Source organism: Humulus lupulus, chromosome 7 (genome assembly GCF_963169125.1).
Source record: "Humulus lupulus chromosome 7, drHumLupu1.1, whole genome shotgun sequence".
Taxonomy (NCBI): Eukaryota; Viridiplantae; Streptophyta; class Magnoliopsida; order Rosales; family Cannabaceae; genus Humulus; species Humulus lupulus.
In genome coordinates this window covers 148,857,190-148,929,278 of record NC_084799.1, presented here as the reverse complement: position 1 = coordinate 148,929,278, position 72,089 = coordinate 148,857,190, and the positions used below count along the sequence as shown (strand labels likewise).

Genomic DNA, 72,089 nt, shown 5'->3' with positions numbered 1-72,089 from the left:
ATTTAAGTAGGAAAAACAACATACAGAAATACAAACAATACAAGAAAAGCAATACTTACAGTGAGTGTCGGTCTATCGCTACGAATGTACATGTGGGTTGTCTATAGAACAGGCTCAACTCAAGCTCTGACATCAATTGTAATGACCCAGTAAAAACAACTAGCATAATTGTGGGAAATATACATCATTTGCGGAAAACACATTACTTTAGTTTAATTAAAGGACCCACAAATCCATATAAAAAAACTTTTAAATACTTACTTAGTTTAGAAGCATGTGCATGCTTAAAATAATATTACAATATTTGAAACTTTAAAACAACTCAAACATAAACGACATAAAGATTTTACACAAAATAAAACTTGACAAAAGTGTAGCGACTTCCATAGTTGGGCCACATGTACATTCCACATGACAAACTCCATCACTCACTGATCCGTCTTGCCTTTTTGCTTACCTACAACAAGAAACAACTAGGTAAGCAAAACTCTTAGTAAGAACACTTAACATACATAGCATAAAGAAGACAAACAGGAAACCCTAACAGTGATCATACAAATATTCAACCACAAATAGGGTTTCAGAAAGACCAAACCCTAAAATATAATCAATGATGTGTGAATGTCCTGGCAAACTTATGGTGATGCCAAATAACCAAATTTCGTAACTAAGTAAACCTGCACACAGAAAATCCCAGAGCAAGTGTATATAAACATATGATCTTAACTCATAACCTACTTATCATACTCAACATGCATATCATACTTATCATCTTATCATACTTAACATGCATATCATACATATTGTACTTATCATCTTATCATATTTAACTTACTCAACTTACTTAACTTACTCAGTACAAACACGGGTGTATACTTAAATACATCGATTACTAAGACTCCTAGAAGAATTCAACATACTATCATAATCTTAATAGTTTGATTCTGGAATCATCTTACATATATGTGTCACAAAGTTTAACTGGACTATTATGTCACGGGTTTTAAACAGGACGTCTTACTTATATGTCATGGAGTTTAACTAGACTCTTATGTCATGGGTTTTAAATCGGACGTCTTACTTATATCGGTGGCCAACCGAGTTTCTTTACAAAGTTACTGGAGGTGTCCGATGTTTGCTTACCTACTTATCGGGAGCTACCCAATTCTTACTTAGTTATCAGGAGATACCTAGTTCTTACTTACTTGATACCGGTAGCTAGTCGGGTGTCATAATCATCACTGCTTACCTTACTTATGAGTATGTGAACCCCCTTAGGACAACAGTCTTAAGTAACCTTCTAGAACTAGTTTCTAACAGTACACTTAAGTCTTAATATTTAAAAACTATTCATAGCATGTTGTAGTCAAACATTCATAAGTTGTCTTACCTGGACTCCTTAGCGTTTGTTTGCGAGATTTCTCTATCCAGAGGTGAGCCTTCCTACTTAGGTGACACTGTAGTGAACCCATACAGTGACTTGGATTAATTACGGAAATTATTGTAGAAATTTTGTTTAATAATTTGGGCATTGAAAAATCTAACACTTAACTCTTGTTAAGTCATACCATATTTCTAACTTGCATTTTAACATTTAAAAATGCACCCTCTAAGTGTCAGGGAAAACTGGTTTCCAAAACCACTTCTGAAATTTGGACCATAACTATCTTAGTCCTCAAGGTAAAAGTCTTGAGTATCCATAGTCATTAATGAGTCTGCTGAGTCCTACTTCTAATGGTAACGGGGTCTAATTACAACGTTCTTGCAAGTTTCGTAAAAATCGTCATTAATTAATCTCTCTAACAAATATCCCTTTATTCTCTTATTGGAAAAATCTCGCTTAATGATTCTTTCTTGGAAACTAGTTATAACTTCCATTATATAAATTTTTCTTGGAGAGAATATAGTTTAATAAAAGTTGTACTTACTGAGTTCGTTAAATTACCAAAAGCACCAATAAACTCTACTTGAAGTTTTTTGTGTAAAAAATGTCAATATTATTTTTACCAATTAAGACCTATTTAAATTATTTTTAGAAAAATTTCTTTCTAAGACAAGCCCAATCAAAATGGTAACCTTTTTTTAAAAATAAGTTTGCTCATTTTAAAGAAAACCAATTTTAGTGTTATTTTCCAAAAGTGGGCAATTGGACCCATTTAGTTAATTTAAAGAAAATCTTAATATAATTAATTTAGAAAAATATTCTTTAATCATGTTAAAAATAAATTAAAAATCAACTTGTAATGAAATTGTGAAAATGTTTTATAACCAATTATTGTAGAAACCATAATATTTTGCGAGTGTTGAAAACTGTCCATTTTATGAGAAAGTCCCAACATTGGAACGTCGTCATCTCTAAAATGCTTACTGTTTTCCTATGAGACTATACAGGCTTAAACTTTGATATAACAAAAATGTTTAAACAAAATTTCAGCTCAAACGGAGCTCTCCTTCAAGGTGAAACTCGTCTCAAAAACTCTAATTTAAGCTGTCCACATTTTACATAAATTCCAGCTTTGATCTTCCAACTTTAGAAAATTATAACTCCCAAAAGATAGTGAAATTTTTTTTAAAAATTCATATGCTTAATATTAAATATACCAAGAATACCGAGTTAAAATTTCAGCCATAGATAATTAGTTTAACCCATTAAAATTGTTTCTCAAAGTCTTAGTGTTAAAACTGTCAGTCAACATTTTAGATTGCACATGCAATCCCAAAATGTTCATAACTTGAGTTATACAAACGTTTTTAAGTGGTTAAAGATGATAAAATCATGTACTCTTCCTAAATAATGTATTATTAAAAACCCCATTTAGAACCTAGGTCATTTAGGCACTATAAAACTCGTTGGAATCTACTGTAACGTTTTTGGCTGCAAGCTATTTTCAACAAAGCCTATGGAAACTTTGGATTTCCACTACCAAACAACCACAACTTACATGCATGCAAACCAAACAGTCATAACAACAATAATACATATAAACCCACTTGTTTTAACACCAAACATGACCCAAAAACTCAGATTGTAGGATCACTCAAAAAGATTTAAGGTAAAGAATCAAGATTTTACCTTTGTATTCAAGCTTTGAGTTTGGCTTCTAGGGTTTGGCTCTAAGCTTCCCAAATTCTTTCCAACTTCTAACCTCTCCTCAATACCTCTTCAAGATCATATTTGATTCAATAAAAAGAAGGAAAAGAGAAAAAATACTAAGATTTCAAAACCCTACAAAAGCTTACCTTGTTAGTGTTTAAATCTCCAAATATTTCCTAGAAGCTCTTGGATCTTGCATGCAACACTCCTAGGTTCCATATAAAAGATCAAAGAGTGTTTTTGACATTGGAAACTCATAAACAAAGAGGGAAAAAGAGAGCCTCAGGTTCGGCAAAAGGGAGAAGAAAAGAAAATTTCATGAACCTTACCTCTTTTGTGTCTTGTTTCTTCAAGATGAGCCTAGGAGCTTCAATGGAGGCTCTTCCTTTCCTTAGAGAGAGAGGGAGCATGAAATTTTGAGAGGAAATTGAGAGAAAAAGGGTCTGATTTTGCGATTGGAATGAGAGAGAGAGAGAGAGAGAGAGAGAGAGAGAGAGAAATGAGTAGAAGAGAGGCTTTTGAGTTCTCAAGTTTAACTTAGGGCTTAAGAAAATGTGCACTGATTACACAATTACATAAATAAAAAATAATACAATAGACTCTTCATTTCCCCTGTGGTTGGCCCTATAGAAAGACCAAAATGTCCTCCCAGTTTTTTCTCTCCAAGCCAAGCTTTTAAACACAAGTCTTTTTTTTTAAATTTCCATTTAATTTTTCCTACTATTACATAGTTTTTGGAAAAATTAATCCTAATAATAATTGGTGACCATTTTTTAAAAATATTGTCACACACATAAATAAATTTTTATGCCCATTATTTATTTTTTTCCTAATCACATACTTAGACAAAATTGGCCATTTTAATCAAAATGTCGCAGAAATTGCAAATTTCCATAAAATTTCATTTCCATTTTCATTTTCAAACTTAATAATAGTTTTTCTCATTTTGCTTAATTTTCCATTATTTTTTTATCACAGAATATTTTATCCGAGATTTTTACCTATTAATGGTTTTTGACCCGGTCCAAGACCGAAGGTCTTGGTTTAATCGAAAAATTAATCTTGTCACATAATGGTTAATACTTAACAACATAACATTCATACCAAACATACAATGTCCCTTAAAATTATTCACATACTTGGAAATATATGATTTCTCGAGATTTAAAATTCCAGCAACCAAATTCTACCCGGTTTCCGAAAGGTGGAGCGTTACAAATCCTACTGGTCTCTAGTGCTCAACTTTCACTTGCTGACAAGTTAGGCACTTAGCCACATATTCGACCACATATTTCTTCATCCCTGGCCACCAATACAAATATTTCAGATCCTGATACATTTTCGTGGTGCCTGGATGCAACGAGTATGGAGTGGTATGAGACTCGTCCAAAATCTCTCTCTTGATACTAGCATTCATCGGAACACATATCTGATCTTTATACCTCAGTATATCAGTCTCAGAAATTGTATAGTCCTTAGCCACTCCAGCTAGGACATCCTCACATTTCTTCACTAACTGAGGATCATTCCTTTGAGCTTACCTAATTCTCTCAAGATGTGTATACTGATGAGTAATATTGGCCAATCAACCCACGACAAACTCTTTCACAACTTTAGTCATATCCTTTGCTAACATCCCTGATATCTGCTTCGAGCCAAACAATTGTCCCAAAACTCTCCGACTCAAGGCATCTGCTACCACATTGGCTTTCCCTAGATGGTAAAGGATTTCATAGTCATAATCCTTTACCAGCTCCAACCAACATCTCTGTCTCATATTCAGATGCTTCTATGTGAAATAGTACTTCAAAATCTTGTGATCGATGTATATTTTGCACTTCTCTCCATACAAATAATGTCGCCACCTTCAGTGCAATTACTGCTGCCAACTCTAAGTCATGAGTAATGTACCACTGCTCATACTCCTTCAGCTGTCTTAAGGCATAGGCAATCACCTTGCTAGCTTGCATCATAACATAGCCTAAGCCCTGTTTCAAAGTGTCACAGTAAACCACAAATTTCTCCTGATCTGAAGGAAAACTAAGCATTGGTGCTATAATCAACCACCACTTCAACTCTTGGAAACTGTTCTCATACCTATCATTCCAAACAAACTTCAGGTTCTTACATGTCAGCTTAGTCAATGGCGTTGCAATCCACAAAAATCTTTCAACAAAGCACCAATAATACCCAGGCAACCCAAGGAAACTCCTAATCTCCAAAGCCCTCTTTGGCCTTGGCCAATCTCTCACTGCCTCAATCTTGGTTGGATCAACCATAATCCCATCCTTACTAACAATGTGACCAAAAAAATGTTACCTGAGGCACCCAGAATTCGCACTTCTTAAACTTGGCATACAATCAGTGTTCCCTCAGCCTCTATAATACTAAACAGAGATGCTCCTCATGTTCTGTCTTTGATTGGGAGTAGATCAGTATGTCATCGATGAACACAATCAGAAACTGGTCTATATAATCCTTGAACACCCTGTTCATCAGATATATGAAATTTGCCAAGGCATTGGTCAGTCTAAAAGACATAACAAAAAACTCATAATGTCCATTGTACGTCCTAAAATTCAGCACGAGTCTTTTATTTAGCTCGTGTACAGCTGGCAAATAAAGAACTGTAACAGATGATCCATAAGTTCGTATTTTCTCCGCAAAGATAGCACACTCCTCAGAATAATAACACGAGCTGGGGAATGCAAAGCGATAAGCACAAGCTTGTAATGTTTGTACAGCATAGCACCCGTGACACGAGCTCACGATATATTTAGCTCGGGGTACGCTAGAGACTTAACGTATCCTTGGATCTTTAGAAACCCGGATACGTTATATAGATGTGCATGGTCAGACATAACATGTTCGCAGATCCCTAAAAATCTGGACACGTAAGATAATCGTGCATAGTCAGGCATGACATGTCCGATTATCTCTGAGGACCCATGATCAGTTTTACCTAATGTTCAGACCATACCTAAGGATAAATTGTAATATTTATAATTAGTGTGATACAGATAATACTGAGGGTTAAGTCACGTGATGACCCCTAGTGTAACGCCCTACTTCCATAGAGTCGTTACTAAGTGAGTTTAAAAACGTGTTTTCAACTCGCTAATCGAGGTTTTAGATCAAATAGTGTAATTAAGCCATAAACAAAGGAAAAACTTTAAAAATAATAATTTCCATAGAAAATCTTAAAATTTTTACACTTGGGATCCCAAAATACAGTTTAGAAATATTTACAACATATAAACTGAACCAAGTTGACTAAACGACAAAATCTAGATTTATTTACAAGCATCTCCCAAATTCCTCTGGCTGTGGCAGCCAGGCTGGCCAAACATGTACACGCCGCCTCACGCCTGCCACACTCATGGTTGGTTGGCCTTCTCTTTACCCTTACCTGCACCACAGAGCACCTGTGAGCCGAAGCCCAGCAAGAAAACCCACAAATAGATAACATATGCAACACATATATCAAGCATATAAACAGGCCACCAATCGGCTAAACACATACGGCCTAGCCATCCCAGGCGTTTACCAAGCCCTGGGTTCGCAGACCACGCTGTGAGGATATCCCAGGTATCCTTTTAGGGACTCGCCCTGGCAACTCGCACTCCACGTGCTCAACGCTGCTCCCGGCCCCTTGCCGTTCTCGGCCTTGCACTCAGCGTGCCCTTCGCCGTTCCCGGCCTCTGCCGTCCTCGGCCTACACCATTCCCGGCTCTTGCCGATCATTCACATAATAGCATTCATAGCATAACAAGCAAATACAGAATTCTAGCTAATTCAATCAAAGGGCTACACCCTGCAGTTTAAGCACATTGGGCTCAGCCCTGCATACCAATTCTATTCAGACACATTGGGCTCAGCTCTGCATACAAGCTCTACGGGAACAAGGGTTTTCTTACCTGAGTCCCGAGCTCTTCGAGCACCGATGTCCCGAGCACATTCCTCTAACTTGAGCCTCTCTGAAACCCTAATCACAACACATTAACAATATCCATCCATCATGTTCTAATCCAATAAATAACTTTGAGCCATAACCCTAACCTCTGGGACCTTGAATTCTATCAATCCGGGTGATAAAATCCATCCCGAGCCTTAGCCATTGAGTTCCCAAGCCTAAACACCCTTAAAAACACAAACTGGCACTAAGAGCCGCGACCCCACCTTCAAGAGCTGCAGCTAGCCTCAAAACAGAGGCTAGCACACCCCTGCAACACACACGGGCCGCGGCGCGCGCACCAAGCGCTGCGGTGCGCATGAACTCCTCGGCCGCGCGCGCGCGCGCCCCTCCTAGGGCCGCGGCCCTCACCACCGAACCCATATTTTCTCACCATCTTTCTACACCTTTCCTCAAGCCAATTCACCCAAAACTTGGCTAACAATCCTAGATAACCAACACAATTATTTCAGCTCAATAACAGCACCAAAATTCCATTAAAATCTGCTCCAAAACTCAGCTAAGACACTTAAGACAGATCAAACTTAACCAACATGCAAACTCTAGCAAACCAGCAGCAAGTCTAAACATAATCACTATAATTAAGGCTTACCCTTACTGGTTTAAGCTTCAGAACCAGTTCCTTATGCTCCAATCTTCAAGCTTTAAGCTCCCTTAAATCCCCCAGCTGCAATCCCTTAGCTTTAAGTTAGTTTCCCCCAAGTTTTCTTTTGAATTTTCCTTAGTGAGTGAAAGAGAGAAGAAGAAGAAAGCTATCACAGCTGTGAAAGAATGTGTATGTCGGTTTCTCCAAGTTTCCCAACTATTCCTCTACTTGTTTTATTTAACTTAATCTATGTGGTTACCTCAAAGCTCGAGGTACCAAAACGTCCCCGAGGGCAAAATGGTAAATTTCCCCAGTATTCCCTCCTAGACATTCTATCCTCAAATATATCTCCAAATATTTATTTTCATATCCCGATAATCCCATAACACACCTAGTACCCAAATTACCCCTCGACTCACCCCGGGTCCGAATCTCAACCCTGTTGTGACTTTCCGACTAACCGCTCCCCAGGACTGTCTCGGATCATGCTGCACAGACATATCACATATATATCGCATTTATCACATTTATCACATTTATACCCCTAATATCCAGACGGGGCCCACATGCACATTTAACTCAACTAAACATGCATCATTATTATATATATTCACATAAATCCACATATAAGTATATTAAATCATTTATTGCCCTCCAGCCACACTAATTAAGGCCCTAAGCCCGATTAGCAAATTCGGATCGTTACACCTAGGCCTATCTAGGGATTTTCTCTAAAAATACTAAGATCTTGGATAAGGAGAGGAGGGTAGTAGTTTATGTAATACAAAAACTCTGTCAAAATTTAGAGAGAGAAACAGTAATAATATAGACTCGTGGACTAGGTGGATTTTAACCACTGAACCACGTAAAAAAGACAAGTGTTCTTAAGAGTTCTTTTCTGGTGCTCTTGAGTATTATTTTTCTTATTGCGGTTTATCATTAAGCACTAATTCATTCCAGCTATTTTCATAATTCACTGTTAGCGAAAAACTGCGTCAAAATCCATACCTCATGCTAAAGGTTGTCTTTGATATATCCTCCTCTTTGATCCTCAGCTGGTGATAACCAGATCAAATATCAATCTTCGAGAACACTGTCTTACCCTGAAACTGGTCAAACAAATCGTCAATCCTTGGCAGCGGATACTTGTTCTTAATAGTCAGTTTGTTGAACTCTTGATAGTCGATACACATCCTCAACGACTCATCCTTCTTCTTAACAAATAACACTGGCACACCCCTTGGTGAGAAACTAGGTCTGATAAATCCCAAGTTAAGTAACTCTTGCAATTGAACTTTCAATTTTGCCAGTGCCATTCTGTACGGTGCCTTGGATACCAGTTTTGTTCCTGGTGCCATTTCTATAACAAACACAATTTTCTGATGCGGTGGTAATCCTAGTAAGTCTTTCGGGAACACATCTAGAAATTCACAGACCAATCTAGTCTCCTTTGGTATGACTGGTACAACCTTAATGGTATAAACCACGTTAGCTAGGAACCCTATGCAACCTCCTTGCAATAGGTCTCTAGCCTTTAACGCCAAAATCATAGGAACATGAGGCCCATTCACAGTCCCCACAAACATGAACGAGTCCTCTCCCTCATGATCAAAAGTCACCATCCTCCTCTTGCAATCTATGGTCGCCCCGTACTTGGCCAACAAATCCATGCCCAATATCATATCAATATCCTTCATTGCTAACTCAATCAGGTCCACTGACAATGCCCTGCTATCCACCTCCACTGGCAAGGACCTAATCCACCTTATAGAAACTACCAACTCCCCAGTAGGCAACAAAGTCCCAAACCCCACAGCATACACATCACAGGGTCTACTAAGTGTGTTATCACCCTACTGGATACAAATGAATGTGTAGCACCAGAATCAATCAACATTGTATAAGAAGAGCCAGCGCTAGAAATCTGACATGTCACTATGGAGGGACTAGCCTCAGCCTCAGTCTGAGTCAGTGTAAACACTCGAGCTTGAACCAAGTTATCACCCTTATTTGGTTCCTGAGCAACTGCGAGCAATCTTTCTTGAGGTGACCCACCACGCTGCATAGGAAACATGATTTAGCATGACATTCTCCCAAATGGTGTCTCTAGCACTGAACACACTCTGGGTAACTCTTCCAACCCTTATTTCTGCTCTGACGGCTACCCTGAGTTCCTCGAAACCTCTTTTTTGAACCAGAAGTACTAAATGTTTTTGTAGTCTTCCTCTTCTAATCACTGGGGCCTCCACCTTTACCAAAGCTTGAAAATGCACGTACCAACCTCTGGGCTCCGTGCCTAGTAGCACCCTCCCTCCATATATTGTCCTCATCGCCCTCAGCAATAAGGGCCTTCTCCACTACCTGTGCTATCACTCCAAGTACAGAGGTAATCCTGACATCCCGAGCTATCATGGCATTCATCCCCCAAACAAATTGTTCCCTCCTGGTCACATCGGTTGGCACCAAGTCAGAGGCAAACTTGGCCAACCTATCAAACTTCAGGGCATATTCAGTCATGGTCATATTTCCCTGAACCAAACAAGTGAACTCATCCACCTTTGCAGTTCAAATTGCATCATTGTAGTATTTCTCATTGAATAACTCCCAGAAATCTTCCCAACTCATTGCAGCTACGTTCCGGGTTCGGGATCAACCTACCCCCAGATTCGGGCATCATCTTGTAACATATATGTGGCACATGCCACTCTGTCATTATCCGCCCCCCTCATAAAGTCAAGGATGGAGCTAATCATACCCATCCACTACTCTTCCTTGAGTGGATCTGGGCCTCCCTCAAAGGTTGGAGGGTGTTGCTTCCTGAACCTCTCATACAATGGTTCCCACCTATTTTCAATCTCAGGATGGACTAGTATTGGTATAACTTCTGGAGGTACCTGTGGGGCAGCATTCTCCGGCAGACCCTGTTGTCTCAACCATCTAATCTCATCTTCCTGCCTCTGAAGTCTCACTCGCATTTCTGCAAACATATGTTGCTAGTTCTAAGGGGCAGACAGAGGGTTCTGGCCCTGGTTATCATCTTCGGCCTCGATATTAGCGTCGCCTAGCTTGATTGACCGCCTTGGAGGCATAACTTTCCAAATAATTACTACAATCAATAACTCGACCCAAATTTACTTATAAGGCTTAAGGGCCTTGATTAGTGTGCCGGGAGGGCATAACTAGATTAAATGTGATTTAATGATTAAACGCATGTTATATGATTATTTGAATATATGTGATGCATGACTATGTGTATTAGTATGCATGTAGGCCTTAACTAGGTTAGAAAGGCATAATCGTAATTTTGGCCCGTTGAGGGCATAATGTATATATTTGTGATAAATTGATGAGACCACACTATTATGTGGATATATTTGTAATCTGTGACTCGAGGCGATCCTAGCGAGCGGTTCAGCGAAAAGGTCACAGCAGGGATTTATACCCAGCTCGGGGGGAGCCTGGGGTATTTCTGAGAATTTAGAGCGTACATATTAGAGCTTATTTTGATATTGAGGAATATAATTGATGATTAGTTATGTGTTTGGAAGTAAGCGGTAAATATTAGAGACACTTGAGGAATTAGCGAGAATTGAGTGTAATGACCAAAATGCCCCTAGGTGGATTTAAAGGCTTAGGAATTATGGGAGGGCAAATTGGTCATTTGGCTTATAAGGGATAAGAGTTAAGCCTGCTTTATGCCTTAGTGGAATGTCTAGAATTTGAAGGAAGTCTGAAGAAAGAAAAGAAAGAAAAGAAGGAAAAGTAAAGAAGGGAAAAGCAGGGCAAATTTTCAAGAACGGTTTGGGTCTTCTCCATCAATTTCTTTTGGAAATTTGGGGCTAAAATCCAGAGGAGCTTTAGGCTAAGGCTGTGTACTTGGGATCTTGATCAGGTTGGGGAAACAAGCTGAGGTTGCTCATCAATTGAGGTAAGATTTTGAGGTTAATATCAAGTTCTTGGTATTGGTGTTGAATTGGTTTTCTAAGCAGAATTCTGTGGGGATTCTAGAGAAATTGAGGTTGAAGCTTTGAGGAGTGAAAGCTAAGGAAGAGTGGAGGATAGCCTAAGGTTGAACTTCTCTATTTAAGGTAAGAAGCTCTAATCTTGGTCACTTGAATTATGTGGTTTCAGTTGTTGTTTTTAGTGAGTTTCTAAGCTTTAGGTTCAGCTATGGTGATTTCCTTGATTTGGGGTGCATGTGATTAAATTTGGTGTGGTTGGGACTTGTGGGAGGAGTTGAGGATGTTGGGAGGCTTTTTTTGAAGTTTGGTTGAGGTTTGGTTGAGTTTTGAGAAGGATTGGCTCGGGAAAATTCGAAGGAGAAAAAGCTGTGCAGGGCTGTGCTGTTACTAGCCTACAGCGCTAGTCACTGGGCTACAGCGCTAGGTCCTAAAGTTCCTGAGCCTTTTGGCTCTGTTTGTAGCGCTATAGCGCTCTCCTTAGGGCGCTGTAGTGCTACCCTGTATCCAGAAACAGGTTTTTGGGTTACTTCTAAGGGTTTTTGCCCGAGGGTTCAAGGTTTGATTCCACCACCCCGTTTGGTGGAATTAGGGCTTCCCGAGGGCTCGGGATTGGTCCCGAGGCTAGGTTTTGGACTTGAGGTTTGGTGATGATTCTGATCTATGGCTGTGAATAGGTTTACTCTAGGGCTCAGACGGGATCGTGCTTGAGGATCAAATTGAACAAAGCTAGCGAAATCTAAAGGTAAGAAAACTGCACCCGGTTATGTGTTTGTGATGGGACTAAGAGCTCCCTATATCTGTATGATGTCATAGATGATATTATGCCATGGGACATGTGATGAACGGCCTAAGGCTGCCGTAAATAATACTTGTGCACAGGGTGCGGCTCGGCCACTGGTAGCTGAGGACAGCTTAATATTCATTGTGCTCGGTTTAAGCGGGCCGGAGTCAATGGGATAAATAGAGGGTGTGGCCTAAGGGCGTTAACCCTTGTTATCATATGTGAATTGATTAATGATGTGAGATAATGTACTTAGTATGTTGAATACTTGAATAACATGAATGTCTGAACTATTGAGTATATGTTATTACTGTACGAGTTATCTGGTTGTTTGCGAAATGATTATGCTCTGCTATTGTGTTTTCTTGCTAGGCCTTGGCTCACGGGTGCTACGTGGTGCAGGGAAAGGCAAGGTCAAGTTGGACCAATCCTGAGATGGAGAGCTACAGGGCTGAATGTACATAATCAGCTGATCGGCCACTACGACCAAGGAGTGGAACAGGACGAGAGAAGCTTAATTGTATGTTTTGCCTTAGAGTGGCTAATCACTGTACTTTTATCCTAAAATTTGTAGACTTTCTTTTAACCTTACTACTTTTGGGATCCCATGTAAAGAAAATGTTTGTTTATAAGAAATGAAGCTTTTGAGGCCAAAATCTTTTGACCCTAGTTCAACTGTAGTTTCAGTGACACGTTTCAAATTAAATGACTTGATTAGCAAGCCTTGCACCTTTGTGAACACACAGTGTAACGGTCTTGGCTATCCAGGGCATTACAACTTGGTATCAGAGCGTCCTAGGTTTAAGGGTTTCTGAAGACTGGCTGGACATGTACATTCCCCGCGAAGGACAAGCTCAACTCAGGGTTTGGTTATTGTGTATACATGACTATATGTTTAAATGATCTGAATGAGATATGACTTTTGATATCTGTTTGATTAATAGGGAACATGAGATACTGATAGGGCCTGGCCCTTGACTATTGCATGATGACATTGAGGCATGCTTATTAGCATTGCTATGCATGTGAATGAAAATATCTGGATAATTGGATGAACTATTATATTCTGATTGTTTGTGAATGTTTGGCGTTCTAATGATGGATCATGGAAGGATTATTACCCTGTCATCATAGTATAACTGTCGAGTCATTGATTGCAGATTGACTTGGATTATTATGTGTCCAAGAAAATCTACGCGACTAGCCGACATCAGGTCTGAGACTAGAGATGATGACCAGGGCCAGACCCCTCCGCCAGTCCCTGAGAACTGGCAGTAGCTTATGGCTGACATGCAAGCACGGCTACAGAACTAGGATGAACAGATGCGAATTCTGTGATAGCAGGCTCCATCAGGGAGTGCTACTCCTATTGTGCCACCTGCAGTGGTACCAGCGGTACAGCCAGTGGAGGTTGGGAACAGATGGGAGCCGTTGTATGAACGGTTCAGGAAATAGCAGCCCCCAATCTTTGAGGGAGGACCTGATCCACTGAAGGCTGAACAGTGGATGACTATGATTACTACCATTCTGGACTTTATGAGGGTAGAGGGACATGATAGAGTGGCTTGTGCCACATATATGTTGAGAGAGCATGCCCGAATCTGGTGGGAAATGGCATCACAGACCATGGATGTTACTGCTCTAACTTGGGAAGGATTCAAGGACCTATTCAGTCAGAAGTATTATAATGTTGCCAGTAGGGTAGTGAAAGTAAATGAGTTCGTGGGGCTGGTTCAGTGTAGCATGACAGTTACAGAATATGCCCTAAAGTTTGAAAGACTTGCGAAGTTCGCACTAGATCTTATGCCTACCAATGCAGCTAGGCAAGATAGATTTATCAGAGGGCTTAATGCTATGATAGCCTGAGATGTGAGGATTACAACAGTTCCTAGAGGGACAACCTATGCCCAGGCTGTAGAGAAGGCTCTTACCACTGAGGAGGCAAAGAATAAGATATGAAGAGAGAGTGCAGCGAGGCGGGAGGGCCGCAGGGCGGTGCCTCCATATTTTGGTTCTAGTAGGGGCGGAGGCCCCAGTTATTTAAAGAGGAAGACCCCTGATGCTTCGACCGCTCCTGGTCCTGATAGGAGAGGTCGGGGTACTCAGGGTGGCCGTCAGGGAGGCGGTGATGCATGGAAGACTTATCCTGAATGCATGAGGTGCACGAGACGCCATCTGGGTGAGTGTCGGGCTAAGGCCTGTTACGTGTGCGGGGTGGTGGGACACCTCAAGAAGGATTGCTCGACAGTGAAGAAGGGAGAAGCGGGGAAGGTGGACAACTTGACTCCAGCACGGGTGTTCACCTTGATGCAGGCGGAGGCCGAGGCTAGTCCCTCGGTAGTGACAGGTCAGCTTTCTAGCACTGGCACTCCTTTTACTATTTTGATTGACTCTGGTGCTACACATTCGTTTGTTTCTAGTAAGGTGATTGATAGACTGTGTAGACCTAGTGAGAATTGTACTACAGGGTTTGGGACTATTTTGCCTACAGGGGAACTGGTAGTATCTAGGAGGTGGATTAGAGCACTGCCAGTGATAGTTGATGGTAGAGAGTTTTCAGTAGACTTGATTGAGTTGAGTATGGAGGACTTTGATATGATTTTAGGTATGGATTGGCTGGTTAGATATGGAGCTACTATTGACTGCAGGAAGAAGATGGTGACCTTTGAGCCAGAGGGCGAGGATCACTTTGTTTTTGTGGGAGCGGTGCATGGACCCCGCGTACCCAGGATATCGGCGCTGAGAGCCAGGGATTTGTTACAAGGAGGGTGTATAGGTTTTCTGGCTAGTGTGGTGGATACCACCAGGGTTTCGCCAGCAGGACCGAAAGATACCAGATTGATTTGCGAGTTATTGGATGTGTTTCCTGAGGACTTGCCTGGGTTGCCGTCGCGTAGAGAGATTCAGTTTGTCATTGAGTTGGCGCCAGGGACAGAGCCAGTGTCGAGTGCACCATATAGGATGGCACCGGCAGAACTGAAAGAATTGAAGATACAGTTGCAGGAACTTCTGGATTTGGGGTTCATCAGGTCTAGTTGCTCGCCATGGGGTGCTCCAATTTTGTTTGTGAAGAAGGACGAGACTTTGAGAATGTGTATAGACTACAGAGAATTGAACAAGTTGACTATCAAGAAAAAGTATCCCTTACCAAGGATTGACGACTTGTTCGATCAGCTGCAGGGTAAGACGATGTTCTCAAAAATTGATCTTCGGTCTGGTTATCACCAGCTGAGGATCAAGGATGAGGACATACCAAATACGGCTTTCCGGACGAGGTATGGGCACTATGAGTTTCTGGTCATGTCATTTGGTTTGACCAATGCCCCAGCAGCCTTTATGGATCTAATGAACAGGGTGTTCAAGGACTTTTTGGATCAATTCGTTATTGTCTTCATCGACGACATATTAGTGTACTCCCGTTCAAAGGCGGAGCACGAGTTTCATGTTCGACAGGTTCTGCAGAGATTGAGGGAGCATCAGTTGTACGCCAAGTTTAAGAAATGTGAATTTTGGTTACCAGAAGTGACATTCCTTGGTCATATTATGGGTGCAGATGGGATTAAGGTGGATCCATCTAAGGTAGAGGCAGTTAGGGATTGGTCGAGGCCAAGGAACACCTCGGAGGTGCAGAGTTTTCTTGGTCTAGCAGGTTACTACAGATAGTTTGTAAAGGGCTTCTCGAAGATAGCAGCACCGATGACAGAATTGACACGGAAGAATTTGAAGTTTATCTGGTTAGACAAATATGAGGATAGTTTCCAAGAGCTGAAGCGACGACTTATTATTGCACCTGTGTTGAGTCTTCCTTCAGGGGAAGGGAAATTTGTTGTCTATTGCAATGCGTCAAGGATGGGTTTAGGCTGTGTGTTGATGCAGAATGAAAAGGTCATAGCTTATCCATCACGACAGCTAAAGGAGTATGAGCAACGGTATCCTACCCATGATTTGGAGCTAGCAGCGGTGGTATTCGCACTGAAGGTTTGGCGACATTATCTGTATGGGGAGAAGTGCGAGATATACACCGACCACAAGAGTCTGAAGTATTTCTTTACGCAGAAGGACCTGAACATGAGACAGAGGCATTGGCTAGAGTTGGTGGAAGACTATGATTGTGATATTCTTTACCATCCGGGGAAAGCCAACGTAGTGACGGATGCATTGAGCTGGAGAGGCCCGGGTCAGTTATATAGTTCTACCCAGATCTCAAGAGAGTTAGTTGATGAGATGGTCAGAGCGGGGATAGAATTGGTGGTGGGCCGATTGGCCAATATTACTCTGCACTCGACCCTGCTAGAGCGGATTAGAGAAGGGAAATTGGTAGACGTTCAGTTATGAGAGGTTAGAGAGAATGTCTTAGCAAGGGTAGCTAAGGATTATTCTATTTCTGAGGTTGGTTTACTTCAGTATCAGGGGTGGATTTGTGTTCTGAATGATGAGGGGATCAGACGAGAGATACTGAATGAGTCTCATATGACGTCGTACTCACTTCATCCGGGAACCACGAAGATGTACCAGGATCTACAGACGTTATATTGGTGGCCCGAGATGAAGAAGGATGTGGTAGAGTACGTAGCCAGGTGTTTAACCTGTTAGCAAGTGAAAGCTGAACATCAGCGACCAGCAGGGTTGCTTCAGCCTTTAGGTATTCCCGAGTGGAAATGGGGGGACATTACGATGGATTTCATGGGAGGTTTACCCAGAACAGTTGAGCTTCATGACTCGGTGTGGGTGATAGTGGACAGATACACCAAGTCAGCCCATTTTCTTCAAGTGAAGTCGACATATATTGTGGATCAGTATACTGAGTTGTATGTGAGGGAGATCGTACGTTTCCATGGGGTTCCTAAGTCTATAGTGTCAGACCGAGATCCCATCTTTACTTCCAAGTTTTGGGGTGGTTTGCAGAAGGTTGTGGGGACTCAGTTGAAGTTCAGCACAGCCTTTCATCCTCAGACTGGTGGACAGTCTGAGATGACGATTCAGGTGTTGGAGGATATGCTCAAAGCGTGTGTGATCGACTTTGAGGGATCATGGAGTAAGTATCTCCCGTTGATTGAATTTTCGTATAACAATAGTTACCAATCAACGATTGGAGTGGCTTCCTACGAGATGTTATATGGAAGGAAGTGTAGATCACCCATTCATTGGGATGAGATGGGTGAGAGGAAGTATTTGGGGCCAGATATGGTTCAGAGGACAAGTGAAGCTATAGAGAAGATCCGAGCTAGGATGCTCGCCTCACAGAGCAGACAGAAAAGCTACACTAATCCCAAGCGTAGGGACGTGGAATTCCAAGTTGGGAACCACGTGTTTCTCTGAGTTTCACCATTGCGATGGGTGAGGAGATTTGGAAAAAAGTGCAAGCTAAGCCCTAGGTTCATTGGACCTTTTGAGATCCTGGAAAGGATCGGTCAGGTGGCTTACTGGTTAGCCTTGCCACCATCGTTGTCAGGAGTCCACGACGTATTCCATGTTTCTATGCTCCGGAAGTACATCTCAGATGCAACTCATGTGTTAAGGTATGAAGACTTGGAGTTGCAGATAGATTTAGATTATGAGGAGCAACCGGTTCAGATTTTGGATCGGAAAGATAAAGTATTACGGAATAAGATGATTCCTCTTGTTAAGGTGTTATGGAGGAATGCTAGGGTCGAGGAAGTGACCTGGGAGCTTGAGACAGCAATGTGGGATCAGTATCCCAAGTTATTCAGGTAAATTTCGAGGACGAAATTCTCATTAGGAGGGGATAGTTGTAACGACCCAAATTTACTAATAAGGCTTAAGGGCCTTGATTAGTGTGTCGGGAGGGCATAACTGGATTAACTGTGATTTAATGATTAAACGCATGTTATATGATTATTTGAATATCTGTGATGCATGACTATGTGTATTAGTATGCATGTAGGCCCTAACTAGGTTAGAAGGGCATAATCGTAATTTTGGCCCGTTGAGGGCATAACTGTATATATTTGTGATAAATTGATGAGACCACATTATTATGTGGATATATTTGTAATCTGTGACTCGAGGCGATCCTAGTGAGCAATTCAGCGAAAAGGTCACGGCGGGGATTTATACACGGCTCGGGGCGAGCCTGGGGGTATTTCTGAGAATTTAGAGAATATATATTAGAGCTTATTTTGATATTGAGGAATATAATTGGTGATTAGTTAGGTTTCAGGAAGTAAGCGGTAAATATTAGAGACACTTGAGGAATTAGCGGGAATTGGGTGTAATGACCAAAATGCCCCTAGGTGGATTTAAAGGCTTAGGAATTATGGGAGGGAAAATTGGTCATTTGTCTTATAAGGGATAAGAGTTAAGCCTGCTTTATGCCTTAGTGGAATGTCTAGAATTTGAAGGAAGTCTGAAGAAAGAAAAGAAAGAAAAGAAGGAAAAGTAAAGAAGGGAAAAGCAGGGCAAATTTTCAAGAACGGTTTGGGTCTTCTCCATCAATTTCTTCTGGAAATTTGGGGCTAAAATCCAGAGGAGCTTTAGGCTAAGGCTGTGTACTTGGGATCTTGATCAGGTTGGGGAAACAAGCTGAGGTTGCTCATCAATTGAGGTAAGATTTTGAGGTTAATATTAAGTTCTTAGTATTGGTGTTGAATTGGTTTTCTAAGCAGAATTCTGTGGGGATTCTAGGGAAATTAAGGCTGAAGCTTTGAGGAGTGAAAGCTAAGGAAGAGTGGAGGATAGCTTAAGGTTGAACTTTTCTGTTTAAGGTAAGAAGCTCTGATCTTGGTCACTTGAATTATGTGGTTTCAGTTGTTGTTTTTAGTGAGTTTTTGAACTTGAGGTTCAACTATGGCGATTTCCTTGATTTGGGGTGCATGTGATTGAATTTGGTGTAGTTGGGACTTATGGGATGAGTTGAGGATGTTGGGAGACTTTTTTTGAAGTTTGGTTGAGGTTTGGTTGAGTTTTGAGAAGGTTTGGCTTGGGAAAATTCAAAGGAGAAAAAGTTGTGCAGGGCTGTGTTGTGCTGTGACTAGCACTACAGCGCTAGTCACTGGGCGCTACAGCGCTAGGTCCTAAAGTTCCCGAGCCTTTTGGCTCTGTTTGTAGCGCTATAGTGCTCTCCTTAGGGCGTTGTAGCGCTACCCTGTATCCAAAAACGAGTTTTTGGGTTATTTCTAAGGGTTTGCCCGGGGGTTCAGGGTTTGATTCCACCACCCCGTTTGGTGGAATTAGGGCTTCCCGAGGGCTCGGGATTGGTCCTGAGGCTAGGTTTTGGACTTGAGGTTTGGTGATGATTCTAATCTATGGCTGTGACTAGGTGTACGCTAAGGCTCAGACGGGATCGTACTTGAGGATCCAATTGAACAAAGCTAGCGAAATCTAAAGGTAAGAAAACTGCACCCGGTTATGTGTTTGTGATGGGACTAAGAGCTCCCTATATCTGTATGATGTCATAGATGATATTATGCCATGGGACATGTGATGAACGGCCTAAGGCTGCCGTAAATAATACTTGTGCACAGGGTGCGGCTCGGCCACTGGTAGCTGAGGACAGCTTAATATTCATTGCGCTCGGTTTAAGCGGGCCGGAGTCAATGGGATAAATAGAGGGTGTGGCCTAAGGGCGTTAACCCTTGTTATCATATGTGAATTGATTAATGATGTGAGATAATGTACTTAGTATGTTGAATACTTGAATAACATGAATGTCTGAACTATTGAGTATATGTTTATACTGTACGAGTTATCTGGTTGTTTGTGAAATGATTATGCTCTGCTATTGTGTTTTCTTGCTGGGCCTTGGCTCACGGGTGCTACGTGGTGCAGGTAACGGCAATGGCAAGTTGGACCAATCCTGAGATGGAGAGCTACAGGGCTGAATGTACATAATCAGCTGATCGGCCGCCACGGCCGAGGAGTGGAACAGGACGAGAAAAGCTTAATTGTCTGTTTTGCCTTAGAGTGGCTAATCACTGTACTTTTATCCTAAAAATTTGTAGACTGTCTTTTAACCTTACTACTTTTGGGATCCCATGTAAAGAAAATGTTTGTTTATAAGAAATGAAGCTTTTGAGGCCAAAATCTTTTAACCCTAGTTCAACTGTAGTTTCAGTGACACGTTTCAAATTAAACGACTTGATTAGCAAGTCTTGCACCTTTATAAACACACAGTGTAACAGTCTTGGCTATCCTGGGCGTTACATATAAGACATGATAACAGTATCCAGAAACCATCCCACGATCCAAACCGAATAAATAAAGCATTGACATGCAACATGTCCACGCTGCTCTAGGGCCCTCCAACTCATGGCTAGTAAATTTTTCCCTTGCCCTTACATGCACCATAGAGCACCCGCGAGCCAAGGCCTAGTAAGAAAATTCAACTTGTCACGACCCTCAAAACATACAAGACCAAAACATGCGGAAATCTAAACTTTTACTTTAATTCATTGTACTGAAAATCCATATAAAAGAACTTTTAAAAAGATCATGTGCGCACACTTTTAGTTTTAGTAAACAGAATTATAACTTCTCTTTTTCAAAGTTAAAGCAAAACAAATGTCATAAAAGAGATAACAAGTTTCCAACGTTTCTTTTCAAAATGGTGTTCCATCAAAACCTCCCTAGGTTGGGCCACATGTACATATCCATAAGCAGACTCCAGCGCTCACTGCTCCACTTTGATTTTGCACTTACCTACAACATGAAACAACAGTAAGCGAAAACTCTTAGTAAGAATAGCCTTGCACACAAATTTACTAAACCCAGTAACGGGTTGCCCTAAGGTAGATATCACTAACGATCACTAGGGTATTGGAATAAATTCCAACCCTATAATACAATTCTTAATAATATCCATACAGAAATCAAGCACATTGGTTGCGCCTAACAACCCATTTCATACATATCATATCAACTTGCACTCAAAAAATCCCAGAACATTCAAGATATATAATTATACAATTCAAACAACACACAAAGGATCTTGGCTCCAACCCATATTCACTCTTAGCGTCGTGGCTCTAACCTACACTATATTACCATATCCTGGCTCCAACCCGGACTATAAATTCACCATGTCCTGGCTCCAACCCGAACTATAATCTCACCATGTCCTAGCTCCAGCCCAGACAGTATTATAATAAGGTTCTAGCTCCAACCCGAACTCACTTACCATTAAGCCGCAGAATGCATAAGCATTGCAAAGGTAGGCATTAAGTGTACCCTGGTCTTAACGACCCAAAAAAACTAGTGTAATCTACGACTACAAGCACACACTAGTATATTCATGTTGTAGCCAAGAAAGAGAAAGGCTAACTTACTTGGAGTCCTTAGTTCCCAGCTGAATCTTTTAACTCCGCTATCTGTTTTTCCCTTCGCGGTTACTGTAATTAATACAGTGTACTCGGATTAAACTATGGCATACTCGTATAGCTAATATTCTATGATAGTTGCATTCAATAAAGTTCTCTTAGAGACTCTAATTTAACTCTTTGGTTAGCGGATCCACAATATTATCCTTTGACTTCACATAGTCAATAGAGATAACTCCAGTTGAGAGTAGTTGTCTAATGGTATTGTGTCCACGCGTATATGTCTAGACTTACCATTATACATATTATTATGTGCCCTACTAATTGTAGATTGACTATCGCAATGTATGCCAATAGCTGGCACTGGTTTAGGCCATTTTGGAATATCTTCTAAAAATTGACGAAGCCATTCAGCTTCTTCGCCACACTTGTCTAAGGCAATAAACTCATATTCCATCGTGGATCTAGCTATTACCGTTTGTTTAGAAGATTTACATGATACAGCTGCACCACCGAGTGTAAACACATATCCACTCGTAGATTTTGAGTCTTTCATATCAGATATCCAATTAGCATCACAATACCCTTCAAGTACTGCTGGATATTTAGTATAGTGCAGCCCATAGCTACGAGTAAATCGCAAGTACCTAAGTACTCTTGTTATTCCTTTCCAGTGGTCAGACTCTGGATTACTCGTGTATCTACTCAGTTTACTAACTGCGTAGGCTATATTAGGTATTGTACAACTCATTAAGTACATTAGACTTCCAATAATTCTAGAGTACTCTACCTGAGAGACACTCTCCCCTTTGTTCTTGAATAGATGTAGACTCGAATCTATAGGGGTTCTAGATACACCAGAATCTTCTTTGTTGAATTTCTCAAGAATTTTGTCCACATAATGTGAATGACTTAGAATTATCTTATCAGATGTCCTTGAGATTTGAATCCCCAAAATGACATCTGCTAGACCCATATCTTTCATGTCAAATTTCGAGTTCAACATACTCTTGATAGATTCGATCATCTTATCACTGCTTCCAACAATGAGCATGTCATCTACGTAAACACACAAAATGACATAGTCATTATCTGTTTCTTTAACATAAATACATTTATCGCATTAATTGATTTTGAAGCCATTTGCCAACATAGTTTGGTCAAATTTCTCATGCCATTGTTTTGGTGCTTGCTTTAAACCATACAAAGATTTCACCAATTTACATACTTTTCTTTCTTGTCCTGGGGAGGAAAAACCATCGGGTTGTTCCATATAAATATCTTCATTTAAATCCCCATTTAGAAAAGCAGTTTTCACATCCATTTGATGTACTTCAAGATTGCGTAACACAGCAATAGCAAGTATCATCCTAATGGAATTTATTCTCGTCACAGGAGAATAAGTGTCAAAGTTATCAAGGCCTTCACGTTGCTTATAACCTTTAATTACAAGTCATGCCTTATACTTATCAATTTAACCATCAACTTTCATTTTCCTCTTGAAAATCCATTTCGCCCCTAAAGGCTTACATCCTGGAGGAAGATCTACTAACTCCCAGGTGTGATTTTGAAGTATGAATTCAATCTCACTATTAATAGCTTCTTTCCATAAAGAGTCTTCTGTGGAGTTCACAGATTCATCAAATCTTTGAGGTTCACCTTCTAGCAAATAGGTCAGAAAATCTAGACCAAAAGACTTTTCTGTTCTAATTCTTTTGCTACGTCTAGGTTCATCCTCACACTCTTGATTTTGATCCTGACTATTTTCAGCAATAGTCTCATGTGTTCATTTTAACGAACTTGAATCATCTTTTGATCTACATGGAAATACGTGTTCAAAGAACGACGCATTTCTAGATTCCATTATCGTGTTTTTGTGTATGTCAGATATTTTAGACTCATACACCAAAAATCGATATGCACTACTATTATGTGCATAACCAATGAAAATGCAACCAATAGTTTTTGGACCTATTTTTACCATTTTTGGTAAGGGTACAGCCACTTTGGCAAGACACCCCCACACTCTTAAGTATTTGAAGGAAGGTTTCGCTCATTTCCATAACTCATAAGGGGTCTTATCTTCTTTCTTTTTGGGTATCTTATTTAAAAGATAATTAGCTGATAAGATAGCTTCTCTCCACATGTTCTGAGGCAATCCAGAACTAATCAACATCGCATTCATCATCTCTTTCAATGTACGATTTTTCCATTCAGCAACACCATTTTGCTGAGGCGAATAAGGTGTCGTGGTTTCATGAATTATTCCATGTTTATCACAGAATTCACCAAACGGTGATTCATATTCACCATCTCGATCACTTCTTAACACCTTAATCTTTTTGTTAAGTTGATTCTCAACTTCGATCTTATAGAGAACAAATTTCTCTATAGCCTCGTCTTTGCTTTTCAGCAAATACACATAGCAATATTTCGTGCTATCATCGACAAAAGTAATAAAATATTTATTGCCTCCCCTTGTTTTAACAAATTTTAAATCACATACATCGCTATGGATTAAATTTAGGGGTTCATTATTCCTTTCAATCGTTTTGAAGGAAGACCTTGTTAGTTTAGCCTCAACACAGGTTTCACACTTATGATTTGAATCAATATGGAATTTTGGTATGTGATTCAAGTTAATTAATCTACGCAAAGTGACATAATTAACATGTCCTAGTCTACCATGCCAAACATTGGAAGACGCAAACAAGTAAATAGAAGTGTTATTAACTTTATTGATAATTGGTTTAACAACCATTACACTAAGTTTAAACAACCCATCAGTTACATAACCCCTTCCCACAACCCCTTCCCACATACATTCCACTTTTGGACAGAACAACTTTGTCTGACTCAAATACAATTCGGAATCCGTGTTTGTTCAGCAATGAACCAGACACTAGGTTTTTTCGGATCTTTGGTACGTACAGTACGTTGTTCAGAGTCAGCTCCTTTCCAGAAGTCATTTTCAGGATCACACTTCCTTGACTCGCAATTTTAGATGTGGCAGAATTTCCCATAAAAAGCTTCTCGCCATTATCTACCTGTTAAAAAGATTTGAACAGACTCTTATCTTAGCATACATGCCGAGTGGCACCAGTATCAATCCACCACTCCATTGAGTTGAAATTGACTAGGTTTATCTCAGAAACATGGCTGATAGATTTATTATATCAAACTTAAAGAAATTTCTTAAGTTAGCTTGGAAGGGTCAAAAACCCAACCATTCGTGGTCTAGCCTCTTGTAGAATATTTCTATTGAGTATTTATCCAGCCCCAAATATATCTACTAGATAATTTCCAAAGAATACTAGAAGGGTCTAGCCCCTGCCTCAGCAGTCTAGTTTCTTTGAAAATATTCAGTTCCCAGAACTTCTCTAGTGAGATTTAAGTTCAAACGAATTTTTCGCAATAACAATATCTTTCAATATATAGATATAGAAATATCACTAATAGATATATTAAACATTATAATAATATAATAATATATCCAACATTCAAATATTATATTTAAACGAAAATCTATTTTAAGATTGTAGGAAAAATATAACGTATAAAATACTTGAATAAACGCAATATGATAAAACCAACATTTATATCTATTAAATTAAAGATACATAAATATTATAATTATAAATAACACAATATAAATAAATAACACAATATAAAAATTGAGTACTGTGTAACACACAGTTTCCTTAAAACAGATTCGCCACCTCCAAGAGGTTTCGGCGTCTATCTCCCAAGATACAATGGTGAACGACAAATAACTCAATTACTTCGCCGAACCAAATATACCTGAAATCTACTAGATATATAGATATATATATATATTAATCTTCAAAGAAAGACATATACATATATTAGTTTTTGGTGTAATGGAAACTAAGACCACTAAGGCTTATTTATAGCTTCTATCTAATGCAAATTTTCATTCACAAACATTGTGGGACAAAAAAAAAAAAACTATTCATTATTGTTTTTTCTAACAAATGTGTCATCTTAGATCTATCTCGCGTTCAGATCAACGAAAATCCATCTCAGATATGTCATTGAAGCGGGCGGGGAGAGATTGAAGAACAAAAACAGAATAAATGTATCGAGGTAGGCAAGAGAGAGAAAGAAGGAAAAGAAAAAATATTTAATAATATATATTTAATTTTTTTAGTATCATAAATATGTTTGGTTTTAATTTTAAATTTTCTAAGTTTTGAATTTTTCAATAATTTTTAATCTTAATTTAATTAAAAAATCAGTGTATAATAATTTATTTAATTTTTTATTATCTAAATGAATTTTTTAAATTAAAAAATGATATAATTTAGACCAACCATAGACAACCACGTAGATAATTACCTGTCACTTAATGGTTAGGTACTTAAAGCTGCTAAAAAATGTGAACGAAAAGTATTTTATAAAAAAAATTTAGTATTAAATTGCAATTTTGAGTAAAACTTAGTCTAAATTACTTTTTAATTTAAAACATATTCTCTAAACACATCGTTAAAATTGAGCACGTGACTTCTTCGTTATCACGTGACTAGTGACCTTCCGCCGACCTCAAATTGAAGTTGCAGAAGTGAGGCCTCAAACTCAAAGGCCCCAGCTCTGTCTCGGTTCGTCCCAGCTTTCATCATCTCCATGGATTCTGTTCTAATGGGTTCCCTCAAATCTCATTTTCCTAAAGTGAGTCTCCTTCAAAACCTCCCATATCCCTATAAACTCTCCTCCACGGTAACCCCTTGTTGCTGGTCCCCAAGAATCTCGTGTGGCCTTCGTGATGGGCCGAGAAAGCCCTTGTGGAGGTCAAGGGTGCTCTCCTCCGAAGCCATCCAGGTTGTACAGTCACTCAAGTTAGCAAAATCAACACCACCAAAGCTAGAGGAGGTTTTCAGTGCCAGACTCGCTCGCCTCTTGAAGGTAGACTTGTTAGACACTTTGGCCGAGTTACAGAGGCAAAATGAATTGGACTTAGCCCTCAAGGTATTGCCTTTTGTTTCTTTCCATATTTGATGTCATCTCAGTGTTCAGAAAACTTAACCCAGACATTGTTTTAATGATATTTAGTTGAACATGAACAGAAGAGAAACAATACCCTTTATTTATTTTTCCATTTCTGTATTTATCTGAAGTGAAATCAGGTGTAATAGGTATTCATATTTGTAAGAAAGGAAGTTTGGTATAAACCAGATGTCTCCCTATACTGCGACATGATTCGATTATTGGGAAAGAACAAACTGATTGAAATGGCTGAAGAGCTCTTTCGGGAACTAAAGGAAGAAGGGTTGGAACCTAACACAAGGGTATTTACTGAAATGATTGGAGCTTACTTACAACTTGGTATGATTGAGAAAGCAATGGAGGCCTATGGGTTGATGAAAGCATCAGGTTGTACTCCAGATAAATTAACCTTCACAATATTACTTAGAAACCTTGAGAGAGTGCGAGAAGAAGAGCTTGTAGCAGCTGTAAAGAATGATTGTACAAAGTTTATGGATTGCTCTGAGAAATTCCTTGAAGAAGTAGAACGCAAACGGGTAAGCAATCCAATCACTCATGTTATCATCTGCATTATTTCACTACGCAACTTTTTTGTCCATTGATTCATTTGAGTTTACCTTTCTATTTTCTTACTCATGTTACCTCTACAGCCAAAGAGAACGGTTGGTCAAGTTTAAACAGGGGTTGGATTGGATTACAATGGTCAGTGGCTTAAAAGGCCTTGCTTCAAAAGTTTGTAAACATGTGAAAAAGTTTTTGATAACTTGTGTGGTTTGGTGCAATATTTTAATTCGTTTAGATCATAAAATATGAAATGAATATAACATTTAGATTCTTAATTCAAACAATGAGATTGAAATTTATGGCAAAAATTGTTATACAATTGAAATAGCTGTTCTTTTCTTTCTCCACTCAAAGTCAAATGCAAGTCTACAAAGAAGCACTTGGAAGTGCAATATTACAAGTACACGATCCACAGAAGTCCCTCTCCACGATGAGAGGACAGATATACAACATCAACAACAACTTGAGATTAAAATACAACAAGGGAAGTTAGAACCCAAGCAGACCAGACCACACACTGGCTGTCACAATTTCCTCCCTTAGCTTGCTAAATGGCTAGGAGAGCTATTGAACATACTGTGCCACATGTAGGCTCTTGAAAGCACCATCTCAAGTTCTTGGTGAGTCCAGTTTTGCGTTGGAAGATGTTGAAGAAACATCACTAACTCTTGGAAATCAAGCTTCTGAAGCTCATCTGACCACTGAATATAAACAAGATAGTGGTGAGTTCACTGAATCCACATAGGAATGATGAAAGAAAATCCAATAATATAAGCTAAGCAAACAAAGAATACAGCGGTCATGCATGATCGTGGTTCCTTCATTCCGTTATCGAAGTTGAAACTTAAACATCTAATGAGATAGATTTGTGAAAAATTAACTTATATCGCACCGTTAAAAGAAAACTGGCAAATATATACACAAGGAAGTCTGGCAGCGCATCTCCTTCTGCAAGATAGGTGTCCCACAAGCGAGTAACAAGGTGGAATGGGATCTGGAAGAAACCAAACTAATTAGATTGAGTGAATCAATAAAAGCATAAGGTCAATTGTAAGGATTATAGTTTCTATCACATTGTATTATTAAGTTTTATTTTTTGAAACAAAAAGAATGGCCCAAATTTTCTTTAGCAACATATAAAAACATATTGAGAAGTTTTTCACTAATCCTATGCAAAAACAAAAATCATTGACTGATAGTAAAGAAAGCTGTAGCTAATGCAATATTATGTTCAACACAAATGTCTGTAACAGCAAACCTCGCGTATTAATAGACAGTTGAACCAGCGGAAAGCAAATTGAAGAAATTCCAGCCCTTGTTCCTCCATATGTTTAGAAACAGGTTCTAGTGCAGTTAACAGGAAAACATAAGTCCTTGTCCAAACGACACAAATCAATAAATGTAATCGTTTAAAAAGAAAATATTTAGTGATTTCAGAGCGTTGGGGATGATAGTATAACTTTGTTCAATTCTTGTGTCAAGCCCAAGCTCTTGTAAATTACTTTATGAAGGGAAAAAAACGAGGGAGAGAGAGAGAGCGATTAGAGCAGAGAAAAGGGGATACCATCTATCCGTCGAACCAATTCCTTCAGCTTAAACACAAGCCTCTGGATTCCTGGTTGAGCAAATGTGTAATGGTCTTGCATACCATCAAGTAACTTTGACAGGCACCAATAGCAATCAGCCTCTATATCAGATAGTTTATCTGGAGATAGATCAGAGATTAACCAACTTTCTACACTCCCTTCCAAGTATTCTGACAAGAAAACAACTAGAAATGGTGTAACAAGATCATTTATTCCCTGAACATATCCACTTGCAGGATGCCGTATAGCCCTGAAAAAAATTTAGGACAACGTGAGAAGACTCATGTTAATTCAATTTTCAGAACTGTTTATTCATTCTCAGTAGCTACCATGTATAAAGGACACGCTCCAAGGATTTTTGAATTTGCACTTGTTGGAAAAAAGAGACATCCGGTACAGTTCTTGGACAATCAACAGCAATCTAAGGACAGTAAAATAGGCTGTCAAGAATTGGAGACAGAAGTTTATCATGTCAACATAGACAATTAAGTAGCATTAAAGAAACCTGGCGAAGCATGTTGATTTCATCATCTGAACGCTCAGTATCTGGGATGTCATAATACTGAGAAACACAGTCCAGATACTCAAGGCGCTTCCTTCTCAGAACTCCATCCCTTCTATCTGAATTAGGTGGTGCATATCCCTGTTGTCAGTTCATTCTTAAATTTCAAAAAGGCAACTCAGGTTATTAAAAGGCCAACAAACGTAAGCCCTCACTGAGGTGCAATGGTATCAGCATCTGCAGACTGAACTTCATGCATTAATTCATGAGGGTAAAGACTACTAAAACACATTATCCACGGTACCCAGCCTTGTGGAAAAATTTCTCTTCTTTTCTATCAAACTTTATTTTCAGAGTTCATCAAATCATCTTCTATTTCAGACAGTGAGGCTCAATCATGACATAGAGAAAGATAACCTAACTTCATGCCATAGGTAAAAGTTATTTTATCTACATTGACTCTTATTTCCATTTCAATATCATAAATCAAATAACCATGTGAAAATTATTCTTATAACTTACTAGGAATTTCTCTCGATGTTAAAGCATGATGGTATTTTTCTTTTCTTTTTTTTTTTTGTGGAAATACTTTTTATGAAAATATAAAGTATTTCCAAAATAAAGCATTTGTTTGATGGACAAGAATTTAAGCTTGAAACATAGCTAGTAGTTGGCATATTAAGCTTACCAAAAGAAGTCTCCACACACTTGGACGCATATAGGGTGGCACACCACTCCAAGCTAATTCACGCAAATTCTCTACAAAAATAAATATTACAGTTACAAGCACACCTTGTGGTTGATAAAAACCCTACTTAAATTTCAAACACTATAACATCACAAGTTATTGGGGAAAAAAGTAAGGAAGATAAAGAAAAGAGAAAGTCTAAATATTTATATTAAAAAACTGCTCGAACTTTTTGCTGTAGTATCTCCTTCAATGACTTAGAGTCAGATATTACATGCCTTAACATAGGCACCTCTGCACAAATCTTACCTTTATATAGCCATACTACTTTTAATTGAACGGAATAAAAATTAAAAATGAAAGAAAAAAGGTTATATTTAATAATAATTAGACAGAGAAATCATACCTAGTATAATTGTCGTTCCTGACAGCACCTTTGAGAACTTTGTGAGCCTTGCTGAATCAGTTGCTCTAGCACCCATGGTGGATTTTTGAATTTCTTTGACAGTAATCTCAGGCTGTAAGGTTGATGATTTTAACTTGCTTGCATTTGCATTACTATTTGGCTTGCTTGGGGTCTGGTCTTCTTCCTATAAATAAAGTCCAAAGTATCACGATCATGAAACCAATGGCAACTTTTGTGATATAAGAACTTGTGAGCTGGACAAACAACATTTGTATACATAAACACATAATTAGATAACACCCTTACTGCCTTCTCCATACGGTCACTTGTCCCAGCATCATTGGATGAGAAGCTCCTCTGATAACTTGGGGAGTTTTCTTGTGAGCTTAAATCATCTACGGGATCTGATCTCCTAGTTAACAATATTTTACCGGGAATTGTACGACCTTTGAGCAACCTAGTTGGCATAATGCAAATACACAAGATATATCAGAGTGCCAATCAAACATATATAGTAAAAGACGAAAAAAAAAACACGTATTGAAATCAAAATGCAATAATCAAGAGAACTATCCTATTAAGCTCATCTGGAAGTAAAATAACTTTTATCCACAAGACATAAGTGATGTGCATAACAACTATCCTATCAAGCTTTCATCATGAATTGCTATAACAACACCTTAAATTGGAGAAATAATGGAACAAAGGCAGTCCAATGATAGAAAAATTAACGATGTTGTTGAAAGGCTTAAACAATCGAACGCAGTGTGGATCTATAAGTTGATAACAAATTTAGTAAAAACAAAATTTTGAATTGCATTTTATCTATAAAAATGAAAAATGTAGGCTTTCCTTCAAGACTTCAACCATAGGATATAAAGATGGTATGAATCCAGAATCAATCATTTGATTAGTTAAAAAATTATTGATATCTTCTAATCTGTCCCATTGCTCTAGCATCTAAATATATAAAAGAGCACCATTGACTTCAACCTTAAAAGGAAAAGATCGTTCTGATCACACAGCTTTATCATCAATTTTTCAATCAAATCAACCAAGAAAAGAAAACCCACATCAAATTTCCCAATCAAATCCCAAAACTGCACAGATCAAAAGCTATGCATTGCGAATTAAAGAGCCAATTTCCAAAACGACCTTCCAGGAAGCAACATATTGAAGAGACTTGGTTCTGAAAATATTTATGACTATAATCGTGGAACTGTAATAATATTCCATAGATGAGAATGTTTAATCAAATGGGTACTCAAATCTAAGAATCCATTGTCAGAAATGATTGAAAAATTACACCCAGTTCGAAATCTAACCCTTGAACATTTCGGAGGGTTTGGTTGAATCTGGAGTCCATGGTTGAGAAAGGACTCTCTTTCTTAGGCTGATCTTCTTCTCTGTAGCTGTGGTTGCTGCTGTTCTTCATGATTGCCCACCATAGACCATTATTCTCTGTCTGCTTCTTACTTGGCTCTTGTCTCCCTTACTTTCTTAAAACCATAAACAGAGTGGAGCACTGAGACAGAAGAAAATTTGAGAAGTAAACTATTCAAACGACCTGTCGTTTCTTATATATATATATACATATCTTGGCCATTATTTTATTATTAATTTTAAATTAAAAAAAAACTAATTTATTATACATTTTAAAAATATTGGGAGCAAAATACATAAGTCATTCACAGTTCCATTCTAGTTCCTAAGTTTTTTTTTACGAGAAAAAATATACATTTAGTCAATTGTGTTGCAACACTGAGTACTTAGCATTAACTTCACTCAAAACACTTATGTTGCAACAATTTATAATCCCTAGATTATTTTAAAGTGTTGACCATGATTTTGGCCAACGACGAGTGGACGTCAAAACTATAATGACCCTTCAAGAGAAAAATACGATACAGATCATTTTATAGTAGTTCAGCCCCAATTTATTGGTAATAGCCTAATCCACTTAGAGTTGTGATATATATCCTACACTTAAGATCAGATGAACTTGAGCCAACTGAGTTTCTTAAGTGTAAGTAGGAAAATACATAGTTTCTCTCTCTAACTTTCTTAGAAAATGCCCCAAGAATCCCCAAGTAACATTCTCAAACTAGAGAGTTTTTTTCAGCCTTAAAAGACCAGCCCCCCAAATGATGCCATGAGCCATTTATTTATAGGCTCATGGATCGTACATAAATATCTCCCTTTTACCAGGTCATTTGTTCTTTCAATAGACTTTAATTAATAAAATATAAATAAATCTAATATTACAACAATATGACTACTATTTCGGGATATCTGAGAGATTCCCGCAGTAGTTGGGAATGATTTGGGTTGAAGCTGTTACTGAGGAAATAGGCAAGCACCTCTCGTAGGCAAAGCACTCCTTTAGCACACCTCTGGTCTAGCAAAACACTCTACTGGTTGGGCAAAACAAATGACTGGTCAGCCATGCACCTCCACCGGTCGGCCAAATACTTCACTGATCGGCCAAACACTTAACTGGTCGGACAAGCACATGACTGGGCAGACAAGCACATGACTGGTCGGTCATGACACTTGACTGGTCAGTCAAAAATCCTTATCGGTTTGACAGAATCTCTACCAGGTCAGTCAGATCACTTTATCACAACTCCGAAGAGCCAATACATTTATTGACTATTAATGTGTCGTTTACGGACCATGTATTGCCACTTGTCACTTCTGATTGCCACGTCATCGAACTTCAATTTTTGGGGATAACATTTGCCCCCTAAGTTTATTGTATGATATACTCACATAATAAACTTTTATTCTAGCAAAATGTTTTTGAGGTCATCCAAAAACTTCCATCCAGTTGGTAATTTTCACTCTTGTAATAAACCCACGATCGAACTTTTCTTTTGATTTCTTCAAATTCCATTCTTTGAGCTTGTTTGAATAGCTTATTTGAAATGCCTGTTTGGTCCCCGGGACCCAAATAATTTCCTGACTGCTAACCCTTGGGTGTATTGTTTCCTGTTGCTTAGATGCCTCCCTGGCTCTTCGGACACCACTCCAAATATATGCTCAACCTCTCGGACACAGACCCTCGGAAGCACCAGGCTCCTCGGATGACCAGCTAGCATCCCCTCGGTCACAGACGGCAGCTCCTTGAAGGCGAACCCCAGCTGCTCGGATGAATTCCACCGTCCGCTCGGACGCACCCCTACTACTCGGACACAACCCACACCCCGATCGGACACAAGCCTTTGGACGCTCGGGCGTACCCTTGGATGCAGCTTCTCGGATTCCCAGCCAGCAGCTCCTCGGATGCAGCACCATCTCCCAGCTGATCGGACACGCACCAATCCGCTCGGACACCTCTTGTTGCCTGGCTCCTCGGATGCACGCCGTCTACTCAGATTAGCACCCCAGTCGCTCGGGCGCATGTAGCTGCTCGGACACCTGCAGCCTCACCGCTCGGATGCGTGCCCTTATGTCCTCGGGCTTGTAAAAAAAATGGTTTACTCCAGGAACTCATCATTTGTTAGTCATGCTCAACAGAGTTTCCTACTGGACCAGTGATATATGCTCAGCTGACCAGGTAAGTTATAACTGTTCTCCCGACCAGGAAAACTTTGCACCTGATCAGCTAGACTTTGTACCTGGCCAGTAGTTTACTCTTTTTTCTTGTGAAGACAATTGTTGCTTAGCAGCTTTGATATTTTTCTCGTACAGTCGAGCTATTGGCATTTATACTTTACTTTTCTTTTTAACTTAAAACATTCTAAGTCCTTTTAGACTTAAAAAGTTATAAGTTTTTTGTGAATAGTAAAGTCACTCTGATGTATGCCTTATATTTTTGCATGAGTACTTAGTTTTCTAACTTTGAAATTCTAGACATTTCATAAGTCCATACTAAGTATACTTTCTCACACTCTTATTGCTCTAACATTTTATGAGCATAAAGTTTATTGTCGCACGAATATCTGCTTCTAACTTGAAATTTTGAAAAATTCCAAGTTACTTAAGCTTTGTCAAACAAGTTAGCTTAATGGCCTTTTTTGACTTCAAAATTTTACAAGTCAGCCTAAAAACAAATATGTTTACTCGTGCTCTTATTGCCTGTGTTAAATTACATACCAGTATACCCCATGTGCCCCCCAAATGATCGAGGGTTGCAGATCCTTAGTCACTTGCTACTTGACTGAATCTGTTCGAGCAGTTAATTACTCGTGAAACACATAGAATATATTGAAAATATTCGAGCAGTTGAACACTGCTTGAACGTATCGACCAGGTGAACACTATCCGATTTTACCGACCAGTTGAACACTGTTCGAATAATTAACACACATGCACATTTGTAGCAAGAATCGAGCACGCTGCACGTAGTCTCTTTTATTACTCGTAAATTAAAAAGGAAAAAACGTGTCTAATAACGAGTCTTAAACAACAAAACTTGTTCAAAAATAGATGACTGGTCAGCAAATAACCAACTCATAAATCAAATTTAAATAGCAAGTTAAACAACTTGAAATTAAACTACCACTCTGAAAGCGGTATTTAGTGATAATATATCCTTCGATGCTCGCCGCTCCAATGGTTTCTGATCCTAGCACTCCCGCTTAGCATACCTCTCCCTTGCTTCGTTGCTATCCTCAGCCAAGTGTGGTCCTCCACATATAGTGTCTAAGGTGAAGTCCACAGGTCCGAGCTGCAAGGGTGGAGATCTCTGTCGTTTGAAACCAGGATTGCTGCTGCCTCCTTCTCCTTGGGGTGTCTCTGCCCGGTACTTCCTCAACTTGCCCGACCGGAGAAGAAATTCTATCTTGTCCTTGAGGTGATTGCATTCATTCGTGTCATGACCATAATCTCCATGGAAATGACAAAACTTATTCATATCTCTCTTCCTCATCTCTTTCCTGATGGGTGGAGGTTTCTTGTAGGGAACCTCTTCATGACTAGCAATATATATTTCTGCTCGGCTGGTCGAGAGAGTGGTGTAATTAGTGAACTGAGGCTCATACTTGGTTGGCTTTTCGTTTGAACTCAACTTTGCTTTCTTTTCCTCATGGTGGTCAGACCTGTTAGTTCCACATTTCTTTCCACCATTATTGGGAGAGTCAGTTGATCCGCCCAGATTGTTTATGCCATTCTCCTCTTTCTTGATTGCATCATCCAATTTCATATACTTGTCTGCTCGGTCAAGAAACTATTGAAGTGTTGAAATTGGATTTCTATGTATACTATCCCACAAAGGGCTCTGATAAGTTATCCTATCAGATATGGCAGCCATCTTCCCCTCGTCTCCTACAGTAGTTGCTCTATTGGCTTCTCTTATGAATCTCTGTATATAATTCTTTAAAGACTCATCTTTCCCTTGTTTGATATCTGCCAAGTGGTTGGCATAAACTGGTGGAGTCCGGGCAGTGTTGAATTGTCTACAAAACTCCTTCCTGAATGCTTCCCAAGAGGTAATGGAGTTTGGCTTAAACTTCCAATACCATTCCTGGGCGGTATCTGACAAAGTAGTCAAGAAAACCCTACACCGATAATCGTCACTTACTCCGAGCAATTCCATCTGGTCCTCAAACTTCCCAACATGTCTGATGGGATCTGCCTTTTCTGTATATACTGGCAGAAGCGGTGCTTTATATTTTGCCAGTGGCTGGGCTGCTCTAATCCGGGCACAAAATGGGCTGCCACTCCGGTGGTCTATCGCATCTATCCTGGAAGGTCGTTTTGACAAACCTTGCACTGCAGCTGTTAGCACGTCAAGCTGGGCTTGGATGGCTGGTGCAACTGATGAAGTTCCAAGGTCTTGACCGCCTGGTCGGGCATTACCATCTGGTGCACTATCGTCAAGTATTTCTACTTGACTGGCAGGGCGATTTAGATTTTTCCCTTTGACCGGGACGGTCCTCCTCTTGTTGGTGATAACGTCCCTCAGATCCTTCCGGGAAGCATGCTCTCCTGCCCGATCGAACATCGTACTCTTCGATCTTCCAGAGGGCTTACTATGCGGGACTCGCTCTCTCCTGCTACGCTGTTGGGCGGGGTACAGTGGAGGCTTTTCGATACGCCCCGGGTAGTCTTTTCCTCCTTGTTGGTCGTTGCCCTCCTTTTCCTTTGACTGGTCGGTGTGATGACTATCAGCCTCATCACGACCATGCCCATCTTTGAATTGTGAAGTCCTCTTATCCGAGGAGTCTTGGTCTAATCCTGCCTTGGTGGAGTCTTTTTACCGCTCGATCAGTGACTCCCTGATCTAGAAGTTTCTGATCACTGGCTCCTGGAGGGGGTTCTAGAGTGCTCCCTTTGCGTTGAGGCAGTCCTGGATCGATCCCCGTCATCATCCCGACCAGGTGGGTTACTCCTGCTTCTGTTCGGTCCACAAGAATTAGCTCTGTCAGCGGTCCTTCGACCAGCATTATTATTTCTTGCTCCCTGGGTGGCTGCTTGTGCCGCGGCTTGAGCATTGGCTTGGGCCAATTGGGTAGCCGCCTCTAGAGCAAGTGCTGCTTCACGATGTCTCCGGTCGACTTCCTCCTGTCGCTGTTCGAGCTCTTTGCTTCTGGCCTCCATATCGCGCCTTTGCTACTCTAACACAGCTCTCTGCTTGGCCATCTCTTCAGCGAAAGACTCCTGCCGAGCATTGAATTGCACCATCTCCTCTTGGAAAGCACCTATTGCTTCCTGGAGTTGTTCAACTTCTGGAGTGGTCTCCTTGAGAAACACCCTGGGCTCAGTCTCTGGGTTCTGCGGTCCAAACTCTTCTGATCTAGCAGGCTCCTTTGACGTGCCTGACTTTTTGGATGCCACATTGGTATTCTTGGGCGCCATTTCGATATGATATTCGTGTGTTTCTTCTCTTCAGGCTCTCAATGAAAGCACCAAAATGTTGACCACGATTTTGGCCAACGACAAGTAGACGTCAAAACTACAATGAACCTCCAAGAGAAAAATACGACACAGATCATTTTATAGTGGTTCAGCCCCAATTTATTGGTAATAGCCTAATCCACTTGGAGTTATGATATATATCCTACACTTAAGATCAGATGAACTTGAGCCAATTGAGTTTCTTAAGTGTAAGTAGGAAAATACATAGCTTCTCTCTCTAACTTTCGTAGAAAATGCCCCAAGAATCCCCAAGTAACAGTCCCAAACTAGAGAGTTTTTCTCAGCCTAAAAAGACCAGCCCCCCAAATGATGCCATGAGCCCTTTATTTATAGGCTCATGGATCGTACATAAATATCTCCCTTTTACCAGGTCATTTGTTCTTCCAACAAACTTTAATTAATAAAATATAAATAAATCTAATATTACAACAATATGGCTATTATTCTGGGATATCTGAGAGATTCCCACGGTAGTAGAGAATGATTCGGGTTGAAGCTGTTACTGAGAAATAGGCAAGCACCTCTCGTAGGCAAAGCACTCCCCTAACACACCTCTGATCTAGCAAAACACTCTACTGGTCAGGCAAAACAAATGACTGGTCGACCATGCACTCCACCGGTCGGCCAAATACTTCACTGGTCGGGCAAACACTTAACTGGTCGGACAAACACCTCATTGGTCGGACAAGCACATGACTGGGTAGACAAGCACGTGACTGGGCAGACAAGCACATGACTGGGCAGACAAGCACATGACTGGGCAGACAAGCACATGAGTGGTCGGTCATGACACTTGACCGGTCAATCAAAAATCCTTATCGGTCTGACAGAATCTCTACCAAGTCAGTCAGATCACTTTATCACAACTCCGAAGAGCCAATACATTTATTGACTATTAATGTGTCATTTACAGACCATGTATTGTCACTTGTCACTTCTGATTGCCACGTCATCGAGCTCCAATTTTTGGGGATAACAAAAAGAAAAACAAATGTTCAAAAAAATTATCGAGTAATCTCATTCTATATGCAATATGAAGTAAAACTACTAAGATTGAATCAATAAAATGACTTTAAGGATTGAATCACCAATTCTTGTAATATTGAAAAAAAAAACATCATTGGGTACTTGCAAGAAAACACTTCGATGCTCGAATTAGCAAGGATTTTCTCAGAGATAACAATGAAAAAGTATAAGTGTGTGTGTGAACAATTCAATAAAGTCCTATAGTCCATTGAGGTGTTATTTATAAGTTTTCATAAGTCGGTTAAGGAGTGGCCCACATTAGTTGCCCAAAGGCGACAAATAATGATTTTAAATAAGTAAGGTTTGGCAAGATCCACCCTAAACCCTTGTCGGTTTGACATGATTAACCTAGTCAAGGCTCGGACGAGATCGGGACCTCCTTCTCAAGCATCCTCTTACAATATGTCAACTATTAATAATTACAATAACAATAAGAATAAAAGTATAATAATTGACCGCAAAACCTGTTTATTTTTACATTTCTGTTATATTTAAGCCCTCATTCTTTAGTTTTGGTGGTAATACCTCCAAATTATAATTTTGTTGGCAAATCTATAGTCTCGTTAGGTCCAAGTAGATTGACAGATTTAAAAATAATTTTAATTAATTGAAATCATTATTCAAGATTAAAACAAATCAACAAAAAAAAATGTACAAAATTAAACACAATCTTCTTCTTCTTCATATGTTGCAGGCAGATTGATGGAATCTAGGGACGAAGCTTCTAGGCATGGCTTTAGGCAGATTGACAGAGCTTCTAAGTGTGGCTTCAGAGAGACGATGGCACCCTCAACTTCTTTGCAGATCTGGGCTGAGGACAATGGAGCTTCTTCACAAATTTGGACTAAGTACATCGACGAAGCTTCTTTGCGAATTTGGGCTGTGGACGTCGATGGAGCTTCTTTGCAGATCTGGATAGAGGATGTCGATGGAACATCTTTGAAGATCTGGGTTGAGGACAATGATTAGAGTGAGTAGTTGTGAGGCCTGCGATTGCTTCCAAAACTCAACCTTTGCTACTCCAAAATAAACGATTAAAGATATATCCACCTACCCATTAATAAATTGAAAAAAAAGGTAAATACCCATTTGGTACCATGTGTTTTATCAAAATACACTCTTGGTCCCATATGTTTATAATAATGATAATTTGGTACTCTCTAATTGCAATTCGTACTAATTTGGTACTCTTATATTTTAAATATGACCATATTGGCCCTCTTTTTAATGAATTATTTAATTTTCTTTTGTTTTTGTTTTTTTAAAATGATTCAAAATATATTTTTAAAATTAATAAAATAAAAATTATTTTATAAAATAAATCAATTAAATGTAAATTTTCAAATAAAAAATAATTTTAAAATAAAATATTTAATAAAACTATTTTAATTAATTAAATAAACATAAATATGTTTAATTCGAAATATAAATTAAAAAAATTAAAACCAATATTTTGAAATTAATTAAAGTAAACTAAAAACTATATATATATATATATATATATTTTTTTTAAAAGTTTTAATTAAACTATTTTTGTTTAAATTTTGGCTTTTAAGTTTAAGGTGTTAATTTTAATTTTTTGTTTTAAGTTTAGGGGTTAGATTTAATTTTTTATTCTTGTTTTTTAAAATTATTTCAAAGTTTTAATCATACGTTTTTTTTTTATTAAATAAAAAAAAAAATTTAACACATTTTTAAAATAACAAAAATAAAATTAAAATCAAATAAATTATAAAAAAGAGGGGCAATATGATCATATTTGAAATATGAGTTGACCAGATTGCAGCAGAGAGTACCGAAGTGGTACGAATTGCAAATAGAGGGTACTGAATGATCATTATTATAAACTGTTGACTGCCTTTTTAGCTATCAATCTTAAACGAGAGATTAAAGAAATAAACAACAAGAACACAAATGTTTTTACGTGGCCCAGGCTATAAAAGAGCCCTAGTCCACGAGTCTCTGGTATTATGAGGATTGGAAGCTTGTTGAGGTAAGTTTCAATGGTGTATTCTTGATTAGTAGTGAAAATACACATTTATTGATTTTAATAGTCAAAATAAATTAATTTTTAATTAATATTTTCATGGAATTAATATGATTTATTTTATAAATGAAAATATTTGATTATGGTTTAATTTATTGTTATTTTGTAGGAATTAAAGTTGTATTTTGGCACTTTAAAATGAAGAGAAAAGAAAACAATTAAATCTAAAAAGAGAATAGAAAAATGGCATTTTTCTTGAAACAAAGGGGCCCAATCCGAAGGAGAAGCCTAGTCGAGCCGCTTGGAGGCCCACCTACCCAGCGCCACGTGTTGCGCACCCCAACCTGGCGACCCGTGCGTGACCCGACGACCCGCCTACTGACCCAGTTCGACCTTCTCCTCTCCCAGCCAGCCGTCCACGTGGCGCCTCTGCATTGGCCATGGCTGGGTCAATGGTCCAGCTACCATAATGCTTCCAGCCCAACCTTTGATGCACTTTGGGCCATGAACCTCCTATTTTGAGCTTCAAAGCTCTTTTTTTTTTGGTGTTTTAGAAAAATGGCAAATTGACCATTCACCAAAATGGCTGGGTTAATATTATTAATAAGATTTGATTTTTCAAAATCATATTTTATTATTAATGTTTCAGATTTATTATGTAACCTCCATTTGTTGTTTAATTTATTTTTAGTCATTTTCTCCCTCTATATATAGAGACTCTTTCTTTCACATGCATAGGTAATTTTGTGGGTAAAGAAACTATAACAAAATTTATACTCACTTTCTTCTTAGAATTGTGTGAGAATCATGAGCATAATGACCTAATCTTCCTTGGAAGGTTAGGGATGATTCCATATGCTAGTGATGTTATTTTGCTACTTTGATTTACTATGTTCTTAATATAATGTATTTGAGTTATTTATGTTCTTTCATCATCTCTATTCTGTTATCTTTATTTACTTGTGCTAAAAGTATATAAGATTAGTCATGCTATTTCTATGTGCTTCTAATTAGTAAAAGTAATATTGATACATAATTTTATGTCCAATCTTCTACTGCATTATTGCCCTTGGCTATTTTGTCATTTTTAGATTTTTTATAAGATTAATAATGTGCTCCTAAAGTAAAGAACTTTATATCCTAAAGTAAAGAACTTTATAACTCAAATGAACTCTTGTTAGAAAAGAATATGGACTTTAAAGTTAGATTTTCCAAGTAAATATTGGGATGTGAACTATTTACTTGTGTATTTTTTGTAAATCAAGTAACTAAGTAACCAAACAAGCATATAGATGATTCTTGAAGCCTTTTTATTTTCTCAAACTCTTGATTACACCTTACTTTTATTTCATGTCACTAACTTTTTGTGTTATTTTCTACTAATCTTTTAGTTTTAGGTTACCTCCTTGTGGATCGACCGCTCGATTTTACTACAACTACCGCTTAGTGGTTGTCACATCTTGGGCGTTAAACCAATTTTGGCACCATTGCCGGGGAGGTAGTTTTCAAAATTTTTAATGAAATTTTTACCAAAATGTTTGTAACTTTATATGTATTTTTTTAGTACGAATATTGTGTTAGCATAGTGTTCTTGTATTTGTGGGTTGTATTTTTTTATTTAGTAATTTTTAATTAATTTGATTATTATTAAAAAAAATTAAAACAAAAAAAAATTAGTTATTTATATATATATCTTCTTTTTCTTTCTTCCTTTTCTTTTTTGGTAAAAAAAATTATATATATAAATATTCATATATATATATATATATATAAGAAAAAACAAAAAACGTAAAAAAAAATATATACATTTTTATTTTATTTTTTTCTTTTCCTTTCTTTTGGTTACAGGAAAAAAAATCATATAAGTATATTTATTTATTTTCTTTTTAGTTAATTCTTATTTCATTTCCCTTTCTTAATTTATTTTTTATTTTTTTAGTTTAATAAATATTTAAAAAAAATTAAGCTTGCTATTTTATCTTCACTTCAACTCTCTTTTCTTTATTTTATTTTTTGTGTTGATTGTTTTGTTGCTTTAGGTTCCTTAGTTTAGGCTTTTCTTTTTCTTTGCCTTAGTTTTCTTTAGAACTTAGGTTTTCCCAAAAAAAAAAAAAAACATAAAATTTCGATTATAAAACGCTTAGTATTGGGAACAATTGTGTAATATTACAAATGGTAGAAACCGATATTGTTCTATCTAGAAAGATTGGTTGTTAAATAAAGTTTGTGATAGCGTTACCCCCCCCCCCCCCCCCCCCCCCCACCCCCCCCCCCCCCCACACACACACACACACACTTACCTGGGAACCTCAGAGAGTTCTGTCTAGGCAAGTGTGGGTCTAAAGCGGTACCTTGGCAACCTTCCCAATCGCCCTGGGAATATTTCGAGCATATACATTTGCACTATTACATTGTTGAACTTATTACTATAAGAAAACCAAGCTTGTTCTGTAAAATAAGCAATTTCACTATGCTTAAAGGTTATTTGGTCGAAAGTGTTAACTTGTGATCCACTATACTTACTCAGTAACCTCGGGGAGTTCTAGTAAGGTGTTGGAGATCACCTAAAAACCTCCAAATCTACTTAGGAACAAGTTTAAAAAAAATAAAAATAAAAAATAAAAATAAATAAATAAATAAATAAATATAATTTTGATTTTCGAGAGTGGATGAATCATCACGAAACTTCTAATGACACTTCATTCAATTCATCCGCCACTCCTTCCACCAATCCTGCTTCTCCACAAACCTTATCTGATAATAATCCATTCGCAATGGCTCGCAATGGTGAAATCCAACCAAGAACTCTCAATGACTACCTCTATCCTACTCTCACTTCCACGCCTTCATGCATTATCTTCCTAATATGCTCGCATTAGACTTTAAACCTGGCATGATTCAACTCTTGCCCACATTTCATGGAATGGAAAACGAGAGCCCATACGTGCATATTATAGAATTCGAGGAGGTAGTAGCCACGTTCTATAACCAAGCCGAAAATGCCGATTCTGTGCGACTAAAGTTCTTCCCTTTCTCTGTGAAGGACAAAGCCAAAAGCTAGTTATACTCTTTGAGACCTAGGTCTATTGGAACATGGGAGGAAATGACCAAATCTTTCTTTCTGAAACACTTCCCCAGCCATAAGACCAACAGTCTAAAACGACAAATTTCCACATTTTCCCAAAAGGATAATGAAACGTTCTATCAAGTCTGGGAAAGATTCAAAGATCTGTTGAATCAGTGCCCGCGCCATGGCTATGAGAACTGGTGTTTGGTTAGTTACTTCTACGAAGGCCTCACGAGTCGTGAGCGCCAGTTTGTAGAAATGCTATGCAATGGTGAATTCCTCGAAAAAGAGTCAGACGATGCTCTTGAACATCTCGAAGAAACCACGAAAAAATCTCACACCTGAACTGGTCCAAGTGCTACTGATAGCACCAACTGACACAAACCATTTGGGATCTATCAACTTCGAGAAGAGGATAGTGTTATGGTCCAACTCGAAGCTTTGAAAAAGCAGTTTGAGGTCTTAATGACGAAAAATGGCAAAAAATCGCACATGATCGCTCAAGCGGAACTGTAAGAACCTTGCTTTGTTTGTGGAGGGACGGAGCATTTAGCTAAGGAATGCTTAGTTTTTAATGAGATGAGAGGGGATTTATGAGGAGCAATGCAATGCCTTAGGGGCATATAACAAGCCATTCTCCCATACGTACAACCCTGGTTGGAGAAACCACCCAAATTTCAGTTGGAGAGATTCCAACCAAGCTCAATCGTTTGGAGGCCAATGGAGAAATGAGCAACAAGTTCAACCATCAAAGGCATATTCTGCACCTCAATACAATGCTCATCCACAACAAAATTCTCTCGAGAATACATTTCATGCATTCATAGAGGAACAATCCAAACTAAATTGTCAAATGATGGAAGAAATCAAGGAAATGAAATGTCAATTCTCAAAATTGACTGAATCCTTGGCCATTCCGGAAAAAAGCAAACTTCCTTCCCAACAAAAATTCAATGTGCAAGGCCAACACATGGCTCAATCTTCAAATTCTAATGATCAAAATGTTAAGGAAGTAAATGCCATCACGACTAGAAGCGGTAAAACTTTGCAAGACCCACCCATAAAATCCAACTCTCTCAGTACTCCGAAAGTCATTTATGAAAATCCACCACTTAATGCCTCTCCAAAAGTACCATTTCCCTAGGCTTTGAAACCCGTTGGGAAACTTCCCGATAACCGAGCTGAAATCCTTGAGCACTAAACACAGGTGAAGATTAATCTTCCTTTGCTTCACATCATAAAATAAGTGCCTGCTTATGCCAAAATCATCAAGGATCTATGCACTACAAAAAGGAAGCACCATGTCAAGAAGACTACTTTCTTGACTGAGCAAGTGAGTGCGGTGATTAAACAAAAAACACCACCAAAATACAAACATACTTGACCCATTAGCATGCATATAACGGAGCAACCAACCCCCTTCAACATCTCTCATAACGTGTTCTGCCACACCTGCTGGGGCGGGTAAGCTACGACTGTTCATCATAGGTAACTATGTGAAGTAGAGGTTGTGTTGTGAAGCAAAAAAATGCAACATTCTATTGACTTGATATAATATATTTCTTTATTATTAATACATCCTCAAAAGAGGAAAAGCTCCCTAACCTTAATAATAAAAGAATGCTACCGCCCCATCAAAGCGAATAAAGGAAACTCTTTCTTTCTATTATAGAAGATAGACCATTTACTGAGAAGAGAAATGACCATGAACCACAAGCCCAGACGTCGTTACCGTTCCTCTCGCAGGAAGTAGCATACTCATGTTGCCTGCTTTCGTTCCTTTCGTCTCGAAGGCGAATGCGAGTGAGGGATAAGCTTTCCCCGTTCACTAGGAGGGAAACTCAGGAAGAGTTCTGGCAAAACAAAAATAGATGGTGAAAGATTGTGCGCAATGAATAAATCGATGTATTTGCGGAAAATGGGACGCTGAAGGTCAGGGGTAGCCGATGTTAGCAACTTCTTTGAATGGAATCTTAGCCCGCCTCACTTGCTTTCTTTACTGCATAAGGGCGAGTTATTGCCATTTCATTTTTACTGAGGAAACGAACAGACTTTAGTTGACGGAAAGGAAATGTATATTGATACGTTAGCAGACTTGGTTGCCTGCCACGGGGCCAGTTGTCCCACCTTCTTGACAAATTGGGACCCATGAAGTCAGCCAAGCCTTACTTGATCTTGGCGCCAGTGTAAATCTCATGCCTTACTCTGTATACTCGCAACTCAGTCTTGAAGAAATGAAGCCAACATCTGTTGTGCTATAACTTGTTGAACGCTCCACCAAAAAGCCTCAATTTCCTGCCGATCTTTTTTTAGCAAAACTAATCATTGGCTCAAGAACTACAAGAAAACTAATCTGATAATCCTTGATTAACTTCTTAAGGTGGCAGACGCTTGGTTTTAATATTCCTTATATTCCAAATGGGTATTATTGAGGATGTTTTAGTTCAAATTGAAAAATTCTATTACCCCATGGATTTTCTTATTCTTGATACCCAATTTGTGGTAAATATGGAGTCTAAAATTCCTATTATCCTCGGAAGACCATTCCTTGCTACTGCAAATGCTTTGATCAATTGTCGGAATGGTCTAATGAAGATATCGTTTGGAAAAATGACTCTTGAAGTCAATATCTTCCACATCGGGAAACAACCTTGAGAAGATGATGAATGCTATCAAACATTCATGATTGACTCTTTAATTCCCGAGGAGGTTCAATTGCGAAGCAACTTTGATAATCTTGATGAACTCCTCCTTCTGTCTGACAACGAAAGTCCCAGTTCTATTGAGTCTACTCTTGCAATATCAGATCACGTAGACTCAGGCAATAGAAGGACTCAGTTTCGGCAACCTCACTTTGAAGAGCTACCTCATGAGAGGGAAAAGCCGAAAACTTCAGCCGAAGAGGTTCCAATTGTTTAGTTGACCCAACTTCCCGGGGGTTTGAAACATTTGTTCTTGGGAGATGGTGAAACCTTTCATTTTATCATCTCGTCCAACCTTACAAATTCTCAAGAATTGCAGTTACTCGAGCTACTGCGGACACATAAATCTGCGATAGGTTGGACGCTTGCTGATATCAAAGGTATTAGCCCTTTAATTTTCTCCCATCGAATCAATCTGGAGGATGAGGCTATCCCTCGAAGAGACCCTCAAAGGCGACTGAACCCCACAATGAAAGAAGTTGTAAAAAATGAAGTTTTGAAATTGCTAGACACTGGTATTATTTACCCAGTAGCTGATAGCAAATGGGTCAGTCAAACTCAAGTCATGCCCCAGAAATCTGGTGTCACTGTGATCCAAAATGAAAAAGGGGTCATTGTCCCCACAAAAACTGTGACAGGGTGGTGCATGTGCATTGACTATAGAAAATTAAATGCCGTCTCCTACAAAGATCATTTTCCACTCTCATTCATTGATCAATTAAACATATCAATAAGATGATCATATACAAATTGATCTCCATCTGATGTTACTATGAACTAATGTTTATGTCATTTGAGTCCTTTGATCCACTCGTTGTGGTTTGTCAAAATGATCAAGCTGAAAACTTTTGTTTTGGGGACTCATTGATGTAGGTGGCTGGGGACATAGTATACATATATGGAATCTATACCTTTCCTAGAGGAATTGAATAATGGTTCCCTTAAGGGTTAGCTTTTGGAACTGAAAGGTTATTGAACTCAAATTCATAAATCAGTTTGTGAATTAACCTTCACTAGTAAAGTTAATGGTACTCAAGGAAATAAGAAATAATTAAAGAGGTAAAATGGTGATCTTATCCCTGCTTTAATTATGAACCATTAATAGAGGATTGAATTGTATGTAATGATTAAATCGATGGATGCTTTTTATCTTTATAAAATACTCTATAAAAAATGTCTATAATTGCAAGAGTGAATTAAAGCTATTATATTAAAGATACTTAATTAATAATCTAAATTTATCGAAGTTTGAAATTATATGTCAATAGGTCCTCGAGGTGGCTCTATCAATACCTTTCAAGGTAAGAGTTGAAGTTGTAATAAATCAGTGAAAGGGCATATTTGGAAGAAATTTGTTCTTCAAGGAAAATATGTAATTGAGATAATTATCGAAATTAATTAACTAAATAATTAATTATAAATTTCGAAATTAATAAATAATAAAAATAATTAGTTTTAAATTAATTATTTTTATTTATTTAAAAAATGTGAAAAATAAATATGATAATTCAATTTGGATTTGAATTGTTTTATGAATTTATTTAGATAATTAGAATATTTATATGATATGGTTGATGTTGACCCTCGAATTAGTCAATTGACACGGAGTCAAATGCTTGATGTGATGTAAAGTATTGAAATAGATCTAATGGCAAAAAACAATAAACGACACACAAAGTTATAGTGGTTCAGCCCCACAAAAATGGTAATGACCTACGTCCACTTAAGCTATTATTGATACGAGTTCTCAAAGGAGTGATCAAAGAACTAGGGTTCTCTGAGTTTCACAGGCCTGAGAGAGATGAATAACACAATCGTAAGATAATTCCTCTAATTCTCTTGTAAAGCGTAAACTTAAAATGGCCAAAAGTCCATTCCTTGAGCTATTTCTATCTATTTATAGGCTCAAGGAGGATTACATGAATTAGTTACAGATATTCTTTCCTAAATAATCGAATCATCATGGATCATGGGAGATAATCTCGGATATGATTACAATTGTATAAAATTATCTCTAAATATATGGAGTATACGACCAGGCTGGTCGTATATAAGCTTCAAATGTTTCGTCAGGGGAATCTCACTGGTCGATGGTTGAACGGACCTTCTGCCAGGTGTCAGCCACGTGTTAAAAACGTCAGCCACGTCACCTGTGCCTATTTTTTGGATAACATTTTCCCCCAAGTTTATTTATTACGACCAGCAATAAATAAACTTTAAGGAAAACGACTCTTCAATTACCCCACCAAATCTGTCAGAGTAGTTTGTGCATTCTTGGAAAAAGTGACCTACCCCTGTCTAATCACGGCTTTTCGGTTCCCAAGCAATCCATTGGCGGCCATCACTCTTCCCCATGCTTTGAAAAGAGGAAACTGATGATTACCTCTTTTTTCATGCCACAAACAAAATATATATAGTCTCCCCAGAGCTTCCTTTTTCTTTTTACGCAAGCTATTTCTCTATCAAGAAACCCTAAATTAGAACCTTCATTTTCTCTGAAGATCACCTTTCGACGTTTCAAAAACCGCCAGCCGTTCGCTCGCCTACGCTCGAAATTTCTTCCAGCCTACATAATCTTTGCTTCGGTAAGTTTCAGAACTTTTTTACTCTTTATTTTTCTTGTGCATGTCGCTGCGAGTTAGCTTTTAGGTTCTGGCATTGCCTGTGTTCTTGAGTAGAAATGCATGAAAATAGGGGATTTATCGAGTGATGCTAGATAGGATGGGGTTTCTTTTCCATTTAGGAATTGTGAATCAGTTTGATAGTCAAGATCATAAATTTAGGACGTAAAATTGAAGTAAATATTCGATTTTTATGCTAGTAACAGGAGTTGAAAAAGCTTTTTTAGAAAAACTTTTTACTTTCACTATTTGATCTGTTTTTCAAACTGTTCGTGTGAAAAAATTGATTTTTTTTGTTAGAATGCTGTTGTATAAAAGTTTGGCTTTTATACACGACTAGCGTTATTCTAACCATCTTTCTAGATTCACCATCCTCACCTCCACATTTTTCTGTCTGCAGATTTTAATGCCAGATTTGTGGGGAGGTGAGTGGCCTATCGAAGACGATCTTCTTGCGCAACTGCTTAAAGGCGAAGAACAGCCTGCTCAGCGCGTTCACGAGATTCCATTCTCAAGACTCTCTTTTTCCAGATCTCAACCATTACCATCCAAAATGGCCCGTTCCAAGTCCGCTGGCCAAAAGAAACAAAATCTTGACCATACTTCAAATTCTCCAGCTCAGCCTGATTCGCAGGCTGGGGTTCCCTCGACCAGCGGTCGAGAAAACATTGTCCCAGACCCTCGCATTCAGGTTAGGGCTCGTCCTCGGCATTCAACCCTTCTTGATGTCGAGTGGTACCTTTCTCCATTAAGCCAAGTAACCCCCAGGATGCTTGCCAATTATCTTAGGAAGTATCCTCTCACTGGGGTCAATCTCAAGATCCCCATTGCAGACCAGAGGGCTAACTTGCCTGGAGGTGCTTACAGCGCCTGGTCGAGGTATCATATAGAGGCGGGGGCTACCCTTCCTCTTCATCCCTTCTATCAGGGGGTGGCGAACTACTTCGGTGTCACCCCCTTCCAAATTACTCCCAACGGATATAGAATGCTTGCTGCACTCTATATCCTTTACAAACTTAAAAAATGGCCAGAGCCTACTCCTCATGAGGTCAATTACCTTTTTGACCTTAAGTCCAACCCCCAACAGTCCGGGACGGGGTTTTTTCATTTTTGTCACCAGGAGACGAACCGCATATTCCTGAGTGATACCACCCATATCTCCAACGTGGGGAAATACAGTCAGGAGTATTTCCTCACGCCTGACATGACTGCAAATAACCTGGCCTTCGCCTAAGGAGGTAAATGCCCTTTTTCTACTGGTCGCTATTTTTACTTAGCGATTCTCCTTATACTTCTCTAAAATATCTTGTGCTTTTCAGGACCATGGTTACACCCAGACCCAACACCAGACATGGTGTTGAGGTCCAACACTCTGGCCAGAATGACTGATGCTGAGAAGAGTGTCAAGTCTCTGGTCACCGAAGAGAACTTGAGGCTATCTGGCCTCCTGACCCCTCATCAGGATATGAGGGAACCCGTGGCGGTTAGTGCCACTGCCGAGGGGACTCCCAAGAAGCAACCTCCAGTGTCTCCTCCTCGACAGAGACTGTCTGGGGTTACGATCAGGGAACCCATTGACACTCCCTCTGCAGAAAGGCCTTCTGCCCCTCAAGGGAAGGGAAAACAAAAAGAATTCGAGACTGTCGTAGACTTAGATGAGTCTTCAGAAAAAAACGATATTGTTATTTCACTCTTAGATAACTTGCCAATTCCCTGCCATTTATTTGACGGGGACGACAATTTTACATATACTCCAAATCTAGGGCCATACTTCTTCGTGCCAGAGAGTGAGTGTATGACTAGTAGAGTCAATAGTGTAGTGACAAGTAGTAATAGCTCGGGTATTGGTCTTTGTAATTTTCTTTATCTTTTTTCTGATGTGCCATAACTTGTCATCTACTTTTTCCTTACTGTCTGCATATTTATCTCTTTCTGCAGAAATGGCCTTCGCAAACGTTTTCGACCTGTACTGTACATTCAGGAGGAGGAGGAGGTTCCGCTGGTCCGGAGGAGGAGGTTCTGCTGGTCCGAAGGAGGAAATCGGCCAGGAAACACGATGGTGAGTCCAGCTAAGTACCCTCGGCCAAGAAGAGTCGAGCAGCTGATCCTCCAAAGGATGGACCCTCTGGCCAACCGCCTGCCCAACCTTCCGCTCCTGCTGAGAAGGAGATCCCTCCTGCTGCCACAAATCCTTCGCCCGTGGCTCCAAACGAATAGGCCCAACAAGCCGAACTTCCTGGGGCTAAACTCTCGAGCCGCTCCCTGCGATCAGATAAGGATTGCCTCACCCATATCCTTAAGCATGACCATTGCAGGGAGGCAATGGCTGAGGCTGAAAACATGGGGGTCGACCAGATCCTCAACAGGGCTCTTAATGAAGTGGCCAGTGTATGAACTCTTTTCCCTCTTTTGTGATTATAGTCTTGATTTTTTCTTCTTTTCAGTTTGCCTAACTATTATTCTTTGTTTGCAGGCCATGCTGACAATGACTGCTCGTGCCCGCACGAGTGCAAGCATCGAGCAGTCTCAGGCGAAGCTTATTGAGGATCTTTAAGCCGCGGAGGCTAGGCACACTGGGGAGCTGGAGGTGATCACCCAGCAGAAGGATTCCTTGGTCGCGGAGCTGGCAGAAAAGCAAGCTTCTCTGAAAAATACCAGAAAGCAGAGGGATGACTACCAGGATGCTAGCTGAACCCAATGGCGTGAAGTCAAAAAACTTAAGGAGGAGCATCTTGCCAAGGACACGACCATTGCTGTCCTTAAGAGCCAGGTGGAGCAGCTTAAGCTTACAAATGCCAAGGACCTGGAGAGGTACAAGAACGTGACACTTCGGTGTTTCTATGATTTTTGGAAACACAACAAAAGTGCCAATTTCAACTACCTTCCAAAGGACGCCAGGAAGGCTGAGCTAGCCCGTTGCACTATTCGGTTGGCTGCTGAAGAGAGAGCCCGGATTCCTGCTTCCCCAGACATTCCGTTGGCCGCCGGAGAGGAGGGAGGGGAAGCCGCAGGAGTCGTAGCTGATCAGAATGCTCCCCAGGATCCTCCTGCTCCTCAAGCTTAATTTTTTTTTCTTTTATATTTCTTTTACCATACGACCTGTGGGTCGTGATGTAAAGACAATGATTATTTTTTCTTTAATTTTGCTGCACGGGCAGCTTATTTTACTTTTACTTTAAGATAATTACATCCAAGCAGTACTGCTTGCGGTGTAAAAGGATTCCCTTTGATATTATAATATTTCTGCTTTATTATAACATCTGTTCGCATGACCGAACTTAGCATAGTACTTTGGCTTGATTTAACAAAATATAAATTTGAAAAATACTCTAAGTACCGTAGCATGCTTTCACTTATTTTGTTCATGTGTTTACATACCTCTTGGTATGCTTTGCTATCGATGTACCTTATATGCTCCCTAAGTGACTGAGGAGCTTTAGGTCCTTGGTCACTTGCCTTGACCACGATCTGTACGAACATTACTGCTTGGTATAAAATGTAAAACTTATAATACAGCAAAACAACACATGTAATGAACAAATACTTGTAAAAAAAATTACAAAATTTGGCAAGAATGACTGGCTGCGCACAGTCCCTTATAATTCTCGTATTAAAATGGACTAAACATGTCTTTACGAGTGATCTTTAAAAGATCTTACACTTATAAGCGATTAGTCATACAACATGACTAACCCTTTTTCAAAACTTGTAAAAAGTAAAAATAAAATACAAGCCAGTCCTTTAAGAAGGATTGTTTATTTATAATACTTGCACAGGTGTTCTCCGTTCCAATAGCGCGAAACGAGATCTCCATTTAAGCGTGCAAGTTTGTATGTACCTGGGTGAAGGACTTCTTCAATCTGGTAAGGTCCTTCCCAGTTCGGTCCGAGTACTCCAGCAGCCGGGTCACGGGTGTGTAAGAAAACTCTTCAAAGTACTAAGTCTCCGATGCTGAACTTTCTTTCTTTTACTTTAGAGTTAAAATACCGGGTGAATTTTTGCTGGTACGCAGCTACTCGAAGTTGGGCTTTTTCTCATTTCTCCTCAATCAAGTCTAGGGACTCCATCAACAATTGGCTATTTTGGTCTTGGTCGTATGCGATTCTCCGATGTGAGGGCGGATCTAACTCGACTGACAACATAGCTTCATACCCGTATGCTAAGGAAAATGGGGTATGACCTGTTGCTGTTCGATGAGAAGTTCTATACGACCAAAGTACTTCAGGCAGCTGTTCTGGCGATGCTCCTTTAGCTTCCTCGAGCCTTTTCTTCAGGGTATCCTTTAGTGTTTTATTTACCACTTCTACTTGCCCATTTTCTTGCGGATGCGCCACTGAAGAAAAGCTCTTGATGATTCCATGCCTTTCGCAGAAGTCTGTGAATAGGTCGCTGTCAAACTGGGTGTCGTTGTCTGAGACAATCTTTCGAGGCAATCCATATCGGCAAACAATGTTCTTTATGACAAAGTCAAGAACTTTCTTTGTCGTTATGGTAGCAAGTGGCTCAGCTTCGGCCCATTTGGTGAAGTAGTCGACTGCTACAACTGCGTATTTTACTCCACCTTTTCCTGTTGGCAATGACCCGATTAAATCTATACCCCATACTGCGAAGGGCCACGGACTTTGCATCTGCTTTAACTCATTAGGAGCTGCGCGTGGAATCTTGGAAAACCTCTGACACGTATCACACTTTCGCACAAACTCCATCGAGTCTTCGTTCATAGTCGGCCAGAAATAACCCTGCCTCAGAATCTTCTTCGATAAGCTCTGCCCCCCAGCGTGATCTCCATAGAAGCCTTCATGTACCTCCTTCATCAGCTCTTTATCCTTTTCTGGTGTAATACATCTGAGCAGTGGCATGGAGTATTCTCTTTGGTATAGAACACCATCGACCAGTATGTACCTAGCAGCCTGTCTCTGAAGAGTCCTGGCTTTGTTTCTATCTGATGGTAGTACACCACTCATGAGATACTCCAAGTACGGTGCCATCCATGTATCTTCTAACCGTACCTCCATACTGGCTTCATCTGCTCGTATGCTCGGCTCACGTAGCCGCTCCACTGGCACTATATTTAAAGTGTCAACATCTTTCGCACTCGCGAGTTTGGCTAAGGCATCTGCGTTTGAATTCTGATCTCGAGGTATTTGCTGGAGGGTATATTTTTCAAATTGCACCAACAGATCTTTGGTTTTGTTCAGATAAGCCACCATTTTCAGACCTCGTGCTTGATACTCCCCCAAGACTTGATTCACTACCAGTTGTGAATCACTGTAAATATCCAGCACCTTTATGCTCATGTCTTTGGCCAACCTTAACCCAGCGAGTAGGGCTTCATTGTTTGAAGCGGTGAAATCGAACCTAATAGTGCAGTGAAATCGATGCCCTTCTGGCGTTATCAATATCACTCCTGCTCCTACGTGAGATTCGTTGGACGATCCATCCATGAATAACTTCCATGAAGGAGCTTCAACTTTGGGCTCAGGCGCACTAGGTTTTTCGCACTGCTCGTTTTCTGGGAGTTCAGTAAATTCGGCGATGAAGTCAGCCAAGACTTGTCCTTTTACCGCTGCTCGCGGTGAATATGTTATATCTAACTGCCCAAGTTCGACTGCCCATTTCAACAAACGTCCAGCAGCCTCTAGTTTTTGTAGAACTTGCCGAAGGGGCTGGTCAGTTAAGACTGTGATGGGATGGGCTTGGAAGTAAGGACGTAACTTCCTTGAGGCCAAAATTAAGCAATAGGCTAATCTTTCGATGGGAGGATATCTCAATTCGGCCCCGATTAACCTCTTGCTCACATAATAAATTGCCTTTTGTATGCCTTCTTCTTCTCTTACCAGCACCGCACTAGCAGCATATTCGATGATCGCCAGATAAATGAACAAAGTTTCTCCATCTATAGGTTTTGATAAGACAGGAGGCTATGCCATGTGGGCTTTTAAGGCTTGGAAAGCCTGTCAGCAGTCTCCAGTCCATTCAACTTCTTGTTGCCTCTAAGTAGATTAAAGAATGGGACGCATTTATCCGTCGACTTTGAAATGAATCTACTGAGTGCGGCAATCCTTCCAGTCAAACTTTGCACATCTTTGATTTTTACCGGCGATTTCATATCGATCAAGGCTTTGATCTTTTCGGGGTTGGCTTCGATTCCTCTTGAATTGACAATGAATCCCAAAAATTTCCCTGATCCTACTCCGAAGGAACACTTGAGAGGATTTAGCTTCATCTGATACTTATTCAAAACATTGAAACACTCTTGCAAATCCTTCACATGTCCTTCTGCCTTTTTTGACTTTACCAGCATGTCATCCACGTACACCTCCATGTTACTCTGATAAACTCCTTAAACATGTGGTTAATTAATCGTTGGTAAGTCGCACCAGCGTTTTTCAGTCTGAAGGGCATTACTTTATAACAGTATAACCCTGTATCGGTCTGAAAGCTAGTGTGATCCTCATTAGGGGGATGCATACTAATCTGATTGTATCCTGAGTATGCATCCATGAAAGAGAGGATCTCATGTCCTGCAGTTGTATCGACCAGCTGGTCGATCCTTGGGAGTGGGAATCAATCTTTTGAGCAGGCTTTATTAAGGTCTGTGAAATCCACACAGGTTCGCCATTTGCCATTAGGCTTGGGAACCAATACTGGATTAGAGACCCATGATGGATAAAATGCCACCCTGATGAACCCATTCTCCTTCAGCTTTTCAACTTCTTCTTTTAAGGCTTTCGATCTGTCTTTATCGAGCAACCTTCTTTTCTGTTGCACGGGTGGAAAGCTTTTGTCGACATTCAGGACATGGCTAATGACTGCAGGATCTATCCCAGCCATGTCTTTATGTGACCAGGCGAAAACTTCCTGGTTCTTTCTCAAAAATTCCACCAATGCGTGCTTTGTTGTTGCTTCCAAATTTTTACCAACCTTTACTACCATGGTCAAAAACTCTTCATCAAGCTGAACCTCCTCAAGGTCCTCGACGGGTCCAACATCTTCCTCGAAATCCCCAAAGCGAGGATCTAAGTCTCTATCCTCACTTTGGGCAACACCCTATTTGGTGACTCCATCACCTGATTGGGCTTGTGTATCAATGGCCATCCGCAACCTCTCTGGGGGAGTTCTCCTCGATGTTCCCTTCTTGGCCTTAGTAATTGAGGCATTATAGCACTCCCTTGCTTCCCTCTGATTTCCCAAAACACGTCCTACCCCTGCGTCTGTTGGGAATTTCATGGCCAGGTGCCATATTGAGGTGACGGCCCGAAGGTCAACCAGTATGGGCCTTCCGATTACAGCATTGTAAGCCGAAGGACAATCGACTACTATGAAAGTAGTGAGTAATGTCCTGGTAGCGGGTGCTGTACCTGTTGTTACCGGAAGTCTGATTGACCTTGTTGGAGCGAGTCCCTCACCAGAGAAGCCGTAAATTGTTTGGTTGCTGGGCTCCAAGTCCTTCATGGACAACTTCATGCGTTCCAGTGAAGATTTATACAGGATGTTAATTGAACTTCCTATATCGACCAACACTCTCTTTACCATCATGTTGGCAATTTGAACATCCACGACCAACGGATCGGAATGCGGGAATCGGACATGCTGGGCGTCGCTATCAGAGAAGGTTATTTCACCATCCTCTGACTGAGCCTTCTTTGATGCCCAGTCCTCCATAGTCATCATCTCGATGTCCTGGTCGTGGCGTAGGGTCCGAGCATATCGTTCCCTTGCCTTTCCGCTGTTTCCCGCAAGGTGCGGGCCGCCGCAGATGGTGAGTAAAGTGCCAGCTACGGGATCAGGCTGCAAAGGTGGCGAGCATTGGCGTGCAGTCACCTGCTCATTGCCACCTGGAGCTTCTTGTTGGGTAGTTCCCGAGGCCCATACATATCTTCTTAAGTGTCCTTGTCTGATAAGGAACTCGATTTCATCTTTCAGCTGGTTGTACTCGTTCGTATCGTGTCCGTAGTCGTTATGAAAATGACAGAACTTGGTGGTATCTCTTTTCGAAATATCCTTTCGAATGGCAGCGGGTCTCTTATAAGGCACACTGGAACTTGTGGCCTGATACACCTCTGCTCGAGACTCGACAAGGGCAGTGTAGTTAGTGAACCGTGGCTCATAACGGTTGCCCTTAGCACGTTTACTCTCGGAGGTGGAAGGTTCATTATGGGGTCTCTTCCCCCCATTTTTGCCGTTCCCGTTGCCTTTACCGTTGTCGTTGGGTTTTGACCCATTGGTGTCTTTGGCGGGGTCTTCAGTCCCCTTATCTTTTCCTGGGGGCTTTCCCTCGCTGGCAATGGCATCTTCGAGCTTGATGTATCGATCAACTTGATCCAAGAATTCTTGGGTAGTCTTAACCCCATGCTTCCTGAGGCTACTCCACAGAGGCGTATGACACCTAACTCCTGCAGTTAGGGCCATCATTTTGCCTTCATCTCCCACTGTTTTGGCTCCAACGGCTGCCTGCATAAAATGCTGGACGTAATCCTTCAGTGGCTCTCCTTCTTGCTGGCGTATCTCAACCAGCTGGTTGGCCTCAGTTGGGTACACACGAACCGCATAGAATTTTCCGTAAAACTCCTTTACAAACATCTCCCAAGATACAATACTTGCCGGAGGGAATTTAAAAAAACACTCATGTGCAGCATCAGAAAGTGTTGCAGGAAAGATCCTGCACCGAGCGTCTTTGGACACTTTTTGAATATCCATCTGTATCTCGAACTTGTTGACATGAGATGCCGGGTCACCATACCCGTCAAAGTTCGGAAGTGTGGGAATTTTAAACTTGTTGGGAGTTTCTGCCACAACTATCCTTTGAACAAAAGGAGTGCCCCTTCTCCTATCGTACTCGATGTGAGACGTCCTTCCCCCGACCAGCTATTGTACTGCTTGGTTCAGGGCATCTATCTGGGCTTGCACGGCTTCAGGAATCGCCGGGGCCTTAGTTGCTGGGGGGATGTATTCATCGTGCCGTTCTTAGCGGTCGTTGAGTACATCCCTTAAGTCTTCGTCTCTTCGCCGCTGCTCGCTTGCTCCGAGCTGGTTAAAGACGTTGTTTTGTCTGGGCTGCCCCCCAGCGTTACGTCTCTCTTGTTGGTTTTCTCTAGGTGGTGGGCTTCTGCCCCCACCTCTCTCTTCATTTCTCCAACTGGCATTTCCTCTGCCTGAGTCGGCCTCATTGTAACCATGGCCATCTTTGAACCTCGATTGGCTATGGTGGGACCGACTGTCCCCTCGGTTGCCCCCTCGGGCTGGAACTTCCTGAGCGTTAGAGGGTGGCCTGCGTTGGTTGGTAGGTCCCCGTGCATTATCATGTCGTGGGGGGCCCCGGACCGCAGAGCTTATCTCTGAGTTCCTTCTGTTGCCAGAAGGACGCTGCCCCCTGCTCGGTGGGTTCGGCTCTTCACCCCCATGGCGTCTAGGACTACGGGGCTCCTACCCGACCTTATTCTGCCTTGGCTGTGGGGGATTTCCTCGACCAATCTGGGATGGAGGTTGCATCTCAGGATCCCTTGGTGGGACATCATCCTGAGGCATTGGCGACTGCTCGGGCCTTTGAGGGCTCGTCGGCTGGATTGGAGGGCTAGGATTGGGACCCCTTTGGGGTGGCCCATTTGAGGATTGATCAGGTTGTGAGGCAGGTGCAGCTTGATTCCTAGCCAGCTGCAGGGCTGCTTCGAGGGCTTCCATGGCCTCCCTCTGACGACGGTCCATCTCCGCCTCTCTTTCACTTAGCTCCTGGCGTTGACACTCTATCTCTTGCTGCTGCCGCGCCATAATCTCCGCAACACTTTCTTGACTGGCCCTCAGATTGCCCAGTTCATCTTGCAATACCCCCAGGGTATTTCTCAGCGTCTCAGAGTCCAGTTCCTCCTCATCAAATTCCAAGTGTGGCTCATTTTCAGCCATGTTTGGAGGAGGAGGCTGAGATGGTGCAGCGCCAGTCGCCTGCCCAGTTTTCTTTGTTGTTTTCGCTATTAATGCTTCAACAATCTCGTATCAAGCTCTCAATGAAAGCACCAGAATGTTGACCCTCGAATTGGTCAACTGACACGGAGTCAAATGCTTGATGTGATGTAAAGTGTTGAAAAAGATCTAATGGCAAAAGACAATAAACGACACACAAAGTTATAGTGGTTCGGCCCCACGAAAATGGTAATGACCTACGTCCACTTAAGCTATTATTGATACGAGTTCTCAAAGGAGTGATCAAAGAACTAGGGTTCTCTGAGTTTCATAGGACTGAGAGAGATGAATAACACAATCGTAAGATAATTCCTCTAATTCTCTTGTAAAGCGTAAACTTAAAATGTCCAAAAGTCCATTCCTTGAGCTATTTCTATCTATTTATAGGCTCAAGGAGGATTACATGAATCAGTTACAGATATTCTTTCCTAAATAATCGGATCATCATGGATCATGGGAGATAATCTCGGATATGATTACAATTGTACAAAATTATCTCTAAATATATGGAGTATACGACTAGGCTGGTCGTATATAAGCTTCAAATGTTTCCTTAGGGGAATCTCACTGGTCGATGGTCGAACGGACCTTCTGTCAGGTGTTAGCCACATGTTAAAAATGTCTGCCACGTCACCCGTGCCTATTTTTTGGATAACAGTTGATTATTAGTTTTTATATATTTTATCATTTTTGAATAAATATATTATTAAATAAATAAATAAAATGGTTAAGACAAATGTCCTGAAAAGGACATGTGTCACACACCAGTCACAGTGCTTGCACTATGACTGACGTGTAACAAGACCCAAGAATGAGTCTGAGATATTTATTTATTTATTTTAATAATTAAAATTGTTTAATTTTTTTATTTTGAATTTAATTTAGTTATTAAAATAATTAAAAAGAAAAGAGTTTTCTAGAGTTTTAAAAAGAGACTTAGTGATTAAGTTTTATAAGTTTTTTTTCACAGATAGAAAATATATTGCATCTTTTCTCTAAGCGTGAAAACCAATCTTAGGCCTAGTTCCAAGATCTCATGTGTAGAGTACTTCTTGCGAATCGCTAAATATTCTAACTGTTATTCCACGTGCCCACACATGTCTTGAGGTGTAGAGAACACTTTGGAAGATCATGGTCTGAGTATCTGTTGATTGCTTGGATTGAATGTTTGTTAATTAAATACTAAAAGATTGCAAGCACTCTTGATAGACTTCAACTGATATGTCCTTCTTCCTTACATTTGCTTTGATTAATGTATGTATATTAATGGATCCATTATTTAAAGCTTGTTTAAATAATTTTTTTGAAATCTCTCAAGCCCACCACTCTGTACATTCCGCTACGCACACGGTAAACTTGTTACCAACGGTTAGCAAAAGCCTAATCTTGTTTTGCCAACAAACAAAGTTAGTTCCATCGAATCTAACCAACCTAACAAAGTCTTGTGTCATGAATTTCAAAGCTGAAATCAAAGATGATTCTTCCATGATGATGTTTCTCAAATATTTGAGAATTTGAATGTTGGGAGAAGGTGAGATTACATCACCACAATAATAAGAATTTACACACAATTATTCTTGACAGAGTCCAATAAAAGATTGAGATAGAGAATGCAAACCCTAGTTTTAGGCAAACTCTTGGATCTTCTTGAAAGCTACAAACCCTTGTTAGAACACCACTTGAAACTTTTCATTCTTTGATGAAAATCAAAACCAAGGCTTATACATGAGGAATATCATTGTCCAAATTCTCTATTTCATAGCCCTTGATGAATGCTCGAGGCTTTCTGTAGTAGGAAATGAGAAGTGGGATTGAACAAGCCTTTAAATTCACAAAGACAAGTACTTTCTTTATGAATTTCTCGGAGAAAACTTATGATCTTGAGAGCTAGAGAGAGAGGTTAGAGAGAGATTTGAGAGAGTGATTAAGTTTATCAAAGCTTTAAGAAAACCATTTTATAGTGTAGGCACCATCATTTGGTCTAACCAATAGGATTATAACTTTTAAACACACCATTTGGAGCTTAAAACATGTGTTTGTACGGACACGTCAGGTGACGCATCAACTGTTTATAAGCGATGCATCGCCTGCTAGGCAATGTGTTGCCTACTAGCAGACGATGTGTCGCCTGCTAGGCATCGCCAAAACCCTAGGGTTTAAGGCAATGCAACACCTTCTAGGCAGGTCAAAACTCTCAAAATTGACCTTAAACACCCCAAATGCTCCCCAAACATTTTGGGCATCTTTAGATACCTCTTTGTATAACTTTGGACAATATTTTTTTTTTTTGAATGCCTACAATGGAAACCCAAATTTCACATCTTCATTATGTGAAACCATTTAGTGTTCTACACCTAGCTTGTGTAAGAACACTTGGACTTTGTTCTTTAACCGATCCTAACAAAGTGTGTTACATAAACCTGAGCTCTTAAGTTGCCTAACAAATTGGGCCATAGAATTAAGTGTGACATAGTTTACCAGGAAAGGAAAACAACCAAGTCACAAGTCATAGCAAATTTTATTGCATATTTCTCAGCAAGCACATGGGAGCAGGCTGATAAGGAATTGTTGTGTTTGAGTTGGAGTCAACACCTAAAGGACTTTTTCAATTGATGGGTCGAGTAATTGTAGAGGAAGTGGGATAGGCTTAGTCCTCACTTTTCCAGAATGAGACATTATCCAGCATGCAATTCGTTGCGAGTTGAAAGCTACTAACAACGAAGTTAAGTACGAGGCATTGATTGCAGGACTAGAGTTGGAAAAAAGCAATCAAAAGAATACACATCAACTTAGACACTCAACTTGCTGTCATTAACTCAATGGATTTTACAAAGCACGAGAGAGACAATGAATCTCAATTCATCAACAACGACTTCCAGAACTTCTGCAAGATATGGGACACTCAACTTAGCTTCTCAATGCCAAGGTACTCCCAAGCTAATGTTCAAGCAAAGTCGACCAACAAAACAATCATAGGAGCCCTAAAGAAGAGATTAGAAAAAGCCAATGGGTAGAAAAAATTCCATGAGTCCTTTGGTCATATCGAATGACTGTAAGAACATCAACTAGAGAAACGACATTCTCTCTGACATATGGGGTTGAAGCAGTGATTCAGGTCGAACAAGTTCTCCAAACAACTTGATGTAACGTCTTACTATTTTAGGCCCGTTACAACTTTTGTTAAAAATAGTACTTAACTCGTTAAGCGAGTCATTTGGACTCAAAAGTGTAATTAAGGTTAAACAATATTATAGGTATTACAAATTTTCATCAATATAGTTAAATTTTTCATTACAAAGGGTTTGAATATCTACAAGGGATCTCAAATTTTTTAAATCAAAATACATGTATAGCAAAATTACAGAACTAACCGACCTAAGCTGTAACGCCCTGGATAGCCAAGACCGTTACACTGTGTATTTATAAAGGTGCAAGACTTGCTAATCAAGTCATTTGGTTAAAAACGTGTTTGTTAAAGTCATTAATGAGCTAGGGTTAAAAGGTTTTCGTCTCAAAAGAAACTTTTCATATAATTAAACATTTTATACATGGGATCCCAAAAGATACAGCATTTCAAAGTCTGTTTACAAAATTTTCGGTGTACAGACAACCACTATCCATTCTAAAGGCAAAACAGATGGTTATGGTTCTCCTGTCCCTGTCTCCCCTCAACCGTGGCGGCTGAGCAGCTGTTCATGTACATTCCGCTCCCAGAGCTCTCTAAATCAAGGCTGGTCAAGCTTGCCCTTGCCTTTACCTGCACCACGAAGCACCCGTGAGCCAAGGCCCAGCAAGAAAGCGCAATATCAAAACACAAGTATTGATAATAATCATAAACTCTTTAAGCATGTTTAAACATTTAGCAATCCCTGACAAACATATAGCTTATCGACATAAACAAGAATTCACATGCTAACAAGTAGCCATTAAGCATACATATTCAACAATCAACCACAGCAACCAGATTACACAATAAATAGGGTCGACACCCTTAGGTCGCACCCTCTGTTTACCCCACTGACTTCGGACTGCTTAAACCGAGCTCAGTGCATATTAAGCTGTCCTCAGCTACCAGTGGCCGAGCCGCGCCCTATGCGCTAATGTAAACATCGGCTCTCTTAGGCCGTTTATCTACCATTTACATGGCATAATACCATCCTCTATAAGGCATACAAAACAGGGAACCCATAGTCCCATTATGAATTCACAACCGGGTGCAGTTTTCTTACCTTTAACTTCCAGCCGAATCGATTACGAGAATTGCCCCTTGAGCACAATCCGTCTTCTGAGCCCTAGCTTTTACCTAGTCACAACCAAGCTATGGGATTCCATTAATATTTGAATAAAGGTTTCTGGGTGAAGTTCTAGATTCCAGCTCCTCGTGCCCAGAAAATCCACCATTTTTAACATCCCAACCTTGCTAAAACATCCTAATTTCAAAACCCATTGATCACAAAACTTCTAACATGATTCTAGCAACATAATCCAGCAAAAACTTAACTTAGAAACTCATTAAAATCCCATTTTAATTTCTGAAACCCAGAAGCTCAAGAACATAAAAAAAACCAGCTATGAAACACCAAAATTCAACCATTAGATCATAGATTCAAGCTTACCTCCACTGCAGAACCAACTCCCTTAATGATTCCTGAGCTAAAACCCAAGCTTTCTAGCTTCAATTCAGTCCTTAAATTTCAAAACCATAAACACTTTAAAACCCAGCCAAAACACAGAATTAATCACCATGCAAAAAGCTTGTATCTTACCTCAGTTCTTGATTGAACCCCTTAGCATAACATTGGACTAATCCTTCAAGATTCCAACCCAAACCACTGAATTCCCAGCTGAATTCCTTAAGTTTTCCGTGGTTTTCATTGAGCGAGAAAGGGAGAAAGAGGGAGGGTCGGTTCCTTGTGTTCCACTATGTTATGAGATTTTACTTAGTCTATCCCTAGGTGATTAAGTTAATCCCAAGGCTTGAGGTGCCGGAAACGTCCCCGAGGGCGAAATGGTAAAATTCTCCAATATTCTCGCCTAAGCTTCCTAACCTAAAATATATATGCAATTATTTATTTCCATAACCCGCTAATCTAAATAACCTTTCAATACTTAAATTACCCTTTGACTTGCCCAAAGTCAAGTATTAAGCCCCGTTGTGACTTTCCCGCTAACTAGCTCCCTAGGATTGCCTCAAGTCGCATGCTGCAGATTTACCCACATGATAATGTGGTTCTCACAATTATAACATATAATCACATTTACTTTCATATAACCATACAAGCATGCTTATCATATAATCATGCATCAAATTAATAAACACACACACATGAGTCACTTATGCCCTCCCGACACACTAATCAAGGCCCTTAAGCCATATTAGTGATTTTGGGTCGTTACAACTATCCCCTCTTACTTAGAATTTAGTCCTCGAAATTTACCTGAATAACTTGGGATACTGATCCCGCACACCGCCTCAAGCTCCCAGGTTGCTTCCTCGACCTTGCTATTTCTCCATAATAATTTAACTAACGGAATCGTCTTATTCCGTAAAACTTTGTCCTTCCGATCCAAAATCTAAACTGGTCGCTCCTCATAGGAAAAATCTGTCTGCAACTCTAAGTCCTCATACTTCAGTATATGCATTGTATCTGAAACATACTTCTGCATCATAGAAACACGAAATACATCGTGCACTCCTGACAATGACGGTGGCAAAGCCAACCTGTAAGCCACCTGCCCAATCCTTTCTAGAATCTCGAAAGGTCCAACAAACCGAGGGCTCAGCTTGCCCTTTACTCCAAATCTCCTTACCCCTCGCAGTGGTGAAACTCGCAGAAATACGTGGTCCCCAACCTGGAACTCCACGTCTCTACGCTTGGGATCAGCGTAACTTTTCTGTCTACTCTGCGAAGCAAGCATTCTGGCTAGGATCTTCTCAATAGCTTCACTTGTCTTCTGAACCATGTGTGGCCCCAAGTTTTTTCTCTCACCCATCTCATCCCAATGAATGGGTGATCTACATTTTCTCCCATATAACATCTCATAGGGAGCCACTCCAATCTAGACTGGTAACTATTGTTATACGAAAATTCGTTCAACGGGAGATATTTACTCCAAGATCCCTCGAAATTAATCACACATGCCCTAAGCATATCCTCCAACACCTGAATCGTTCTCTCAGACTGTCCATCAGCCTGAGGATGAAAAGCTGTGCTAAACTTCAACTGAGTCCCCATAGCTCTCTGCAGAGCTCCCCAGAACTTGGAGGTAAAGATAGGGTCTCGATAAGATACAATAGACTTAGGAACCCCATGGAGACGAACTATCTCCCTCACATACAACTCTACATACTGTTCCACTGTGTAAGTTGACTTCACTGGCAGAAAATGAGCTGACTTGGTGTACCTGTCCACTATTACCCACACCGAGGCATAAGGTCCCACTGTCTTGGGTAGACCTCCCACAAAATCCATCGTAATGTCTTCCCACTTCCACTCAAGAATACCCAAAGGCTGAAGCAACCCTGCTGGTCGCTGGTGCTCAGCCTTCACCTGTTGACATGTCAAACATCTGGCCACATACTCTACCACATCCTTCTTCATCCCGGGCCACCAATATAATGTCCGTAGATCTTGATACATCTTCATGGTACCCGGATGAAGCGAGTATGGCGTAGTGTGACACTCATCTAGTTTCTCTCGTCTGATCTCTTCATCTGCCGGAACACAAATCCGCCCTTGATATCGAAGCATAACAGTCTCAGAAATAGAATAATCCTTAGCTATCCCCACTAAGACATTCTTTCAAACTTCTTGTAGCTGTGCATCTACCAATTGACCCTCCTTTATCCGCTCTAGCAGGGTCGACTGCATAGTAATATTGGCTAACCGGCCTACCACCAGCTCTATCCCCACCCTGGTCATCTCATCGGGTAACTCTTTGGAGATCTAAATAGAACTAAATAACTGCCTTGAGCCCCTCCGGCTCAATGCATCTGCCACAACATTAGCTTTCCCTAGGTGGTAAAGGATATCACAATCATAATCCTTAACCAACTCTAACCAATGCCTCTGCCTCATGTTTAGATCCTTCTGGGTGAGGAAATACTTCAAACTCTTATGGTAAGTGTATATCTCGCACTTCTCCCCTTACAGATAATGCCGCCAGCTCCAAATCATGGGTAGGATACCGCTGTTCATACTCCTTCAACTGCCGCGATGCATAAGCTATAACCTTCTCATTCTGCATCAACACACAGCCCAAACCCATACTCGATGCATCACAGTATACTACAAAATTCCTTTCTTCCGAAGGAAGACTCAGAACAGGTGCAGTAACAAGTCGTTGCTTCGATTCCTGGAAACTGTGCTCGCACTTCTCTGACCAAACGAACTTCTGGTTCTTCCGTGTCAACTCTGTCATTGGTGAAGCAATCTTCGAGAACCCTTCTACAAACCACCTGTAATAACCTGCCAACCTGAGGAAACTCCGCATCTTCGAGGCGTTCCTTGGCCTCGGCCAATCTCTCACCGCCTCCACCTTGGATGGATCCACCTTAATCCCTTCTGCACCAACTATATGCCCAAGAAAAGTCACCTCTGGAAACCAAAACTCACACTTCTTAAAATTAGCATATAACTGATGCTCCCTTAGCCTCTGTGAAACCTGACAAAGATGTCGCTCATGCTTTGCCTCTGAACTGAAGTATACTAAGATGTCGTCGATGAAGACAATGACGATCTGATCCAAGAAGTCCTTGAACACCCTGTTCATTAGATCCATGAAAGCTGCTGGGGCATTGGTCAAACCAAAAGACATGACCAAGAACTCATAGTGCCCATACCGTGTTCGGAAGGCCGTCTTCAGTATGTCCTTGTCCTTGATCCTCAGCTGGTGATAACTAGATCGAAGATCAATCTTTGAGAACATCGTCTTTCCCTGCAGCTGATCGAACAAGTCATCAATCCTTGGTAGAGGGTACTTATTCTTAATGGTCAACTTGTTCAATTCCCTGTAGTATACACATCCTCAGAGTCCCGTCCTTCTTCTTAACAAACAAAACTGGAGCGCCCCATGGGGAGTAACTAGGCCTGATGAATCCCAAATCCAAAAGTTCTTGCAGCTGTATTTTCAATTCCTTCAACTCCGTTGGTGCCATCCTATATGGTGCTCTTGATACTGGTTCTGTCCCCGGTGCTAACTCGATAACAAACTGAATCTCCCTGCGTGGCGGTAACCCCGGCAGCTCCTCAGGAAATACATCCAAAAACTCACAAATCACCCTGGTCTCTCCCAGCCCCACTGGCAACGTCCTGGTAGTGTCCACTATACTTGCCAGGAAACCTATACATCCACCCTATAACAAGCCTCTGGCTCTCAATGCAGATATTATGGGTACGCGGGGTCCGCATACCGCACCCACGAAAACAAAAGGATCCTCGCCCTCAAGCTCAAAAGTCACCATCTTTTTCCTGCAGTCAATAGTAGCCCCATACCTGACCAGCCAATCCATCCCTAAGATCATGTCAAATTCCTCCATGTCTAACTCAATCAGATCCACCGAAAGCTCCCTACTATCAACCATCACTAGTAGTGCCCTAATCCACCTCCTAGAAATTACAAGTTCCCTAGTAGGCAATAAAGTCCCAAACCCCGTAGTCCGATACTCACTAGGTCTACACAGTCTATCAATCACTTTACTAGAAACAAAGGAATTTGTAGCACCAGAATCAATCAATACAGAAAAAGGAGAGCCGGTGCTAGAAATCTGACCTGTCACTACCAAGGGACTAGCCTCGGCCTTTGCTTGTGTCAAGGTGAACACTCGAGCTGGAGTCAAGCTGTCCAACTTTCCTGCTTCCCCTTTCTTCACTGTTGGGCAATCCTTCTTGAGGTGCCCCACCGTTCCACACACATAGCAAGCATTGGCCCGAGATTCACCTTGATGGCATCTTCTACACCTTGGGCACTCGGGATAACTCCTCCATGGTTCACTGCCGCCCTGACGGCCGCCCTGACCACTCCGACCCCTCCTATCAGGACCAGCAACAGTCAAAGTGTCAGGGGTCTTTCTCTTAAAATCACTGGGGCCTCCGCCCTTACCTGACCCAGAATAAGGAGGCACCACTTTGCGGCCCTCCCGCCTTACTGCACTTTCCTTCCAAATCTTGTTCTCTGCTTCCTCAGCGGTAAGAGCCTTATCAACGGCCTGGGCATAAGTTGTTCCCCCAGGTACCGTTGTGATCCTAACATCTCGGGCTATCATAGCATCAAGCCCCCTAATGAACCTGTCTTGCCTGGCTGCATTAGTAGGCACAAGATCTGGCACAAATTTCACAAGCCTGTCAAATTTTAGGATATACTCAGTAACGGTCATACATCCCTGAACCAACCCCACAAACTCATTAACCTTTGCTGCCCTGATGGCAACATTATAATACTTCTGACTGAACAAATCTTTAAATCCTTTCCAACTCAAAGCAGTGACATCCTTGGTTTGTGAGGCCACTTCCCACAAGATGCGGACGTCCTCTCTCAACATATATGTGGCACATGCCACTCTGTCATGTCCCTCTACCCTCATAAAATCCATAATAGTAGTAATCATAGTCATCCATTGCTCGGCCTTCAGTGGATCAGGTCCTCCCTCAAAGATTGGGGGCTACTGCTTCCTGAACCGCTCATATAACGTCTCCCACCTGTTCCCAACCTCTCCTGGCTATACAACTGGTACCACTGCAGGTGGTACAATAGGGGCAGCACTCCCTGATGGAGCTTGCTGTCGCAGCAGATGAATCTGTTCATCTTGACTCTGTAATCGCGCTTGCATATCTACCATAAGTTGCTGCTGATTCTCAGGGACTGGCAGAGGAATCTGGCCCTGGTCATCACCTCCAGTCCCAGACCTAGTGCCGGCTAGTCGCGTAGATTTTCTTGGATGCATAGCTATCCAAGTCAATCTGCAATTAATGACTCGGCAATCAGACCATGATGACAGGGTAAAAACTTCTCCAAAATCCACCAAAGGAACATAACCAATCACAAACAATCAAAATATAAGAATTTATTCACATGCACCGGCATCGCTAATAAGAATGCTCCAACACTTCCACACAGCAGCTAGGATATAAACACCCATCCATACACAATATACGATTTATCATTCAAATATTCATTTACATACACGACAATGCTAATAAGCATGCCTCCATATCTTCACACAGTAGTCAAGGGCCAGGCCCTATCAGTATCTCATGCTTCCTATTAATCCAACAAATAACAACATTCACAATTCATTCCAAGCATACAAGCATATAAGCATATATACACATTACCAAACCCTGAATCGAGCTTGTCTCTGGCAGCGAATGAACATGTCCAGCCGATCTTCAGGAACCCTTAAACCTAGGATGCTCTAATACCAAGTTGTAACGCCATGGATAGCAAAGACTATTACACTGTGTATTTATAAAGGTGCAGGACTTGCTAATCAAGTCATTTGGTTAAAAACGTGTTTTCTAAAGTCATTAAAGCACTAGGGTTAAAAGGTTTTGGTCTCAAAATAAAATTTTCATATAATTAAACATTTTATACATGGGATCCCAAAAGAGACAGCATTTCAAAGTCTGTTTACAAAATTTCTGGTGTACAGACAACCACTAGCCATTCTAAAGGCAAAACAGATGGTTATGGTTCTCCTGTCCCTGTCTCCCCTCAACCGTGGCGGCTGAGCAGCTGTTCATGTACATTCTGCTCCCAGAGCTCTCCAAATCAAGGCTGGTCAAGCTTGCCCTTGCCTTTACCTGCACCACGAAGCACCCGTGAGCTAAGGCCCAGCAAGAAAGTGCAATACCAAAACACAAGTACTGATAATATTCATAAACTCTTTAAGCATGTTTAAACATTTAGCAATCCCTGACAAACATATAGCTTATCGACATAAACAAGAATTCACAAGCTAACAATTAGCCATTAAGCATAACATATTCAATAATCAACCACAACAACCAGATTACACAATAAATAGGTTCGACACCCTTAGGTCGCACCCTCTGTTTACCCCACTGACTCTGGCCCGCTTAAACCGAGCTCAGTGCATATAAAGCTGTCCTCAGCTACCAGTGGTCGAGCCGCGCCCTATGCTCTAATGTAAAAATAGGCTCTCTTAGTGTAACCACCCAAATTTGCTAATTAGGCTTAGGGCCTTGATTAGTGTGCCTGGAGGGCAATAAGTGGTTTAATATGCTTATATGTGGAATTATGTGTATATATGATTACGATGCATGTTTAATTGAGTTAAATGTGCATGTGGGCCCCGTCTGGATATTAGGGGCATAAGTGTGATAAATGTTGTATATATGTGATATGTCTGTGCAGCATGATCCGAGACAGTCCTGGGGAGCGGTTAGCCAGAGAGTCACAACGGGGTTGAGATTTGGACTCGAGGCGAGTCGAGGGGTAATTTGGGTATTAGATGAGTTATGGGGTTATCGGGACATGAAAATAAATATTTGGAGATATATTTGAGGATAGAATGTCTAGGCGGGGATATTTGGGAAATTTACCATTTTGCCCTCAGGGACGTCTTGGTATCCCGAGCCTTGAGGTAACCCTTTAGACGTAAGTCAAATAAAACAAAAAGGGGAGAATTGTTTAGAAGCTTGAGAAACCGACACATATTTCCTTTGAACTGAAGATAGCTCTTGTCTCTCTCTCTCTCACTCTCTAAGACAAAACTCAAGGGGAACTCAAAGGAATTGGCTAGGAATTAGGAGGATTTCAGCTGGGATACTCTAGGAACTTGAAGCTTGGGGATTGAGGATCAAACTCAGGGACTAAGATCTGCAAGGTAAGCTCTAATTACTAAGGTTTAGTCTTAAATTTCTGCTGGTTATAGGGGATTGCATGTTAGCTAAGCTTGATTTATCTTTGGGTGTTCTAGCTGAGTTTTGGAGCATATTTTTATGGGGTCTTGATGTTGTTTCTGGGCTGGAATAACTGTGCTGGATATCTGGGAATATTAGTCAAGTTTTAGGATGAATTGGCTTGGGGAAAGGTTTAGAAAAATGGTGTGAAAATCTGGGTTAGGTGGGAGCGCCGCAGCCTGATAAATGACTCGTTTATGGTCTAAGTTTTTAGGCTATTTTTCATTAGTTAGGATTATTTTATTTCGGAATTATGCTCGTTTGTTCATGTTTCAGGGTGATTAATGCTAAAGTGATACAAATAATGAAAAGGAGCGAAAGTGGAACAAAATCGGGACGGATTTGTGAATTTTTTGGGTTCTGTAAGTAGCGCTACAGCGCCACTAAGGGAGCACCGTAGCGCTAGGAAGAATTTCTGAAGAAGCTCGGCTCTGACTTTAGCGCTACAGCACTACAACATCAGCACTACAGCACTTGGACGCAGTTTTTAGGAAGTTCGTTCCTGACTTTAGCGCTACAATGCTACGTTAAGAGCGCTACAGTGCTGGTGCCAATATTTTCCCCCATTTTGTTTCTGACTTTAGCGCTACAGTGCTACAATGACAGCGCTACAGCACTGGTGTCGCGATTTTTGACATATCTGATCACTTTTTGATGGGCAATTGGGTCTTTTCACGTGGGGATTTGGTATGGATTTTTGGAGAAACATATGTGCGACTGAAAGAGGGCTGAACAGGGTACGACGGCTGGGAGTGAGAATACCATCTTGGAGGATTCATTCCTGTGTTTTTCATCTTATTCGTTAAATTTTTATGTTTGTAATTGAATTATCTTATTGCTAGAATGAATATTATGGGCTAATTTCTTCTTTAGGGCTATTATGTGAATCTTTTGGAAACCCTTTTATGGATTAATGCAGAATTATTGTTCTTCTTCATCTCTTTCAATTCCTTACAATTTGTGTCATTTGTGCAATTATTGATTGATCACCTCTAATTGTTATTTCATGAATCAAATTGAAATCTGAAAAGTGAAATTTGATATGCTTTGATTGTTTGGATGCAAATTCAATTTAGAACGAAAGTATCTAGAATGTTTGCCTATTTTTCTGAGTTGCGTGGTTAATGCCTTCTACATGATTCAACTTACCATAGAAATATAGGAAGTTGTCATTTAGATTGAATTTTATAAATCTTAACCAGATTATGAATTGTTTTTGCAACTTATTCTTGAATAGGGAGAAGGGGATATAAATTCTTGCATTAGGAAATAAAAGGGTGGAAAATAGAGGATCATAATTGTCCTAATTTCATTTTCTCTGTCATTTTTTTTAAATTCTCATTGTACTTCGTTAGTATTTTTCTTTGTTTGAAATCTCTGAAATTGTTTAATCAAATAGAATTAAAAAGATTGGTTGATTGGTAATTGATAAATCAGTCCTTGAGGACGATACTTGGTTTTTACCATTTTATTACGAATTGCGACTGTGTGCACTTACATAGCAAAAAATATCGCAACAAGTT

The 72,089-nt window shown here is 40.2% G+C and overlaps 2 protein-coding genes and 1 non-coding gene across 4 annotated transcripts; 1 reads left to right on the top strand and 2 right to left on the bottom strand.

Annotated features, from left to right (window-relative positions):
* Positions 1–26,248: 26,248 nt before the first annotated feature.
* Positions 26,249–27,394, top strand: LOC133788711 (protein THYLAKOID ASSEMBLY 8-like, chloroplastic). Its single transcript, XM_062226292.1, has 3 exons — positions 26,249–26,657; positions 26,825–27,211; positions 27,326–27,394. Exons 1-3 carry the CDS (start codon positions 26,316–26,318, stop codon positions 27,350–27,352), a joined length of 756 nt encoding a protein of 251 aa, XP_062082276.1. The 5' UTR covers positions 26,249–26,315; the 3' UTR covers positions 27,353–27,394.
* Positions 27,395–27,534: 140 nt separating this feature from the next.
* Positions 27,535–31,950, bottom strand: LOC133788709 (GTPase-activating protein GYP1). Of its 2 annotated transcripts, none has more exons than XM_062226290.1 (10): positions 31,747–31,950; positions 30,722–30,878; positions 30,422–30,605; positions 30,016–30,086; positions 29,331–29,468; positions 29,155–29,246; positions 28,804–29,075; positions 28,498–28,583; positions 28,132–28,233; positions 27,535–27,940 (listed from the first exon to the last, which is right to left on the bottom strand). In XM_062226290.1, the coding sequence occupies exons 1-10, from the start codon at positions 31,854–31,856 to the stop codon at positions 27,779–27,781; spliced, it is 1,374 nt and encodes a 457-aa protein (XP_062082274.1). In that variant the 5' UTR covers positions 31,857–31,950; the 3' UTR covers positions 27,535–27,778. The 2 variants fall into 2 exon arrangements, with proteins under 2 accessions (XP_062082274.1, XP_062082275.1); XM_062226291.1 differs by having other exon boundaries at positions 30,728–30,878; positions 31,747–31,949.
* Positions 31,951–43,446: 11,496 nt separating this feature from the next.
* On the bottom strand, positions 43,447–43,553 carry LOC133793262 (small nucleolar RNA R71). The gene has a single exon (XR_009874715.1). It is a non-coding gene; the product is annotated as a small nucleolar RNA R71 (small nucleolar RNA).
* Between the last annotated feature and the right edge of the window lie 28,536 nt (positions 43,554–72,089).

Excerpts from the sequence above, each read along its gene's own strand:
- LOC133788711 (XM_062226292.1), top strand. The coding sequence starts at position 26,316 with ATGGATTCTGTTCTAATGGGTTCCCTCAAATCTCATTTTCCTAAAGTG. Across the intron at positions 26,658-26,824 it reads AATTGGACTTAGCCCTCAAG|GTATTCATATTTGTAAGAAA; the intron begins GTATTGCCTTTT and ends CAGGTGTAATAG. Across the intron at positions 27,212-27,325 it reads AAGAAGTAGAACGCAAACGG|CCAAAGAGAACGGTTGGTCA; the intron begins GTAAGCAATCCA and ends TTACCTCTACAG.
- LOC133788709 (XM_062226290.1), bottom strand. The coding sequence starts at position 31,856 with ATGAAGAACAGCAGCAACCACAGCTACAGAGAAGAAGATCAGCCTAAG. Across the intron at positions 28,584-28,803 it reads ATTGGTTCGACGGATAGATG|AACCTGTTTCTAAACATATG; the intron begins GTATCCCCTTTT and ends TAACTGCACTAG. Across the intron at positions 28,234-28,497 it reads ACTGTCTATTAATACGCGAG|ATCCCATTCCACCTTGTTAC; the intron begins GTTTGCTGTTAC and ends GGTTTCTTCCAG.